The following is a 72,089-nucleotide window of genomic DNA, read 5'->3' on the forward strand; positions in this document are numbered from 1 at the left end:
TATATAAAGAGGGATATTTTTATGAGAGATATATACCTATTTATATATATATATATATAGATACATATATATATATATATATATATATATATATATATATATATATATATATAGAGAGAGAGAGAGAGAGAGATGTATATCTATCAGGCTTAGATAGCTTTCAGGCAGGAAGAAAAATTTCAAGATAACTCTTGTGATTATGTTCCTGCTAGAGAAAGAGATTGGACTTTTGTCTAGTGGCAGTTTTGACGCCATAAAGTAGTGCAGAAGGTTTATATGCCTTCTGCAAAGAACAGATCTGTATTATATAGGAGTAGTTGAGAGGATTAGTAAAGCCAGCCATTACCTGCGCTTTAAAATAAATGAAATGTAGGTGCGAGGGGGCTATGGAGAGATGAAGGGCACTTGTGCTGGGTGGTAGGGATGGAATAAAAGGAGGAGGTCATGGGACGGGAGCGCCAAAAATGATTGTCGCACTGGGCGTTACTAACACTAAAGGCTGCGATGATGGGTATGTGGCAAGTTGAAGTGCAGTGTTTTCAGAGAATCTGCTGATTCAGAGAAGAAGCGAAGGTAAGATGACATTTATTGTTGCACACATCACACACACAAACCCACAAGCAATTTTGTGACCCTATCTGCCTTCTATGTAGGCTAGTGCTTTTGAGGGACAGTTTAGCTAGTAGCAGCGATGGCTTCTTGTTGGATGACTGCTGCTGAAGCCACAACTTGGGTTCTGATGGACAGCTCAAAGGAAGGATCAGAGACTGAGACAGCAGATACTGAACAGCATCTGAAGGAGTTGACTATAGGGCAGAATCTGGAAGTGATTTTTCAGTTGGCGGAGACCCATCTGACGACCCCTCTTCCAGTGATTCTGAGGGAGACAATGAGGACAGTTGTACTGTCCCCTTGCAAGCACAGTCTGTGCAGCGGGACAACAGTGGGTAGCCCAACGCAGAGAGCGGGTGCGTGCAGCAGCAAGCACAGACAGAGTTCTCTCTTGGCAGACTCCCAAATTAGTTCAGCCCCAAATTCCACCTTTTACTGGTGACAATAGATGTTAAGTCGATACACCAAGTTTTTGCCAGTCGACTACATCCATCTCTTTTTGGATGTTGACTTCTTTCAGCAAATTGTGCAGCAAACAAATTTTTGTGCAGAACAATTTCTGAGGGAGCATGGAGGCACTCTAGGGCCCCCTTCTAGGGCACAGCTCTGGACTCCCACTTCACTGGAGAAGTTGAAGATATTTTCGGGCCTTATGCTCAAAATGGTGTTAGTGTAGAAACTCACCTTGCAGTCCTACTGGACGACTCGCATGGTTTGGGTAACCTCCATCTTCGCACCGTACATGAGCAGAGATCGTTTTTTGCTACTGCAGCGCATGCTGAATTTCAATGATAAATCTGCTGTATTGCTCTGGGACCATCCAGACCATGACAGGTTGTTCAAAATTCGGCCTGTCGTGGGACATTTGTCTGCCAGGTTTCCAGAGATCTATACTCCTGGAAAGAATCTAGCAGTCGATGTGTCCTTGATCCTGTACAAAGGGTGGCTGCTGTTCAGTACATTTCGAGCAAAAGAACTCGCTATAGCATCAAGCTATACATGCTGTGTGAGAGCTCTTCTGGCTATGTGTACAGTTGAGAGTGTATACAGGGAAGGACTCCACGCTAAACCCTGTAGGTTGCCCTCCCACATAAGGGGTCACAGGGAAGATTGTATGGGAGCTTGTCCAGCCACCCCTTCACAAAGGTTATAACATTTATGTAGACAATTTCTATACTGGAGTAGAGTTGTTCAGTGAGCTCTACAAAGCTGGCACTGTGGCCTATGGTACAGTTTGTTGTAACTGCAAAGGGTTCCCATGGGAGCTTGTTTGCAAGAAGCTCCAGAAATCCCAGGGTACTGAGTTTTGTTCCAATGAACGGCTTACAGTCAAGTTCTCGGATAGGTGGGATGTATACCTGCTCACTACGATTCATTATGAGAGCACTTCCTCCATAACGGTTTGGGGTCAGATGGTAGAAGTCCACAAGCCCTCCTGTACACTTGATTACAATAAATACATGGGCCGAGTGGACAATAACAACCAGGTTCTTCAACCATACAAAGCGTGTCGTAAAATCGCACTTGGTACAAGAAACTGTTTACCCACTAGATCCAGATGGCAACATACAATTTGTATGTTGTTTATCGTCAGACAATCACTGGGAGACTCATGTCTTTCCTTGACTTTTAGTTGTCTGTGATTAAAAACTCATTGCTGCTACAGAAGCAGCATCCTCTGCTTCATATGGTATGGAGGATATGGAAAGGCTGCCTGGGTGGTACTTTGCTGATCGCATTCCTAAAACACCCAAAAAGCATTGACTATGTCGCTGATCTAAAATGTGCTCAAAGAAGGGAAAGAGACAGGAGAGCCATGTTTACTGCCACCAGTGCCCATCTCAGCCAGGCATCTGTTTCCCTGCTTGCTTTACGTTGTATCATACTAAAGCAGAGTTCTGGGAAATTTGCTTTGGTGGAGATGCCTTTAGGTAAACCTTTCAATGTCTGTGCATGAATACAGAACGTCCATGGTCCACTGCTTTGTTAGGCTAGCAGCCACAGAATTGTAGTTCATCTACTTCAGGAAATCATGGACTTCCTTATGGCCTGCTCGGCACCTTTATCTGCCATCAGACCGTGGTAGGTGTTCTGTTCGATTAACGTGTATTGTATTCCCCACACTTCACATACTAATGTACAGAACATGCCACATTGTCACGGAGTACCCTGTGTGGCAAAATGTTAAAGGCATGATTGAATTTTGAAGTGCTTGTTAGGGAACTTATGTATGCTACGCAAGGGCCACCATGATTGCCAAAGAGAACCAGAGTAAGTGTAATACGTCAAATGTCCTGTGGGACATATTCACCAACATTTCTACTTGTTTGAAAGTGTGCAAACAAAAATTGTAGCTTCACTTTTAAAGCAAAAGTAGAAGTGTTGGTAAATTAGTTCCACATAATATTTTACTTCTTACTTTAGAGACCTTAAGTAGTATTAACCAACATTTATCTGTAAAAATGTGTGATGCATTTAAAAGTACCAAACTAGTTAAAAAGTTGACAGCATAACAGTGAATATCCCACTCCAATCTATAGAAATAGAGCATATTTAAATAAACAAAATGACAGCAATTCCATGAGAAAAACCTGGGATATGACTTTTTCATGTTTTGTAACAAAAAGCATTAAACCCTGTCATCTGATTGCACTCAGTAAGTACCTAGGAGTGCTTTAAGGCTGACTGCAATGGATTACTGGTTGGACACAGAAACCAGGTTCATCCTGCTTGGAAGTTTTGCTTTCTGGCTTAGTCTTTGCAATTGAAGTCAAAAATCCTCAGCAGGGCAAGGCAGAAGGCTGTGGCCAAGAATGCTTCTCAAGGCCATATTGAAGGTGGATCAGATCCCAGCAAAGCCACTGACTTTCTTCGGGAAAAGTCGAAGTAAGGTCCCTCCCCGGCTGGATACTTTTGCCACATTTGCCAGGTAAAGATTTCTACCTTTGGACATGTGTCCTCACAGGTCTTAACAGAAGGTGCAGTCCTCCTCTGTCTTTCACAGGTCCACCTGTGTACTAAGGAGGGTGCCCAGGGATGCCACATTTTTTCACAGGTCCATCTCTTTACTAAGGGGGGTTCCCAGGGATGCCACATTTATGGCTGGCACCAGCCTTTTGGGTGAGGGTGACTTCTCTCTCTCCCTACCTAATAAGGAAAAAGTTCCCAGGAGTAATATGTTAAGTTCCAGTCCAACGCAGGTATAGTTTCAAGTACTTTATTGTAGGTTTTGAATATAACGATACAGCCACCACAACAGAGGTTGCTTTTCCTGTTGTTCTCCCCACATTCTCCTCACCAACTCCCCTTGTTGCCTGGTTGCATTAGTTCACTGTGATGTACCTAAGAATCCATTAGGTACATCACAGTTAAAGACACATCACAACACATCTTCCCCCCAAATAAATATGCAAACATTTTACTTATATAAAATCCAAAAGACATATTCAATGCCATCTACTATATATATTAGCCTTAAATCCTGCATGGAATATAGAAGTGCAGTACCAGAATTATTCACACACATAGTCCTTAAGTTATTCCGGCTACCTTTTCATGTGAACCTCCCTGTGTGAAGTGGTGACTTTTATGATTTTGATCTATTTCCCTTCTAATTCCCTAATCAAAAACATGTTGATTGGCTTCCATCATTCTGGGATTCCAATTACACTTAGCCAATCTGGACATGCTCCGTACCGCTCCATTTTCCAAAGTTACAACATTCTTCTTTAACTCTTTGATGCGAAATGGTCCCATGAACCTTGACTCCCCCTTAGATGACCACCTCGGTTTCTTCACAAACACCAACTCTCCTAATCGCCAGTTCCTGGCCACAGCACCATATTTATTATCAACTGCTCTTTATACTTCCTCGGATGAATAAGAACTCTGCTCTCATCCACATTTTCATTACTGCCGTGACATCCGGACCGTTTGGGATTCAACTTGGATCCAGCCACTCGTCCTCTCAATCATTAAAACAGAGATATGTTTGTTAAAACATTCGGAGTAGTACAATGAGCCCAAAGCTCATTCCTCAAAATACTTTTGAACACTCCTCCGCTTGTAATGGCTAACTGAGCAAAACCCTTACAAGCCCATTCATCTTTTCTACCAGCCGATTTGCTTGCGGAGCATAAAGTGCTGTGCGTTGATGCTCAATTGACAGATCCTCCAAAAATGTTCTCATTTCATCAGAAACAAATTGAACCCCATTGTCAGTGACAATGATTTTGGGAACACCTTCCGAAACAAATACATCCTTCAAAAATTCTATCACAGTCCTTGTAGTAACTGAACCAACACAACAAGTGGAAACCCATTTTGACTTATAATCGGCAAGGACTATCACATACCTCTCATTGGGATTCAATACTTTTATAAGGTCCCACAATGTCCAGCCCTAGTTTGAACCAAGGTTCGTCAGTAATCTCTATGGGAGATAAAGGTGCTGTTCTTACCACTTTAGTTTTGTCACTGTTGGCACATAACCAACAATCCCTCACTAAATGTTCTGCTTCTCTATCAAGCCCAGGCCACCAACACTTTTCCCGTATTCTAGCTTTGGTAAGGTTCCTACCTAAATGCCCCTCATGAGCAAGATTCATTATTTTATCTCTTAATCCTTCTGGTGGAATCACATGATCTCCTTTGAAAACTTGATCATCTAAGATACTTAACTCATCTCTCACTCCCCAGATTTTTTTGTACCTTCACGTTCAAATACTTCTGTTCAGGCCATCCACTTACTATCATGCCCTTAATTTCTGATAAAACAGTGTCTCTCTCATTCTCCTGATTCCACTCATCCTGAGATAAAACTGACTCCATCACCCACATCACAGAGGTGCTCTGATCCATTGCATCATCTATTTCAACAGGCAGTCTAGACAAACAGTCAGCAGTGACATTTCTCATCCCAGGTAAATACTCAGTTTTTAAGTTAAACTGCAACACACTCTCCAGCCACCTCTTAATTCTAGGAGTAGCCTTATCTGACCCCTTGCAAGTGAAAATTTATACCACTGGTTTATGATCAGATCTCAAAGTAAAAGGTAAACCCCACAAAAAAAACTTGAAATGATGGATAGCCCATACACAAGCAAGTGCCTCCTGTTCAATGACAGAATATTTTCCTTCCTCTCCCTTCAGAGAATGAGAGGCAAAAGCTATCACTTTTTCTTCTCCATTATCAACTTGGCTCAAAACTGCACCTAGTCCCTGGAGACTAGCATCGGTAGTAAGAATGGTCTTCCTGGCTACATCAAAATGGTTCAATTTTGGCATATTGCATATCACATTTTTAACACTCACAAATGCTTCCTCACACTCATCAGACCAGATAAATTCCCTTCCTTTCTCGAGCAACATCCTTAACGACATAACCATACTTGCAAAACCTTGAATAAACGTAGAATAATATTCTACTAATCCTAAAAAGGATTGAACACCATCATTGTCCACTGGAGCAGGTGCTTTAACAATAGATTCAGTCAGACACATCTTGGGTTTGAAACCCTCTCCAGAAATGATATGTCCCAAATATGTCACTGTGTTAACTCTGAATTGACATTTCTCACTTTTTACTGTGAGTCCATTAACTCTCAGCCTCATCAAAACTTCCTTTAAAGTAATGTCATGAGCTGTTTCATTGTCACCATAAATGAGGATATAATTCTGAAAAAACAACACATTCCGAACCCCTTTCAAAACTTTCTTCATCAATCTCTGGAAACAAGCTGCTGCCGACGCTAATCCAAGTGGCAACCTCTTGAACCTGAACGCCCCCAGTGGTGCTACAAAAGACGTGAGATGCCGGGAGTCTTCATGCAGCATTTCTTGATGATAGGCTGCCGATTGGTCCATCACACTGAATATTTTCGCACCATTAAGCATGGATAATGTTTCTGCTATGTTGGGAAGAGATTGTCGATCCACCCATATGTGTTGATTTAAATCCCTCAAGTCAACACACATTCTGATCTTAGTGCCGTTTTTTTTGGGGGTACTAACACCAGCGGGCCAACCATTCCAATGATTCAGTTTCCTCTATAACATCGATTTTCTACAGTTTTTCTAATTCCTGCTCCAAAAGGTTTAACAATAGATTCAGCACCTTCCTTACTTTGTGAACAACCGGTGTAGCGTCATTCTTAGGAATTATTTTATGTTCAAAATTCTTGAGAACTCCAAGTCGATCTGTAAACACATCTGGGAATTCCTTGATTACATCCTCTCCACCACTTACACTTTCTACTAACATTACTTGATCCGTGGCATTAGGATTTAATATAATACCCAAATCCTTCTGGTGTCGCCAAGCTAATAAGTTGTCACCTCTTTTGGACACATAAACCTTTCCCACTGTTTCTCGTCCTTTGAAAGGAATTTTCATTGCGGTATAGCCAATCAGGTCAATTTTGATTCCTCGGTACCCTCCAGGATTGATATCAGTTTCCTTCAATTGTATGCCTGGTTTCCCAAGAATGAGCTCCCAATTTTTATCTCCAACCAAGGTATACGGTGATCCAGAGTCAGACAAAATTGTGAGTTCTTTGTCATCAATAGTGATTTGACATTCCAGCACCTTCACACAACCAGCATCCATTTTATCCTCATGGATTCCATTTGTTGCATCCTGCGATATGCATAATACAGCGTGTTGATGCATAGCCAGTAGTTCAATATTATTCACTTTACTGCTCCTGCATACCTTTATGATGTGTCCCTCTTTTCCACAACCCTTGCACGCTAAATTCCTTGCAAAGCAGGTGGGACTATTCGACAAATGATTCGGGTTACCAAGTCTGTAGCATTTAGTTTTGAAATTGTCTTTAAAATCTTTTGTTATCCTTCCATTAAGTTTCTCCTTGCTCTGTGTATTCTTGACGCTCAGCATCTCCAATTTGTTGATCAAATTATAATCATCCTCCTCACTTGGGTTCACTTGAGACACACTTGTACTAAGAGGTTTCTCTCACATCTCTCGAACCCAGCTTGTTGTATGTTCCATTCCTTCCACAATGTCCAGTGCCTTTTTCAAGGTTGGATTGTTTGCCAGCAATTTTTCTTGCACTCGTGGATTATTGGTGCAATGTACTAATTGGTGTCTAACCAATGAGTCAGTGAGATCTCCAAAATCGCAGGTACGTGCCAAGCTCTTAAGTGATGCTATATAATTTCCCACTTTCTCTGTTTTCCCTTGAGTTCTTGAAAAGAACTTGTGTCTTTCCATAACTACATTTACTTTTGGTTCAAAATGTCTTTCCAACATTAACATAGACATTTCAAAAATATCCTGTGGGTCTATAGTAATTTCATCAAGACTTTCATAAATATTACGACCTTCAATTCCCAAATTGTGTAGGAGTACACCTTGTTTCCTCCCTGGAGAAAATTTCTCACCACCTATTGCTATTATGTACGAGTCAAGCATTTTCCTCCATCTTTTCCAGGGGAGTATAGGTTCCCCGCGTCAGACAGGAATTGTGGAGGTGGTTACATGCTCCCTGCTGCCATTTCATATTTTACGTAAAATAAGGTAAGTACAAAAATGATAATTCAAATGCAATACTTTATTTTGTTGTGGTGGCTGTGATCGGTTGTTTTCTCTCTTGCTGGGTAATATTTTATTTTCTGAATTTTGTTCTTTGTTCTTAAACTGTGAGATTTGTTCTTAAATTGTGAGGTTTGATAATGCTGGGTAATATTTTATTTTCTAGTGTTTTCCTTGTTCTTAAGCATGTTACCCCTTACATGTGTGGCAAGCAGAATCTAGTCCTCTTTCTGTTAACATTGTTAGCATTAGTGTGTGCTAGTCCTCTCTTTATTTCTACACTTCTTCTAGGTGGGCAGTGTAAAAGCAAGACGGCGATGTGGGAGGGACAGCAAAATGCTGCGTGCAACGTTCCATGCACTGGAGGCAAGTTTGGACACTAACTTGTTAAATATACTTACCCATTAAGGAAAGTTTTATTATGCCGTTCTAGTTCTGTAATTGCCGGTGTATGTGCGCTATGCGAGTTCGGTGTTAAGTAGTTGCCGGCACACACAGTGCGTGGCCTATTAGAATACAGAGCTCGAGCAAAGTTGAAAGCGCGTGCTACAATTGCCTGATTAAGACACAAACAATGTCTACAAATAATCAGCGGCTAATAAGTAAAATGTAGATCTCACGCCGAGAGATGCAGCAGTTTAAACACAGAACTCACCGTCTTGGTGATGTGACAGTCATTGTAAATCCAATGTTCGAAGTAGTTGCAAAATGTAGCCAGTATTTTGTATATTTTCCACTCATCGCCAGATGTTAAGTTCCAGTCCAACGCAGGTATAGTTTCAAATATGTAGGTTTTGAGTATAACGATACAGCCACCACAACAGAGGTTGCTTCTCCTGTCTTTCTCCCCACTTTCTCCTCACCAACTCCCCTTGTTGCCTGGTTGCAGTTGCTTACCATGATGTACCTAAGAATCCATTAGGTACATCACAGTTAAAGACACATCACAACATAATACTGCATACTTTTGCAGGAGCTCCTATTTTCCCTACTGCGAACAACCCCACAGTGCCCCTCTCTCCGTAAGTCCAACATGACAGAACCTTTCTTTCCCTGTCCAGAGCTCCTGTGCCTACCCCAGAGATGTGGCCAGGGAAATGATCAATGCCTCCTCTGTGGTCCCACAAAGCTGGTTTCCCTCTCGCTGAGAGTGGTGCCTTTGCTGACTAGACGGATTAAGGAGGGGGCGAGCCCAGGTATTAGCTACATCTGCCTGTGTCAGGGTAGACCATAGGCACTGACCAGATGCTCATCCTGTCAGAGGAACAAAAACATTCCCACACCAAAGGGCTTTGGCCTAGCTCTAGGAACAAGATCATCTCATCAAAGGGGCAATTCAGTCCTTGGAAGAGAGTTGGAAGCTCATGCAAATGGGTTTCTAGAGGATACATGCAGGTGCAAGTACCTTGTGTAAAATATTTAGTACAAATCCGACTTTACCAGTGAATTTGTCTCATAATAAATAATTTGAAAAGTCCAAAAGTGAACACAGTAGCTGTTTTTAATATTATATCCCATTGCTTTTCTGTGGAATTGCTATCCCTACTATTGTGAAAATAGCCTTTGGGGCCTTGTCAATGTATGGACATGTTTTACAATAAGCTTTTACATGTCCAACTTTGAAATACCATTGCCCGTGACTTATTGGCCATTAAAGCCTACTTAGGAGTGACTTACTAATATTTAAGAGGAGGGGTTTGGCCCAGCTAAAGTAGTTATTTTGACAGTTGGAAATTGCTGTTTTAAAACTGCACAGACAGGCCTGCAGTAATGTTTTGTTCTATCACTCTAATGGTTACACAATGTGTGCTACTGTCCACTAGTTACATTTACCTTACAGACACTGGGGACAGTTTTTACCATATACCAGGGAATTACAGGTAAGTGCAATATGCCAATTATGAGTATAGCAAATTTCTGGAGTCAGAGAATATGCACTGGAGCCTGGTTAGCAGAGTCCCAGTGCACAGAATCAAAAGATGAGTAGCATCAGTCCAAATAAATGAGGCTGATCATGCAAAACGAGGCACTCTCCTGCAATCTCATATTATCTCCAAAATGGAGAACAACACATATCTACTTGAATGTATCAACAGTTTCATTACCACAGTATTAGATAGTTCTCTGCCCTTTAACAAACAGAAGTAGCCTATATTTAAAAAGAGAAATAAATCCATTGTTTTCCTATGAACGTAAGCATCTTAAAAGTTCAGAGAGCAGAAAGGCAGTGGCAGAAAACTATGACCCCATCTCAGATGTGCCTAAAAAACGACTGTTTCTTTCTATAAACAAAATATTAAGGAAGCCAAACAAGCTTTGTTTTTGGATATCTTACTGTGCTTCCTTGTCTAGTAAAGGAGCTGTTCTGCATTATCTTTAAGTTACAAGATCCACAAGTCCAACAATGCAAATGTTCTCTGTCCACTCAAACCTTGAATGTTGGGCCTCCTGTTTCAAAGATAAAAGCTAAACAATCGGAGAATCTACATACTGGATATCACAGTTAGTCTTTCACAACTAGCCATCGACAAGCCTTATGACTACTTGTATGTACATTACCCATGATCAAATTTACAAAGTGATTAAGATCAGCCAACATTCCAGCTCTCCCTCTGATATTATCCAAGCAAGAATAATTATGGGCCCTATTATGAGTTTTGTGGGCTGGAAAGCCCCTCTGCCAAACTCCTGACATGGTGGCCGCCACCTACGTGTTGACCTCCTCGCTGAAGCTATTATGCGTTTACCGCTAGGTTAGCAGACGGAGCCAGCAGGGTGCACGAGCACCCTCGCATTGTTCACTGTTTGCAAAGCAGAGAGTGAACACTGTGAGGGTGCTGACCAGGGAGGCCCCTGCACTGCCCATGCCAAGTGCATGGGCAGTTCAGGGGTCCCCCTGGGGCGCCATGCACCCGTTCTCTGCCAGCCTTATCATGGTTGTGCTAGCACCATGAAACCGCTATTGGAGAAGGGGGTCGTAATCCCCAGAGCAGCGCTGCTTGCAGCGATGCCCTGGCGGATTAGTACCACCACTAACCTCTACACCTCCGGCATCTGAGATCCTGGTGGAGCTGGTGGTTCCCTGGCAGCCCGACCACCAGGGTTGTAATGTGGCAGTCGGACCACCACATGGACGGTGGTCCAGACCGCCACCGCGAGTGTGGGGGTCTAGAGACCGCCACACACATAATAAGGCCCTCAATGTCTTCTTTTGGACAATAGAGACCTTCTACAGAATGTCTCAGACAGCTCTCAAGGTATTGTTCCCGCTCATTGAAAATCAGCTACTGTGAAATGTTAGACCTGTCATCCTTGGTGTGATCTTCACCAAAACTTTTTGCCTTCACGCTTCCTGTTTTATGAGTTTCATTTTTAGGAACATTAGGGCTCTTGCTGGTCTCACAGTGTAATTTCAAGCACTTTCTAGGTCACACTAACCCACATTCAGTGGAGCTACATAGGTGCACAGGGCACGGCACACTGTCTCAACAGTCAGTCCATAAGCAGTAAAGCTTGGATTGTGTCCAGGCAGACCATAGGGAGTTGTTTAATGAAGCTCATTCTGATTGGAACTTGATTACTTACTTAGTGCAACAGCTTCCATCTACCAACATTTAGGAACTGTCTATTGATGAACAAGCATCTGTTCTTTCATCCTTCTATTCAAACTCATTGTTGAAAATGACACTCTGCAGAGTCACTCCCAAACCTGTTGCCGTTTTCCCTCAATTTTTGCTGAATTTGTTTTTGTTGGCCTTAGAACTCTGTGCACTTTTCCACTACTAGCCAGTGCTAAAGTGCTTGTGCTCTCTCCTTAAAACATCATACGATTAGCTTGTATCTGATTTGCATATTTAAATTATCTATGTCTTTAGTATATGGTACAACATGTATTAAAGGCCTGTAAATTCAATGCAAGTACTCACTGCAGTACTCATTGTGCCCTCCACTTAGGTAGCACTTTAAAACGTGCCCGAGGCCTATCATTGAAGCCTGTAGTGCAGTTGTAAAACTTTCAATTCGACCTGGCAAAATAAACCTTTTGCCAGGCTCATACCTTCCTTTTCAAAACATAGAAGACACCCCTAATGTAGGCCATAAACAGCCCATAGGGCAGGGTGTGGTGTATTCAAATTTTAAGTGTCCTGGTAGTAACAAATAAATGTTTTTTTACCATTGTAATGCCTATCTCTCCCGTTAGAAACATTGGATTACCTTATTACATTTAATATTAAACTTTGGGGGCAGATATGGATCTCAGTTTTGGACTCAAATGAAATATAATTTAAAATCCTCTTTAGTGATAAAGTTGGATTTAAAGTCACAATTCTGCAAATTACACTTTTTGAAAGTTGGCATTTTCTTGTCCTAAACATTTGGTGCCTGATATCTGTGTCCTGGGACACATGACTGTGAGTAGTTGGCACTTGGGAATTCCTCTCAGAGAGTTAGACAAAGTGGGAGTAGGTGTTGGCAGGAGGGGCCATCCTGCCAGCATGGGTAGGGTCAGAGCTGTTCTCTGGCCTACTGATATTTCAAAGGGCTGGCTCTAGCACACACACAAAAGTACTTGACACCAATCTTTTGTTACTACAGATGTTTTGAAACCTAGGTAGGGGAAGGGAAGAACTTTCAAGAACCAGATGTGGAGGTGTCCAGGATTTCACCCCCACTTCAAAGGCTGGCACCAGGTATAAATATTGAACCTCGTGAACCACCTCTTCAGTACACTTCTGGACCTGTGGAAGATTTCTGAATGGCTGAATTGTACTCAAGAGGACTGTCCTGCTGCTTGAGGCCTGCCATGTACCTTATAGCATTGCTCTACTGCTACTGGAGGACTGCCCGGCTGCTTGAGGTCTGCCTTTCTGGTTGAAGGAGAGAGTACCATCTCCTTGAACCCAGGACTACCAGAGTGACTCCAAGTGCAGGCCTTCTGTGTGAGCTTCAGGGAGATAATAAGCGTCAGTGACCTGCCACTGCTGGAGTCAGTCCTAACCCACCCAAGTGGCGCCCCTATCTCCCTACCCTTGGAAGTAGTGTCAGAAGTTCTACTCCTGCTCTGCTACTCCTGCCCAACCCTAAAGATTTCACCAAAAAGTTCCAGAAGAACCAAGAGAAGACTGGGGCCTACTAGCCTGCGGATCCACCTAAGGTTCATTGCTGGTCGACCTGACTTTGTGTTAGCTCCCTCTACATTCTTCTTCACAGTATTAAATCCTGTTCAGCTGGAACTCAGAGCAATAATATCCAGCCTCGTTGTGACCTCTTCTCCTGCCGCTTACATCTCCTGATTATCAGAAAATATTTGATGCATTGGAGAACAATATCTGCATTGGTGGACTCGAACGCTGCTAAGTAATCTAATAGAGTCATCATTCCCACTACTCCTGAATCAACAAGCTTTCTTAGATCATCTAAGGTTTTTAGTACTACCATTTCAGTACTGTGCCCAGGACGATATTCATCAAAAAGAAAGTTATGTTCAGAAAACTGCAGAAGTTCAGGTGGGAGTATTTTTTTTAAACATTTTTCTAGGTAAGATGCAACAAAAATTTTAAAAAATTGAACAGGGTTGTAAAAAGTCAAGCATGTGATTTCTCATAAAGGTTTCAGGTAAGAAATTGGGCTATTGGTTGAGGGGGGTTGTAACTCCACTCAGGCAACAACCACAATCCTTGTCAGGGTAAACTACAGTAGTCACTAAATTAACCTGTGCTTAGCTCTGGTTGCTTGGCACAAGAGCAGTTGGGCTTAACTTAGAGGCACTCTGAAAAGTATTTATGTAGTACACAAACAGTAAAAAAAGAGAAAACACAACAGAAAAAAGCCCAAACCAGTTTAGAAAAATAGAAAATATTTTTTATAAATAAAATGGTACTAAAATGAACTAAAGTCAATTATTAGAACCAGAGATATGAATTTTAAAATATAGTGGTGAAATTGAGCGCCTACAAAAATCAAACCACCATCCTTGGATATCAGGTCGTGCAAGATTACGTCAAAGTCAAAATTTAAGGTCGATCATGATGGAACGTTGGTTAGATACAAGGGGTGGATTGGGCCCGGTCTCAGTTTACTTTTCAATATTCTGAAGAAAAGTTAAGTCTTGGGGACTGTAGAGTTCAGAGGGGCAAAGCAGAAGGCTATGTCTGAGGAGTTGTCATCAACGCCAGGGAGCCACTGGACTAGGCCTCATTGAAGCTGTCAATGATAAGCAGGAAACATCTCAGAGTAGGAAAAAGCTGACTTTCCAAGCTGAGAACATAATCATCATTGATGGGGAGCCCGTCGTTGTGAAGCCCTGTGAAGATATTTACCTTTAGACTTAGCAACACAAAAGGATGATGGACAGAGTACTGACAAAAGCAAACACTCACCCCAAGTCACAGATCTGGTTTTAATCCATCATTCTTTTGCTCACCATGCCACTCCAGGTTGGACCCAGCCATATGCAAATCAGTCTTGACCCTATTCCTCATTGGAACAGTCCAGCCCAAACTACCAGGCCAGGTCCTTCCTGGACCGGAAACAAGCATCCTGGGCCCAGTTTCAAGGTATCACACTTCATCAGTCAGGCTAGCTTGAATCCAGTGGCACTACTATGAAGTCAGGTCCACTGGTGATGCAGCTTTGGCAGAACAGCTGGCAGGTAGGTTCTGCTCTTCAGTTGGATCTCCACAAAGTTTTTGTAGGAAAATGTTCTAAATCCAACATTTCAGAGAAGTACAACCAACACTGCTTTCAAGAGTCCAGGACTGGGGGGGCATACATTGGGATTCAGGACTCAACCTAGCAGAAGCCATCAACAGGGTTCAAGGTTTCAGGAGCTTGTTATGTCCCTGTAGCACATACTTAGGGCAAGACATCTGGAATGTGGTGTCACTTCTGCTGGTCCTGGGTTGAAGGAAATTATCTAGTTCTTCTTCAGGTAGCAAGGCAGTCCTTCAAACAAGCAGGGCTGTCCTCCAAGAGCAGCAGAGCAGTCCTTATGAAGTCTTCTGCAGGCCCATGGGGTGTACTGAAGAGCTGTTCTAAGCATCCAAGTTATATACCTAATGCCATCCTTTGTGTTCATGGGAACAACTTGCCTTACCCCCACATCTGGTGTTGGAAATCTCTTCCTTCACCCTGTCAAGGCTCCAAGAAAACGGTGGCAAAGGGCTTGCATGAGAGTCCTTTGTGGGTGCTGGAGGCAACCCCTTCAAAGTATAATTGGGGAAGGGAACTGCTTTGCCCCAGACCATCCTATTTGGATGGCCAGTCCTGCCAACAGCTAGTCCCATTTTCTTTCACTGTCTGGGAGGGAAACACAAAGCCCAACAGCAGAGCCATTCACAACCATTTAACTCATGACCTTGCAGAGGCACAACATTTCCAAACAATGCCAACTCTCTAAAAGTGGTGTTTTCAGAATTGTGACTTACAATCCATCATTACCATTGAAGAGGATTTTAAATTATAATTCTTTTGAGTCTACACATAACCCCAAATGCTATCGCCCTATTTCCCTCCTAGATTCCTACGTGAACGTGATGAGCAGGAATCTCCTGTTGAGACTTGAGGATTGGGCATGGAAAAACTCCATACTTTCAGTGGTGCAGTTTGGTTTTCAGAAGTGTTTGGGTAGTATTGAGCAATGTGTGATCCTTGAGCTGCTGATTGGCAAGTATACCAGGGTTAAGTCTGGGTCCCTCTATCTTTGTTTTGCTGATGTAAGTAGCGCTTTTGATTTAGTTGACCACTCTGTTTTCTGGTCTACTTTGATCTAACTTGGTGATTATTTGTTTTTTGCCCATCTTTATAGGAATCTTTCATCGAAGGTCCAGTATGGCCCAAATGGGGCTTGCTCTCCCATCTTTGGAGTGAGGAGGGGAATTAGTCAAGGTTGTATACTGGTGCCTTTTCTGTTCTCCTTTTTGTCGATGGAGTGGATGGAGCTTTCCAAGCTGTGCATGACTATGCACCCAGCATCGCAGGCAGGCCTGTTCTTGTCTTGTTAGATGCTGATGAGGCTGTTTTATTATCTAGGATACCAAATGGCCTCCAGAATCTGATGAATGTGGTTGGGGATTTTATGATTTCCAACAAAATGGTTATTAATAAATCAACAACATTTGTTTTGGTCTGCGGGAAGAAGACACAGAAGTGTAGATCGTTCTTCATTGGGGATTCACATATTGTTAGAGTTAACTCCTTTTGCTATTTAGGGATTATTTTTGTGAGCAATGGTGCATGGTCCCAACAAGTCATTAATGCTAGGTTCAAGATGTCAGGGAATTCCCATGGGATTTTTAGGTTTTCACACAAGCTAGGCAGTCAACAGATTGAAGAGATGGTTGACATATATGAAGCTAAAGAACTGTCAACCGCCACCTTTGAAGGAGGTCTGTGGGGCTATACCTCCAGCAGCCCCCTCCAGGCTGAGGAGAACTTATTTCTGAAGTGAATGCTATGCCTGCCTGCCTCAGCCTCAACAATGATTATACATAGAGAGGTTGATTTGCAGTTTTTAGAAGATATGCTCCTCGTAAACCCTTTACTACTGGGGTTCTCTAATTGGTCCAAATTAGAAACTGGTTTCACCAAATCAGTCATTTCAGACTGTCATGCTCTGGACCATGTTTTCAACAGCCCATGGCTCTCTTATATTGGTGCGTCCTTTAGTAGTTTATTTATTATACATGTCCTCCAAGAACCCCTTCCAACTTTGACCTTTGATAAAAGTCTAATCAAGATGTGTTTTTTTTTTATCTTAGGCAGGATAGTAGAATGTGTGCTGAGTTGAGGAAGTCAACTGTGGTATATTACATTTCACCTAGCCTAAAGGAGGGTTGTCAATATTACTTATCCTATGTGACTAATATCCAGCATTGTGTTGTACTGTCTAGATGTTGTGCTGGCACAGCTCATCATCTTGTTACATTCCCCGTAATGAAGGTACGCCCTTCATATACGATGCCTTGTCCTTCTGATGAAAGCACAAAGCAAAGCACTCAGCACTTTATGCATTTCTGTGGTTTCTACATACATCTCAGGATTTACCAACTTTAAACCAATTGTCCTGTCACAGAGTATTAGAGACCATATGTCTGCGTTAAGCCACCTGTTTGCACTTGATGACCCATTTGTGTGTTTAAATATTGCTCTTTTTATTACGAAGGCAATACAACTTAGGTAAAGGATTTTTTTAGATGAGGTTGGTTTAACTATAGTTTTAATATATATATATGTGTATTTTCATCTGTATGCACCCTATTATGAAGGCAATATAACTCAGTTTAAGTAGGGTCTGAAATTAGGTTGTTTAACCAACGTTTTGACATATTTATGTACTTGTATATTTGTATATCCTCAATTGCTGAAATTATGTTTGTACGTTTATGGCTGCTCTTAATCTGCTGAATAAAGTTACTAACCATAACCGAGTCTAAACATTATATTTCTACCTGCTTCCAATCCAAAGTGGCCACTTACTAAAGGTAATAAGGTAACCCAGTGTTAGCCAATGGGAAAGGCAGGCCTTACTGTAATGAAAAATGACTCCAGTAGTTTTTCAGTACCAGGACATGTAAAACATAAACACGTACATCCTAACTTTTCATTGAAATGAACTCTGCCCTATGAGCCTTTGGGGCCTACCTTAGGGATGACTTATAATTCTTAAAAAAGACGGCTTATGCCTGCAAAAGGTTTATTGCAGTTTACTGCATTACAGGCTGCAAGGGCAGGCCTTAGACACGTTTTAAGGTGCTAGCAGGCCCACTAGTAGCATTTAATTTACAGGTGTTGGGTATATGTGGTACCATATACTAAGGACTTACAGGAAAAATAAATGTGCCAATCAGGTGTAGGTAATTTCTTTAGGAAAACAGCTCAAGCACTTCAGCACTGATAGTTTGCATGGAGTCCTATTATCAACAAAAATTAATACAGAAAAACAGGAGGGGTGAAGGCAAAAGTTTTGGGAATACAACACCAAGGGTGTCAGGTTTGACATACAATCACATGCATTTTATCTATAGAAACATTACAATCTACATTACAATCTGTTTTATTATAAGGGCTACATATATGCTACATGATAGGCCATATCAAAATGGTAGCTGGATAGAGCATATAAATAGGAGTAAACAGTTGTGTACAGATCTAACAGAGACATTAATTATACTCTTACATTCATTGAACAAATTAGCATTATCACTTTGATCTAATCAATTATGTCTCGTATTGCCATTTTGTTGTATATGTATATGCATTGAAACATGTCCAACAGGGAAGTATTAACTCACCAAGATTCCAATTAATACTAATAAAATAAATGTCATAAGAATGTTTAGAGCCGAGCAAATTCTTTCTTTACAAGAAACCATTGTTCTATAAAAAACAGTATCTCCATAAAATCTCACTCTGAGAAACAAGCTACATAATTCAAAAATGTAATCATCCTGCAAAAACTTTAGGATCAGTTTGATGCATTCATGTGATAAAAAGCCCTCCAAGCAATGAAAGTGGGCAGACCTTATGGTCATTAGCAAAATAGTCCTTAATTGAGAAGATATAGGCAACTCAAGATAAAATCAGGTAAAAAAAATCCTCAAAGACACTGATGTAGGCAAAACAAGATGCATCCAGATTATTCAATCAGTTCAGATGTTAACTAAAACTATGCAGTCAGATAAAAAGCATTTCATGTAGCATAGAGGTTAAGTCAACTGTTCACAACAAACTATGCACACATAAATACCCTATCTTCAGCAAAAAATCCAAGTAGGTACAAAAGTAGTCTTCTTCACATACAAGCATAATTTAAAATGCAGGCAAAAAATAAAATTCTATTCTAGAGAATTATGCGGGCACACAAACATTTCTCAAAGATACAAAAAAAATCACAAAATAATCAGATCAGTTTCTCCATCAGGAAAACATAACTCAATGTTGAGCAGGTTCAGATCAGGTCAATACATGTTGGTTCTTTAAACAGAAAGCAATAATCTCTCAAGTCAATATGTCTTTCTTCTGGCTCACTTTGTGTCAGAAATATCTATTTATTAGCTGTGTATTTCTTGTTTTGCACTATTACTCTTGATGATCTTCTGCTTTATATTTTTCAGAGTCTTTGTCATTTAGATCTGTCACTACACTACATCAGCCGATTTTTCTTAATTTCTCTTTAGACTGTTGAATCATTGCAATTCCTTCTTTCTCTCAGACCTCCAGACAGTTCTGCTTGTAACAAGCCTTTATCTTCAGGTCTATTTGCTACATCTGCCTCCTTTCCCTCTTCATCTGTTTCATGATATGTACAACTTGCAACTGGAACACTTTGCTCTCAGGGTTTTTATAGTTTGAGTTTTAAAAATGTATTTGATGTTCTTCTTTTGAATTTTTCTGTTGTTCTTCTTGTGCGTGTTTTTTAACTCGTTGCTTTACCTCCCTTGATCCATGTAGCAAACTCAAGCTCAACTCTGTGAGTCAGTGGTTGGTATCACCACCTCTTCGTCTGCACTCTTCACTCACTCTCTTCATTGAGATGCTTAGATCTAATGCAGCAAACCTCTACACTTCAGAGCAATACTCATCCCCAGTATGACTTTGATTGGCTCCTTCTACCAAGGCTCCAGGCAGGTGTTTCTTCATACAGCCCAGTGTCGAGACTCTAGGTCACGCATGGCAGGGCTTCTCACTTGTAGAAGGTGCTGCAAGCTTCACCTGGTCAGAGATAAAGCATACCAAATCAGTAAAACCTTTGCAGTAATCCATAATTAGATTATCAGTAAAATTCAGAAGCATAGCTGAAGGAATACCAGGAACCCTTGTGGCTCTCACCATTAACACCTCATTTGGTATTAGTCCTGTGCCTTTATTTGGGGTGCTTTTCATTCTAAGTAGAACTAGAGGAAACGCATCTGGCTATTTCAGTGAGGTTGAGGAGTATATTTTTATCAGCTTTGCTTTCATCGTACTGTTCGCCCTTTCCACAACTCCTGATGCTTTGGGATGGTAACTACAATGGATTTTCTGATTAATCTTAAGTGTTGTGCATAGAACTCTCATCACCTAATTTTAAAATGGGTTCCCCTGTCTGAGTCCAAGTTGGTTTGCAGGCCAAATCTAGAAAAGAATTCCCTCAGTAACTGCTTGGCTACAATGAGTGTTGGGAATACTTCAATCTAGCTACTGAACAAACAGAAGGCCACAAAGACATAACATGAGCAATTACATGATGGCATCTCTACAAAATCTACTTGTAATCTTTTGAAAGTACATTCTGAATTTCCCACATGACTAATACTCACTCATGTCTGTCTACGAACATTTACCTGTGGGCTTATTACACATCTTTGACACAAATTTTCAGCAATCATTCTAAAATGTGGATTAAACCTATACTGTCTAAATGTGGCTAACATTCCATCACACCCCACATGCATATCTGTGCATGTATTTTGCCATTTGTAATAGCATTGACTCTGGCATCACAAATTGACTGATCCCTACATTTATTTTTGTCTTGGGAACATCCTGCTTTTTCCCAGTGTTTCTTTTCCTCCTCTGACACCTGACTTTGGAAATACCTGAGTTAATTGAGGGTTTGAACTGGCATTGACAAAAACTACATTTTCCCCTTCTGTTTCAAAATTCCTGCCCAGTTCTCATTTACCAGACACAAAAGCACAGCATTTTGAAACTTCACCTGCCAGGTTGTTAGCCATTGAATCCATATCATCTCCACTGTTATGTGCAGCACATTTCATAACAGCAATTTTCTTTGGTAACTGTTGCACATTCCAATATATGTATAGGCTGGTTACAGTAGTTGTGCATTCAACAGGTCTAGATTTAAAGTTCGGTGATAAACCTCTCTGTGACCATAACAATACATTTATACGCCCATCACAATTTCATCACTCAGCTCAGTTGCCAAATACGTTTCAGCAATATTTTAATGCAACCCTGCAGAGCAGCAGGCTACTGGATCCAGTGTTGCAGAAATATGCAGTTGGCCACTAGACTTCTCCTTGTGGCTGGGTAAGAATAGAGAGTGTTCACCCTTTTCTTTCATGGCACAATAAATAAAAAACGTTCTCATAATTAGGCATTCCTAGAGCAGGCTCACCTCAGAAACTGTGCCTGAGCTCTAGGAAGGCTTTCAAACATTCATCATACATGGGGACTGGATCAACAGAATCAATCATTGTGTGTCAGCCTCTGTAGAGGCTTCGCAATGAAGGAAAAGTTTGGAATCATCTGACTACAGTAGCCAACCATTCCTAGATGCATCCTCACTTCTCTCTGTGTAGCTTGTGTGTTTATTCTCAGAAACACAGAAATTCATTTTTTTGACACCTTCCTCACTCTCTTCTCAATTTGTTGTCCCAAATAAATGACTGCTTTTTGCCAGTACTGCATTGTAATACGTGTCACGTGTTGTTCAGTTTTGGGGAAGTTATTTAAGAAAAGCACTTGTATCCAATTTACAACCCTATTTTGATATCGCCTCAATCATCAAATAATCAATATACTGCACCACTACTGAGTCACAAGCCAATCTTAAACTTTCTAAATATTTGTTAAGTATTTGTGAAAATATGGAGGGGCTTTCTTTATCCTGTTGTGGAATTCTACACCAAACAAAAATGTTATTTTGGAATCTGACACAAAAAGATACAGACTGTCCTCATGAAAAGGGGTAGAGAAAAATGTTTGACACCAATCAATTACTGTCAACCACTCTGCAAAGGGGTAGAGAAAAATGTTTGACACCAATCAATTACTGTCAACCACTCTGCACTAGCTAGAATTTGAAATAAAATCACTGCTGGATTCGGTATCACGGGGCAACATTGAACCACTAAATCATTTATTTTGCACAGGTCCTGTACTATTCTCAGTGTGCCATTAGCTTTCTTGGAGCCCACTATGGGTGAATTACATGGACTTCCTAGGACTTCTTTGTAGAATGTCCTGCTCAATAATGTTATCAATGACACGTGTGATCCCCTTCTCAGCATCATGAGTAAGCCAGCACTGCATTCTAGTTTACAGTGATCTGCACTGGTTCTGAAATGTTGATCAACTCAGTTCCCTTACTTGCAAAATCCAAAATGTCCTCTTTAACAGTTTATCTTAATTCTGGAGGTAGGTCCTCTTTCATGAGAACTGTGAATAATGCAATCTTTGCATCTTGTGACTTTAATTTAAATTCAACATCATCATCTGTTGTATGAATTCCAACAGCATCCACTGCGCAGAAAATCTCACAATTTAACATGCACAGAAGAACAGGACCCAACAGCTTCACTGGACATGTCCCACTAATTAGGAACTCATGATTATTAACACTGGAGCCAATTTTTATTGTAACGTTTTCAGATAACTTGTAGTATTCTTTATTTGAAACATCTACAACTTAGACTTCTTTTCCCGAGGTGGGTTGGTTTAGAACTTTCACTGGTCGAACCATGGATCAGGTAGTACCTCTATTAAACAAAAGTGTTCATAGATGACCATTTAATTCTTCTTCAACAAAAAGACCTTCCTGTTCTTGCTGTAGGATTGCACCAACCATGCAGTCCCCCCTCCCCCAGGCAGCATCACTGTGCCAAACTTGGTTGTGTGGGAACTCTAAGTGTAACTTCTAATTGCGTAAAATTCACATTAATTACTGAATGCTTCTGCTGAAATTTAAAATTTGGCTGCAATGCTGGCATATTATCCTGCAGAGGTTGTTGTATAACTGGGCTAAAGGAATATTTCCATTAAACTTCCTTTTATTCTGCATGTTCTGCATAAAAGCAGGAAGGGCTGGGACCTTTGACTGCATCATCCCATCCTGTGCCATCTGATTCATGTCTGCTACATTTGAGAAACCATTTGCAACTCATCTAGAAATCTATATGGATTAAATCTTCATTCTCATTTCTAGTGGCCACTATTAACATAATTTGGCATGGACCATTTTTCATTTGTGCAGTGTCATTAACAGTACTTGTATTAATATAGTACATTTTCTACCTCTTTCACAAAGACCAGCATTTCCACCTTATACAATATATAGCACACCATCATCACGTGAACCAGCACCTTGTTTTCCAGCACCAGCAGCTTGTACACCAACAACCGGTGCTTGGAAATCTCCTTGGCCATCTTTTTGAAAGACCTTCATCTGAGCTACCATCAACTTCTCCTTTGCCGTTTTCCATTTCGCACACTGCAACAATCACTACAATACGTTGCATAGGCAAGGATCTTGTCTAATGATTTTGTTTGCCAGACCATTACACTCTGCTCACAATCTTAACACAAAAGCATAAACATATCCTGAGAAACCTTCTTTTGCTCAATTGCAGTGCCACTATGCTGCCTGTAAATCTTCATCAATCTCTTGTAATATGCATTTACTGACTCATCTAAATTTTGCGTCACTCATAATTTTCGCCCCATGACTTGTTTCTGTGGAACCGTTCCCTTCAGATGCAAGATAACCTGTTTATACTTCTCCGTGACAATCAGAGGTTTATTATTCTCACAACATCCCTGTGGTTCTTCCTCTGGCTGCTGAACATTTGCCCTACACTTGGAATACAAATCCCTAGGGTCACTATTGAAAATAATACATCTTGATCCTCCCAAAGTACCTTGAAATAGTCACAGTCCTTTCCATCTCTGTAAACCACCTTTTCAGCTCCTTTCCCATCTTGGGAAAATTCTTTGTAAAAATCCACAAGTCACTCCTTGAACAAGGAAAATGCTCCTCAAGGCACTTTCTTCAACAGAAACTCTTTTTCAAACATTGTTTTGCATTCAGTTTTAATCACACTCTCACCCTTTTTCAATTTCCTCTTTTGTGATTTCTCAAACGTTTGAGACCAGTTCTTCTTGTTTTGTTTCATGTTTCCCATTCTCTAATCATGGTAATTAACTCTCAGATTGAATTTCAATGGTACAATAGTCTGTTTTTGTTAGTCACATTGTGTTAATTCCATTGTATATGATCTGTGAATTTTCTTTTTCTGTAAATCCACATCTAATTTTTCAGACAACTCCCCAAGCATGCTACCATGCTTCCAAATTCAAAAATACCAGTACTTCCTTGTCAAGTGTAACAATTTTAGTCTCATAAAATTTGAATGTACAATTTGGCCAGAATTCCCTTTTAGCTTTAAAATATCAAATTCTACAGCCTTGGACCTACACTGGGATGACTATCCAGCTTCCAAAACATATTTTCATGCACTTTGCTCCTCTGCTTCTACTCCTCCCCTTTGTACATGAGTCTCATTATATGCGGGTGATCTTGTCTTAATCAATAAATTGTCCATAAAACCAACCTCTCCCTCAGAATCACTCTTATTTTCTTCCTTTTCTCATCCTTTTTCTCAATTGTTATTTCTTTTACTATCTTTTCTTTAGTTTTTATCTGAGTCAGTAGCATTCACAAGAAAAACTCCCACAGTTTCCCATATGTTGTCACACTACTTATTCTTTTATTAGCACAACCTCACACCCAATCAATGGTCAACAGCTTTTCTGATCTGACCCATCAGCTTTTTCTGAAGCCTCTATTTATTGACCACATAATTTGATTGATTCAATGCCTCATTCCATGCAGACCTTAACTGCTGTTTAATCTCAAACATGACAAGCCTGAAAAACCCAAGTTTCTTTACACTAAACATATGATACTCAGGAAATTGCATTTATTTTTGCTGCCTTTTGTAGCTTTATACCAAATCAAGGTTAAACATGCAAATCAAGGTTAAACAGCTTCTCATAGCTGGATGTACCAATTAGAGGTGGAGTCTACACAAAACGGAATAGTACATTCTGGCACTACCAATCACACCAACATAGGCTTTTGACCAGCGACAACCTACTCTTAGAGTCAGCATATCTATCCTTGAGAGCAGAATAAACACAACTACTCAAGATTAGTTCTCATTCACAACTAGACTATTAAGGATATCATAAACTTCAACTTATTACCTGGTGTGACTTCACATGCCCCTATTCAGCAGACAACTTTATATTTAAATTGAATTCTCCATTAAACTATGATTAGGGTGGGTGGTAAACCTCGCTCAGCCGGCGGAGTTCATGGTGTTTTGTCACTCTGTGCTCTGCTTGGAGCATGGAGTTTAACAAAAGCTCCACCATCCGCTTCCTGGCACAGTTTACCGTCGCTCGCCGCTTGCCACCCCTATAAAAAGTGAACTTTGACCAGAGAGCTGAAACAAATCCACATCCCTGTCCAGCCAATCATATCAGCTGCTGGATTGAATTAGCACCACACACACAAGCAAAGTACCGATCGGCGGTCCTGATGTATATATAGTGCTGTTCAACACTGAGAGGAGTTAAGCTTGCCTTCTTCACAACATGTCCTGAACTGTGAGACTCTTGAACTCCATTTCCCAGGGCGCTGTGGGGAGGCACAGATGGTTGTGGCCTCGCAATACGGTCGGCCTCGATTGATTGGCTAGCCAATGGCACAAGGGCCGGTGCTGCTGCTTGTTGCTTTCTTTGGAGAAGAGGAGGTGAGGATGAGACAGGAGAGTGAACAGAGCTCCGGTAAAAAAGAATGTGGTTGTAGAGGGAAACTGGGGCAGGTAAGAGAAGCCAAATCACTCAGGGTTGTGTGACAGTACAGTATCTGCTGGTGGGGAATACTTGCTCTTTACAATCCTGATCAATGGTGTGTCTGGAGGTACTTACGGCCGAGTGTGTGTCTGCATTGGCTCTCCCATCACCCAGCTAAATAATAGGCATCCATTTACTGTTTTGTTTTTGTCTTTAGTGAAAATACCTACAAGTTGGTGCTCAGGTCATTTGTTATTTTTTCCGGTGCCTTGTTTAGTTTTAGATATAGACAGATTTTTAGTAATAGCGTCCGCATCCTTTAGTGTTGCACAAATCCGCTGACCAAAGCGATGACGCATGTTACTCCGCCCAAAGCATTTGACTTTGACTTGTATGTGGTCATCAGTTTGAGGGTTTTCTTTCTATGGCACAGCACTATCCAGCAGATTTCCCCTCAGCACTTCCAAACGGAATAAAGCACGTTATTACTAAAACAAAAATGGTTTTATTCAATTCAGCTAAAACCATCGGCAGCGACACTAGGGTATTGGAGTGAAAAGGCATCTTTAGTTTGTAATGCCCAGTAGGAAATTAGTATTGCAAGCTGTGTTGTTTTTCGGTCTCCAATTTTTAGGAAGTGCATATTGTAGATGGCAGTGTTTCCCCTAAAGTTCTGTCATTTTTTGTTGTATCACACAGCATTGGATATTATTACTGCCGTTTCATGCGTTTCCCGCCTTATTATACCCATGTCTCCCGGTCTGCGCATCATCAAGTGCATTGGTTGACAGTGACAGGAGCCTGTAACTCCACCCACGGAACTCTGCTGAATTTGGCAGCTTTTCAATAACTCTGCAGAATTTAGCAGAGTAAAACTCAACGAGCTCTGCCCAGTCCTACTATAAACCTAAAAACCTTTGCACATAAATCACATAAAAATCGCAATGTCTCTCCATCAAAATGTAACCTTTATCTAGCTTTGTGTATCGGAAAGCTTTTGCAATTCATGCAACACATTAGAATGCAATATTTGTTGATGCATGCGCATAATACAATTTCATTGATGTCACACAAAAACAAGAAAGAAATCAGTCACATCACACTGTCTCACTACAATTCACTGCAGAATAGCACAACACATGTAGCGTTATTAATACCTCCTAGCAACATTTATAACATTCCAGCAATAATCCAAACAATTCCAGGATTCACTAGCTTACCACCACCAAAAGGTTTTCACTAATTTCATTAATTTATTTTTGTTAATTATATTAATTTGCACATTTTACTTTACCAAGAATTCTTTATCAAAAATCTGTCTTTTTATTTGTGCGCTTTTCTTCACCTTAATTTGGTGATGCTCTAATGATCAATCAATCAATCATAGTTTATAGAGCGCAATTATTCACCGGTAAGGGTCACAGGGCACTGAGGGGGTTGGTGCACTGTGCTTCAGTCGAAGAGCCATGTCTTAGGGTCCTTCCTGAATTGAGGCAACAATGGTGACTGCCTGAGGTGCAGAGGCAAGGTGTCCAGCTCTTTGCTGCGAGGTAGGTGAAAGATGTCCCTCCGGTCGAGGTCTTCCTCTGGCCGAGGTCTTCCATATTTGGGGTACGGCATAATTAATTAATTAGAAGGTGGATGTGCAGAATCGGGGCTGTCTGAGTCTTCGTAAGCCCTAACGTGTCTAAGTCCTAGTACCAATTAATAAAACCTTCGCAAGACACAAATTCAAGTCAATAACATAAAGGTGTATTCAAAATTAAAATCATGAAAGAAGTCAACAAAATCATTAGTCAAAACACGGGGAATCAGAATTTATAATCGGTCAAAATCAAATAATGCAAGACGACCAACTTAAGGTTTACCTCCAAAATATAGTTCTGACACAGGACTGAAATAGAGCCTGCTTTAATAGGATGCGCAAAAACCAATAGATTGATTGCTGTACAGTATGTTCAGTTTACAAGGCAGGGAGAGTCTACCTATAAAGTAAGTAAATAGACTAGCATATCGTCTGCTACCTAAAAAGGTCAGGAAAAGGCTGGCACATCTCTTAAAACAAGGCTTTTTATAAGCTTTTAGGCAGAAAAGCCACAAACTCGACATGGGGTGAAATGACATAGGGCTGGATTAACAGAGATACATGTGAATTAACCAGTAACTGTTCGAATACACAAGACACATCAAATAAATTACATCTGCTAAGCACCTAGCTTGCTGCTCACTAATACATTTGACCTACATAGTAAATGGAAATAATGTTAGTGAATGTATGTATTTTAACAAATAATATGTTCAGAGCATGAAAAACTGTTGTTTGAGCCTAGGGAAATACGTTCGAAAATGAATGACTCTCTTGTTCGGGCCTTGAATATCGCAACATACAGGAATATCCTGAGCACAGCTTCCCACACACCCTGCAGAAAGCTTGTACTTTGCTTTTTTTTCTAAAATGGAAAAGCACACAGACATGCACAAGGAAAGACTTGTCCATGTAAAATAAAAATGCTAATTTCTTTGTTAATGAAAATCAATGCAAGCTGGCTGTGGTCTCGTCATATAGACTGTATCTTAGGTATGCTGCTGATTTCTAATGATTGAAACTACTTCTGTACCTCTAAATCACCTTCCTCCTGTAAACTCCCCTCTCATCTAAAGCACCCTCTACTCTAAAGCATTACACTCAGTCTAAAGCCCCTCTCTTCTCTAAATCAGCCTAGTGTGAAGCATACAGCCTGTGACTCACCTTTCTTATAAACAAACCCTCTTGTGTAATGCACCCTTCTCCTGTAAGGCACCCCTTTCTGGTAAGTCTATCTAATAAAAGACTCCCCTCCACTAGAGTGCCTGTCTCTTGTAATGGACCACTGGCATGTAAATCATATGTCCTGTAAAGCATTTCTTTATGGCAAAGCACCGGTGTCTAATAAAGGACTCCTCTCCAGTAGAAATCCCTTGTCCTGTACTGGACCTTTCCCGGTAGAGCACGTCTAGTAAAGCACCTCTGTACTGTAAAGCACCTGTAATACATCCGCAGGGGATTTTTGCTGAGATTACATACAAGAAATATCTTAGGTTTAGAAGGACTATCACAGCTTTCTTCAGGAGTGAATCTGGTACATGTTCATCAGCCACACTGCAGTAAGACTGTAATTATGAGCTCGCAGTCTCAGAAAATTTGGCTTCCAGAATTGGACAAGAACATGATAGGAGCTGTCAGATTTTTTCCTGTACTCCTGTCTTTGCATTCTAGTCTACCCGAGGCTCACTTTGGCTACTCCAGACTTACTAACGCTTATATGATTGCTTTCTTTCAGTATTCACAAGCCTAACAATCAATCACCTGCCCAGTCATTCCAGTATCTGGAAGCCTGAAGACATGAGCAAGACAGCATGTTGAGACAAACAGATTAGTTTCCAGATTTTAGTATGCATTAGAGGCGTTATCATCTTGGGTTGTATGTCACAGTATCAAGGAAAAAAAATCCACTTGCCAAAATATTGTGGCCAAAATATTTACTTGCAGAATATCATGAAGTTGATTATGTATCAGTAAGAGCAGACTCAGTGCTCTTAAACCACTTATATGTAACTTGAAGATATATATGTCCAAGGTGCATATATTTGGAGTTGAGTATACCAAACATATACTTACCTATATATGTTGACTTTCACAATATTCTGGTAGTCAATGTTTTGGCCCCAATAGTTTTCCAGGTTGATATTTAAATCTCAATGTTCAACTGTCTTGTGTTTTTTTGGCAGTACTTTCCAGGGGTTTTGGATGAGTTAAAGGTGAGATAAATGAGGGAGAATTTAGTAGGGTTGTTTGGGAGATCATGGTAGTAAACTGAGGTTTGGGTGAGTTAGATGTGGAAGAGGAGGGAAGAGCTTAGGCAGGGTTATTTAGGAGATGAAATTAGTAGAATGGATTTGGGATGGGTCAATGTGTGAATGGAGGATATATTGATAGAGACATGACATATGGTGATGGGTAGACAAAGTAAAACTTACAAGAGAGTAAACATAATATTTTTTATTTATTATATATATATATATATATATATATATATACTTACATTTTTGATCATTAGTTTTATTTAATTTATTTATTCTTTATTATTATTATTTATATATATATATATATATATATATATATATTTAGATTTATTTATAATTTGAATTTTATTTATAGATTTTATTTTATTTTTATGTAATTTTTTCTCTAGTACAGTAGGACTAGAGTAATAAATAAATAGATATGTAAGTACATAGTAAGGGAATTTATGTCCAAGGAATATAATAATGGGTATAATATGAGAAGAAAAGTAGTATTGCAGAGACAGTATTTAATGGAGATTTATTGGTGATACTTATCACGTGACCAAGGGTGCTGTGTCAGCCGAAACGCGTTGTGTTGTATTAAACTTATTTTTGCTTTCCCTGGAGTCCCGAGTGTGCAAGTATTACCTGTTTATTTTTTGTTTTATAGTTTTATATATATATATATATATATACACACACACATGAGTACACACACATATACACACATATATGTACATACATATACATATTTAAACCGTGAGTAAATATACATTAGTTAAACAGGAGTATGTGTGTAGTTTATTGTTATGACATAGTAGCAATATATATTTTGTGAAGAACTATATATATATATAGAATAGAATATACACATAATCAGATAAAAAATATTTATCAACACAGGCATATGCGGTCCACAGATGTTTGAATATGGTGGTTATGAAGGAAAGAGCCAACTCTTGAGTAGTTTTCTGAAGACAAGATAGTTATCTGTGGATCTTATAGTTGGGGGTAATGATTTCCATAGTTTGGCTGCTTGAACGGAGAAGGCTGTACCACCTATAGTCTTTTTCTTGTATGGTGGTGTTCTGAGGCGGGGTGACAATCTTGAGCGGAGGTTTCTTTGTTGAATGTATTTGGTTATTTTGTTTCTGATAAAAAGTGGTACTGTTCCATGTATAGCTTTGTGGGTGATACAAAGCAGCTTGAAGGTGCATCTTCTGGCAACGGGTAACAGGTGTAGTGCTCTCAAGGCAGGGGAGATGTGGGCTTGTGGCTTTACATGTAATAGTAGCCTGGCTGCGGAGTTCTGAATACGTTGTAGTTTTTTCATAACAGATAGAGATGATCCATGGTAGAGGCCATTGGCATAATCCAGTTTGGATAGAACAAGTGAGATGGTAGCCTGCACCTTGTGTGGAAATCTGAGGTGGGGGAAGATGCGTCATAGAGTCTTCAAGGTGATGAAGCTTGTTTGTGCTAATTTTTTCTCTTGGGCATTCATTGTTAACTTGGAGTCTAGAGCAAGCAGAAATTGGGCATGAGAAGTAATTTAATTAAGACGCAGGTTGTTACAGTCAGTATAAAAAAGCACACCACGGATGCTGCCTAGGAAGGAAATGTCTAATGTCTTCTTAACAGATGCAAATACCATGGTGTCCTTTTCACTAGGGTTCTTAATTGGTTGTACCATAGGTAAATGACGACTAGATAAGGGTCCTAGTCTGTTTATGATGTGACACTGCTGCTCTAGTCCCGGAATGACCACTTAATTTTAGGCAAACTGAAAGCAGAGCCCTTAAAAACACATACCCCACGAAGCCACTCAAAGCTGTGCGCCGTGAGATGGTGCTTTAGACTTTAAACCATGTAACACAGCTGGACTTTTTATTCACAGTTTAGTAATGAGTCATCACTATGGCAGATCTCTATCTGATCGGGAATGAGACTATGGTGGCAAGCACAATGGCCCTCATTACAACATTGGCGGTAAAAGGCGCTTACTGCCGTGCAGAAGACCGCCAACACACCGCCGCGGCCGAGGAATTCCGCCACAGCTATTACGACCCACAGCTCGGAATCCGCCAAAATTCAGACACCCACAGAAGTCCGCCACACCAAAGGTCAGTGATAAACTGGCAAAAACAAAACCTCCACCGTCACGCCAACAGAAATACGCCCACACTATCATGACACACAAATCCACGCGGCGGTCCTTCAACCGCGTTATTCCATTGGCGGTACACACCGCTGCGCTCAAAATACACACACATCTACAAAACACAGCCACATTGGACAATTCGAAATACACACACCTGATACACATATACACACCACTCCCACACACCCATTACAATATAAAACTCACACCCACATCACCCACAAACCCCTACGACAAAATTACCGAGAGAAGGCCAGAGAGAGACACTACAAACAACTACCAAGCATCCACAGGCACACAATACCATCACCCACATAACTTCCACGCACCTCACACAACACACCACTAAATATCACCCCACTTATCACTACACACACCACCCCACACATCACCCACACCACCCCATGGCACGGCAAAGACACCCTAGGTTCTCTGAGGAGGAGCTCAGGGTCATGGTGGAGGAAATCGTCCGGGTAGAGCCACAGCTATTCGGATCACAGGTGCAGCACACCTCCATTGCTAGGAAGATAGAGCTATGGCGAAGAATAGTGGACAGGGTCAACGCAGTGGGACAGCACCCAAGAAATAAGGATGACATCAGGAAGAGGTGGAACGACCTACGGGGGAAGGTGCGTTCCCTGGTCTCAAGACACCACCTTGTGGTTCAGCGGACTGACGGTGGACCCCCATCTCCTCCCCCACAACTAACAACATGGGAGGAGCAGGTCTTGGCGATTCTGCATCCTGAGTGCCTCGCAGGAGTAGATGGAGGAATGGACTCTGGTAAGTCAAATCTCAACTATTACATCCCCCACCCTACCTGCATGCCATCACATACCCCCACCCTCACCCCCATCACTCCAACTCCTCACAAATGTCCCAACATCACAAACCACACATCCTAACACCAAGCCCTGCATGCAACAACAAAGCATGGACACCCATCACCAAAGCATGGCCACTACACATACCCATACACCCCCCTAAACCACCATCACACAAGGACCCACACAGGAATGCAAGCACTGGGGTACACGGTCACCCACCCATTACACACCATGCCACACACAGATGTAATAAACATCCTTTTATACCCCTGCAGGACCCATACCCAATGTCACCGGACAGGAGGGTCCACACATGTCCACACCACCAACAGAAACGGCCCACAGTGACGACAGCAGCTCTGTCCAACTGGATCTAGATGACCAGCCCGGCCCATCGGGGACCTCTGGACAGTCGGTTCCCCTGACACAGTCACAGGCCACCACAGAGCTTCCCCTCTCTGGAAACACCAGCACAGCACCCACTCAGCGGGCCCATACCTCTGTCCCCTGGACACGTCAATCAGCAGTGTGTCCACCACTACAGGGAACCCAGGCTAACCCACCACCCCAACAACAGGGACCTGGGGGCAGTGGTAGTGGGCACACGGTCCGGGGGACGGAGGCCCAGGAGCACAGGGGAACTAGGAGGGCTGCTGTACGACAGGGGGAGGATAGGCCAAGGGAACCCACTCTCCACGAGGCCCTCTCCAACATCATGGGAGCCTACCACCATTCCCAGGAGACGATGGCAACTGTACTGGCCAAGTTTCAGGAGACCCAGCGCCTGCAGGAGGAACAGTATTTGGGCTTCAGGGAGGAACTCAGATCCATCAATTCCACCCTTGTCACCATCGTAAGGGTGCTGAAGGAAGTCCTCAACACCAGGAGGGACACTGTGGCACAACAAGGGGCCCCTGACACTAGCATGGACGATGAACTGCCCACCACCTCCGCCGGCGCTAGTAGACAGGAGGCACTGCCACAGGACCACCACACCAGCACCCCACCCCCTGCAGAGGGTGAACCACCCCGCAAACGGTCCCTGAGATCCAGGACAAAGACAGAGAACTTCTTATTTTCTTCTCTTCTTCCTCATCTTCTTCTGTGGTCTTCTGCCCTCTGTTCTTCGTTTTCTGTATCTTCTTCTGTGTTCTTCTGTGTTCTTCTGTGTTCTTCTGTGTTCTTCTGTGTTCTTCTGTTCTTCTGTTCTTCCGGTCTTCTGTCTTCTATCTTCTGCCTCCTCCGTCCTCTTCTCCCTGCGCCTGCCCTCCTGCTCCTGCCTCATCCCCCTCCCTCACTCGCATCCCCCTCTCTATCTCCCCTATCTAACCCGTTCACTATCTACCTCCCTCCCTCACTCCTCCTATCTACCTATCTCTCTATCTCTCTATCCCACTATCTAACTCCCTCACTCTCCACCTCCTCCTATCTTCCTATCTCTCTATCTATTTCCCTATCGATTTCCCAATCTATCTATTTTCTCTATCTATTTCTCTATCTCTCCCCCCCTCCCACCACCCCCTCTATTATCTATCTTCCTATCCTCTCACTCTACCTCTCACCCTCACCCACCTCTACAACCCCCCCTCCCCTATCTTCACAACCCTACTCCTATATTTCTCCCTAATCTCCTAAACCTCCTAACACTCACCCCCCTCCACCCTTAAACCCCCCTCCCCCAGCTCTTCTCACTCTACCTGTCCCCCCCTCCCTCGCGCTTTCCCGCCGCGACCTCCTGCACGCCCCCGCCCCCCAGCTCCCATTCGCCCCCAGCTGACCCCTCCCCCCCCCACCTCATATGGCGGCCGCTGTGCGGCAGTGGTAGCGACCCTTGACCCAAGGGTAGGTCGCTCCCCCTGCCGCTGCAGCCCCTCCAGGTTCCTGAGTTCCTGAGACCCACCTCACAGTAAGTACCCCCCACCTCCCAGCCCCTCGCTCTGCCCCACGCTACTCACCCTCTCTCCTGCTCCTGCTTCTTTTCTTCTTTTCTTCTTCTCTGTTCTTCTGTTCTTCCTCCTCGCTCCTCGTCTGTAATCTTCTTCTGTACTCTTCTTTTCCCCGTCTTCACTCTTCTTCTCTTCTTCCTCATCTTCTTCTGTGGTCTTCTGCCCTCTGTTCTTCGTTTTCTGTATCTTCTTCTGTGTTCTTCTGTGTTCTTCTGTGTTCTTCTGTGCTTCCGGTCTTCCTTTCTTCTCTCCTTCTGTTCTTCTGTTCTTCTGTTCTTCTGTTCTTTTGTTCTTCCGGTCTTCTGGTCTTCTATTTCTATCTTCTGCCTTCGGCTCTTCTGCCTCCTCCGTCCTCTTCTCCCCGCGCCTGCCCTCCTGCTCCTGCCTCATCCCCCTCCCTCACTCGCATCCCCCTCTCTATCTCCCCTATCTAACCCGTTCACTATCTACCTCCCTCACTCCTCCTATCTACCTATCTCTCTATCTCTCTATCCCACTATCTAACTCCCTCACTCTCCACCTCCTCCTATCTCTCTATCTATTTCCCTATCTATCGATTTCCCTATCTATCTATTTTCTCTATCTATTTCTCTATCTCTCCCCCCCTCCCACCACCCCCTCTATTACCTATCTTCCTATCCTCTCACTCTACCTCTCACCCTCACCCACCTCTACAACCCCCCCTCCCCTATCTTCACAACCCTACTCCTATCTTTCTCCCTAATCTCCTAAACCTCCTAACACTCACCCCCCTCCACCCTTAAACCTCCCTCCCCCAGCTCTTCTCACTCTACCTGTCCCCCCCCTCCCTCGCGCTTTCCCGGCGCGACCTCCTGCACGCTCCCGCCCCCCAGCTCCCATTCGCCCCCAGCTGACCCCTCCCCCCCTCCTACCTCATATGGCGGCCGCTGCGCGACAGTGGTAGCGACCCTTGACCCAAGGGTAGGTCGCTCCCCCTGCCGCTGCAGCCCCTCCAGGTTCCTGAGTTCCTGAGACCCACCTCACAGTAAGTACCCCCCACCTCCCAGCCCCTCGCTCTGCCCCACGCTACTCACCCTCTCTCCTGCTCCTGCTTCTTTTCTTCTTTTCTTCTTCTCTGTTCTTCTGTTCTTCCTCCTCGCTCCTCGTCTGTAATCTTCTTCTGTACTCTTCTTTTCCCCGTCTTCACTCTTCTTCTCTTCTTCCTCATCTTCTTCTGTGGTCTTCTGCCCTCTGTTCTTCGTTTTCTGTATCTTCTTCTGTGTTCTTCTGTGTTCTTCTGTGCTTCCGGTTTTCCTTTCTTCTCTCCTTCTGTTCTTCTGTTCTTCTGTTCTTCTGTTCTTCTGTTCTTCTGTTCTTCTGTTCTTCTGTTCTTCCGGTCTTCTGGTCTTCTATCTTCTATCTTCTGCCTTCGGCTCTTCTGCCTCCTCCGTCCTCTTCTCCCCGCGCCTGCCCTCCTGCTCCTGCCTCATCCCCCTCCCTCACTCGCATCCCCCTCTCTATCTCCCCTATCTAACCCGTTCACTATCTACCTCCCTCACTCCTCCTATCTACCTATCTCTCTATCTCTCTATCCCACTATCTAACTCCCTCACTCTCCACCTCCTCCTATCTCTCTATCTATTTCCCTATCTATCGATTTCCCTATCTATCTATTTTCTCTATCTATTTCTCTATCTCTCCCCCCTCCCGCCACCCCCTCTATTACCTATCTTCCTATCCTCTCACTCTACCTCTCACCCTCTCCCACCTCTACAACCCCCCCTCCCCTATCTTCACAACCCTACTCCTATCTTTCTCCCTAATCTCCTAAACCTCCTAACACTCACCCCCCTCCACCCTTAAACCCCCCTCCCCCAGCTCTTCTCACTCTACCTGTCCCCCCCCTCCCTCGCGCTTTCCCGGCGCGACCTCCTGCACGCCCCCGCCCCCCAGCTCCCATTCGCCCCCAGCTGACCCCTCCCCCCCCTCCTACCTCATATGGCGGCCGCTGCGCGACTGCGCAGCGGGTGCGCGGGAGGCGCGCCAGAGGCAAGCCCGTCTGCGCCCGTCTGCGCCTGTCCCGCGCCCAGCGCCACGACCCCTGGTCCCCAGCTCTCCCAAACCCCGCTGATCCGCTACGACCCCACCACCCTCCACGCCCTCAACCCAGGTCGCTCCAACACCTGTTTCCAAGCTCACCCCAAACGCACCCATGGACCCTTCGCCTGCAACTCCTGCAAATGCATCTTCCACCACACAACAACCACGACCACAAGCCCACGCGCCATCAACCACCTCAAGTGCATCCTAGTCAACGCTCGCTCCGTCCACAAACACGCCGTTGAACTCTGGGACCTCCTGGACTACATAGCACCGGACGTCGCCTTCATCACAGAGACCTGGATGAACGCCTCCTCTGCTCCAGACATCGCCACCGCCATCCCCGAAGGCTACAAGATCTCCAGGAAAGACCGCACCAACCAAGCAGGAGGAGGTATCGCCATCGTCTTCAAAGACTCCATCAGCGTCACCACCTCCACTGAGGACACCCCACTCGCCGCTGAACACCTGCATTTTCAGATTCGCACCGACCCGAGGACCACCCTCAGAGGATCCCTCGTCTACCGTCCTCCCGGGCCACGCGCCCCTTTCAGCGACGCCATCGCCGACTTCATCTCCCCGCACGCCCTCGCCTCTCCGGACTACATCCTCCTAGGCGACCTCAACTTCCATCTGGAACAAAACAACGACCCCAACACCACCACCCTGCTCGACAACCTCGCCAACCTCGGCCTCAAACAACTGGTGAACACCGCCACGCACATCGCCGGACACACGCTCGACCCCATCTTCTCCGCCAGCAAACACGTCTTCTTCAGCCACGCCTCCGCCCTACACTGGACCGACCACAGCTGCGTCCACTTCACATTCCGACGCGAGACCCGCCACCTCCGCACCCAACCCATCCCTCGTCGACAGTGGAAAAGATCCCCGAAGAGCAACTCTTCTCCGCACTCGCCGCCAACCAACCCACCCTCACCACCGACCCCAACGACGCAGCCCTCAACCTCACAAACTGGATCTCCAACTGCGCAGACATCCTTGCTCCCCTCAAACGCACGCATCGACAGACCAACACCAAAAAACCTCTCTGGTTCTCTGACACCCTCAAAGAATCAAAGAAAACTTGTCGCGCCCTTGAGAAAGCCTGGCGCAAGGACCACACTGCTGACAACATGACCGCCCTCAAGAACGCTTCCCGCGAACACCACCACCTGATCCGCGCTGCCAAAAGGAACTTTTTCACCGATAGACTGGACAAAAACAAAAACAACAGCAGAGAACTCTTCAGCATCGTCAAGGAGTTCTCCAACCCCAGCGCCAACGCCAACGCCGTCACGCCCTCACAGGATTTGTGCGAATCCCTCGCCACTTTCTTCCATCGCGAGATTAGCGACCTCCACAACAGCTTCGGACACCAGACCCAACCAAACACCACCGAACCGGCATCCACGGCCATCACCCTCAACAACTGGACCCACATCAACACGGAAGAAACCAAATCCATCATGAACTCTATCCACTCCGGCGCCCCTTCGGACCCCTGCCCGCACTTCATCTTTAACAAAGCCGACGACATCATCGCCCCGTACCTCCAGACCGTCATCAACTCTTCTTTTTCTTCTGCTACCTTCCCCGAATGCTGGAAACACGCCGAAGTCAACGCCCTACTAAAGAAACCTACGGCTGACCCGAGCGACCTGAAAAACTTCTGCCCCATCTCTCTTCTGCCTTTCCCAGCCAAAGTAATAGAGAAGACCGTCAACAAACAGCTGACCACCTTCCTGGAAAACAACAACCTGCTCGACCTCTCACAAACCGGATTCCGAACCAACCACAGCACTGAAACCGCCCTCATCTCAGTCACTGACGACATCAGAACCCTGATGGACAACGGTGAAACAGTCGCCCTCATTCTGCTCGACCTCTCGGCTGCCTTTGACACCGTCTGTCACCGCACCCTAATCACCCGCCTCTGCTCCACCGGGATCCAAGGCCAGGCCCTGGACTGGATCGCCTCCTTCCTCGCAAACCGTTCCCAAAGAGTTTACCTCCCTCCGTTACGCTCAGAACCCACCGAGATCATCTGCGGCGTACCCCAAGGCTCATCACTCAGCCCGACACTCTTCAATGTCTACATGATCCCCCTCGCCAACATCGTACGCAAGCACGACATCATCATCACCTCCTACGCCGACGACACCCAACTTATACTCTCCCTCACCAAGGACCCCGCCAGCGCCAAGACCAACCTACAAGAGGGTATGAAGGACGTCGCAGATTGGATGAGGCTCAGCCGCCTAAAGCTGAACTCTGAAAAAACTGAAGTCCTCATCCTCGGCAACACCCCGTCCGCCTGGGACGACTCCTGGTGGCCCATGGCCCTCGCCACCGCACCGACCCCCACAGACCACGCCCGCAACCTTGGCTTCATCTTGGACCCTCTTCTCACCATGACCAAGCAAGTCAACGCCGTGTCCTCCGCCTGCTTCCTCACCCTCCGCATGCTCCGCAAGATCTTCCGCTGGATCCCCGCCGACACCAGAAAAACCGTGACCCACGCCCTCGTCACGAGCCGCCTGGACTACGGCAACACCCTCTACGCCGGGACCACAGCCAAACTCCAAAATCGCCTGCAACGCATTCAAAACGCCTCGGCCCGCCTCATCCTCGACATACCCCGCAGCAGCCACATCTCCGCACACCTGAGACACCTGCATTGGCTCCCAGTCAGCAAAAGGATCACCTTCCGACTTCTCACCCACGCACACAAAGCCCTCCACGACAAGGGACCGGAATACCTCAACAGACGCCTCAGCTTCTACGTCCCCACCCGCCTCCTCCGCTCCTCTGGCCTCGCACTCGCTGCTGTCCCTCGCATCCGCCGCTCCACGGCGGGTGGGAGATCTTTCTCCTTCCTGGCGGCCAAGACCTGGAACTCCCTCCCCACCAGCCTCAGGACCACCCAGGACCACTCCGCCTTCCGGAGACTCCTAAAGACCTGGCTGTTCGAGCAGCGATAACCCCCCCCCCTTTTTCCCCTAGCGCCTTGAGACCCGCACGGGTGAGTAGCGCGCTTTATAAATGTTAATGATTTGATTTGATTTGAGAGAACGATGCCAAGACCCCCACCAAGAAATGAGACCACCCTGAATGTCATCCTTCTGTCCCACTTTGTCACCCTGTCCATCCTCAAACTGCCCCAGCTCCACTTCCTATGCCCATTTGGGCAATGCACCTGTGAGACTAATAGACTGGACTCTGCCATGGACATTCCTCCACCATCACCCCTCACCATTTTACAACCCCCTCCAATATTAAACACCCTTGAAGCACAAAACAATCTGGAGTCAGTCTGTGATTTCGAAATAGTGTATTAGCAATTACAGTGTCAAAATGCTCTTTCAAATGTAATGTCAACATACCTATGTCACACAGCTCTAGTCCATGAGGAAACAAAGCAGATGTCACACAGTGGGACCCACATCTGTGAAATCGTAAGGGAAAGTGACAACTCAGTGACCATACACTGGGTGAAAACGACAGACAGTTGAGAGGTAGTAGTGTTAAAGTACATGTAGTAAGCAGGTTTCTATTCTTACCTGTGTCTCACTGGAAATATTGCAGGATCACCGAGTTCCTGTTGTCGATGCCCTCTTCTTCTGCTTCCTCGTCTTCACTGTCCACAGGCTCCACAGCTGCAACAACACCGCCATCTGGACCATCCTCCTGCAGAAAAGGCACCTGTCGTTGCAAAGCTAAGTTGTGAAGCATACATTAGGCCACGATGATCTGGCACACCTTCTTTGGTGAGTAGAATAGGGATCAACCTGCCATATGGAGGCACCTGAACCTGGCCTTCAGGAGGCCGAAGGTCCGTTCTATAATCTGCCGAGTTCACCCATGGGCCTCATTGTAGCATTCCTCTGCCCTTGTCCTGGGATTCCTTACTGGGGTCAGTAGCCATGACAGGTTGGGGTAACCAGAGTCACCTGCAAATGGCGAGGGACAACTGTTAGACACACACTAACCTGTAGGGATATCCCCAGACCTAGACGACCATTCCCACTGACTTGCTTCCAGGTGCTCACCTAATAGCCACACACGGTGACTCTGGAGTTGCCCCATCACATAAGGGATGCTGCTATTCCGCAGGATGTAAGCGTCATGCACTGAGCCAGGGAATTTGGCATTAACATGGGAGATGTACTGGTCTGCCAAACACACCATCTGCACATTCATGGAATGATAACACTTCCTACTTCTGTACACCTGTTCAATCCTGCGCGGGGGTACCAAAGCCACATGTGTCCCATCAATGGCACCTATGATGTTGGGGATATGTCCCAGGGCATAGAAGTCACCTTTCACTGTAGGCAAATCCTCCACCTGAGGGAAAACGATGTAGCTCTGCATGTATTTCAGCAGGGCAGACAACACTCTGGACAACACGTTGGAAAACATAGGCTGGGACATCCCTGATGCAATGGCCACTGTTGTTTGAAATGACCCACTTGCAAGGAAATGGAGTACTGACAGCACCTGCACTTGAGGGGGGATTCCTGTGGGATGGCGGATAGCTGACATCAGGTCTGGCTCCAGCTGTGCACACAATCCAGGATTGAGGCATGATCAAGCCTGTAGGTGATGATCACATGTCTTTCCTCCATTGTCAACAGGTCCACCAGCGGTCTGTACACTGGAGGATGCCGCCATCTCCTCACATGTCCCAGCGGACGGTGCCTATGAAGGACAACAGCGAGCACAGAGTCAACCAACTCAGAGGTACATACCCACAGCTTACACAGAACACAAATCATAATCCGAAATTTGGCCTGTATGAGTGTTGAGGCAAGGCTTAGGTGTGTGTGACGTAGTTAAAAATTAAGCCATGTGGGCCCCTGAAATGGCGGCTGCCTGACCTGTAAAGTGGGACAATGGGATGTGAGGTAACTGCGCTGGCGTTGTACACCGTCTCGGTAGGCGGTCGAAGAATGCGGCGCAATTCTGCATTGGTTAACATTGGACCCTATGGGTCCCAGGAGCCAATGACGATGTACGCCGGCGGTGACGGTACGCACCGGCGCGGACGTGACTGCCATTTTCTATCTGTTCAATCACTCGATACCTGATCTTCGACAGGAGAGGACCTACACTGCAAGTGCTGTTGTGACCTCGGTCTGGAAGAGACAATGGCTCGTGCGTCTGGGGAAAGGGCGCCTGCCTTCCTATTGGAGGAGTTGGAGAAACTCGTGGATGGGGTCCTCCCCCAGTACACGCTACTCTACGGTCCTCCAGACAAACAGGTAAGTACACCGTTACCATGCTGTATGTGCAATGCCTGTGTGGAGTGGGGTGGATGAAAGATGGGGGGGAGAGATTGAGGCGTGCATGAAACGACAGTGAGTGCATGTGCTACATGGCAAGGGTAGGGATGGGGGCCAATAACTGTGACGGTGCAGTTGGTAATAACTTTTCTTTTCCCCATGTACAATTCATGTAGGTCAGCACCCACCAGAAGAAGGATATTTGGCGTGCCATCGCCAAGGATGTCCAGACCCTGGGGGTCAACCACAGACGGAACACCCACTGCCGTAAGAGATGGGAGGACATTCGTCGCTGGAGCAAGAAGACGGCGGAGGCTCAGCTGGGGATGGCCTCCCAACGTGGGAGGGGTGCCCGTCGCACGATGACCCCCCTGATGTTCAGGATCCTGGCAGTGGCGTACCTGGAGTTGGATGTGCGCTTGAGGGCATCACAGCAGCCACAAGGAGGTGAGTACACTCTCATTCTCCTGATTTTGCGCGCAGTGGAGGTGTCTGGGTGGGGGAGGTGGGCAGTGGGTTTCCCTAGGCCAGGGCGAGTGTGCTAGTTAGGTCCCCTTGTTCTGGCAGACCCTGTGGCACCCCACCCCACCTGTGTACAGTGCCAAGTACACTTAGTCAGGCTCCTGTGTCATCCATGTGTGCAGATGTCATCCATAGCCTTGTAGGCCATGTCCCAGGGATTGAACAGTGGAGCCCAAGTGTGCAGCGTAGTGCAGGGGGCTCCTCTGTCTGTTGTGTCCGCCAACTGTAGCGGTAATGCATGCACTCAACATGTCTTTCTTCTGTCATCCCCTCCCTTTTTGTGGTCTCCCTGTTCTTGTGTGCATTAGCATCATCAGGCGGAGGAGCAGTGGCACCAGAGCAGGAGGGAGCTGCATCCCACATGGCCCTGGAGGGCGACACTACGGACTCGGAGTTCACCAATGGGACGGAGGACGATGGGAGCTCCACGGCAGGGACAGGAGCTGAGAACAGTGATACGGACTCGTCCTCTGATGGGAGCTCCCTTGTGGTGGCGGCAACATCTGTGCCCCCGCATCTACAGGTACAGCCGCCACCCCCCCTACCAGCACCGCCCTCCCAGCAGCCCCTCAGCCTTTTCCCCGTGCCCGCTCACCCAGGAGGGTGGGCATCACCTTCGCCCCAGGCACCTCAGCCCCTGCCCCAGTCACCCCTGATGCCCTCAGTGAGGAGGCCATTGACCTCCTCGGGTCCCTCACTGTTGGGCAGTCTACCATTTTGAATGCCATCCAGGGTGTAGAAAGGTAGTTGCAACAAACAAATGCATTCCTGGAGGGCATTCATTCTGGTCAAGCAGCCCTTCAGCGAGCTTTTCAGACTCTGGCCTCAGCACTGATGGCAGCCATTGTCCCTGTCTCTAGCTTCCCCCCTCCAACTTCCTCCACCCAGACCCAATCCCCTCTACCTCAGCCTATCCCAAGCACACCTTCAGACCATCATGCACACACGTCAACACACAAGGGAAGCTCTGGCAAACATAAGCACCACACATCCCACAGGCACTTACGCAAGCATCACACACATGGAGACACACCAACATCCACTGCCTCCACTGTGTCCCCCTCCTCCTCATCTCCCTCCCAGTCTCATCTACACTCACACCTGCATGCACTACATCTACAGCCACTACTTCCATCACCAGCACACACTCTACCACACCCCGCTCACGTGCAGTCACCCCCCCACTGCCATTCACATGTCCCCTGTGTCCTCTCCTAGTGTGCCTGTGACGCCACCTCCCAAGATACACAAACGCAGGCACACACCCACCCAACAGCCATCCACCTCACGACAGCCTACAGCGCATGCACTTTCACCGAAAGTCACCAAATGAACACCTCCTACAACCACAAGCTCTTCCTCCACTCCCAAACCCCCTCCAGCTACCCATCCCAGTGTTCACAAGAAACCTTTCCTGTCCAACCTTGACCTCTTTCCCTCACCTCCCCACCCCGTCAGTTTCCTAGGGCCCGACTCTCCAGGTCTCAACCTAGCACCTCAGCCACAACATCTCCGGGACTAGTGGTGCCTGTAGTCACCGGAATCTGGAGTGCACCGGCCCCCAGGGCATCCAATGTGGCGCAGAGCCACACCACGGACAGTCCCCCACCTGTCAAGCATCAAAAGTTGGCCAGTGCCCAGCGGGAGAGGGGGATGACTCCAGCCACCAAAGCCGCTCCCAGGGGTACAGGTGGGAGTGTGGAGTCAGCTGTGACACCTTCCAAGGTGGGGAAGGGCCACAAGAAAGTCAGCAAGTCTGGGAAGAGCAGCACGGCGGAGAAGGACACAATCATCCGCGCTGCCCAGGAGGCCACCGCCGTCATCCTCGCTGCCCAGGAGGCCACTGCCATTGTCCCCGCTGCCCAGGAGGCCATCATCACCGCCATCATCCCCGCTGCCCAGGAGGCCACGGCCAGCACCAGCCCAGCTGCCCAGGAGGCCACTGCCATCATCCCTGCTGCCCAGAAGGCCACCGCAAGCACCAGCCCAGTTGCCCAGGAGGGCACCACCATCATCCCCGCTGCCCAGGAGGCCACCGCCAGCCCAGTTGCCCAGGAGGCCACCACCATCATCCCCGCCGCCCAGGAGGCCACCGCCAGCACCAGCCCAGCTGCCCAGCTGCCCAGGAGGCCACTGCCAGCACCAGCCCAGCTGCCCAGGAGGCCACCGCCAGCACCAGCCCCGCTGTGCCAGACAGGACCGCCAGCACCAGCCCCGCTGGGCCAGACAGGACCACCAGCACCAGCCCTGCTGGGCCAGACAGGACCTCCAGCAGCTGAGTCACTGCCAAGGACCCCGCCTCCACAAGCACCGCTGGCAATGACACCGCCGCCACAAGCACCGCTGGCAAGGACACCGCCGCCACAAGCACCGCTGAACAGGACACCGCCGCCACAAGCACCGCTGAACAGGACACCGCCGCCACAAGCACCGCTGAACAGGGCACCGCCACAACAAGCACCGCTGCTGCAAAGGACACCGCCGCAACAAGCACCGTTGGCCCATGAGCGCCAAGGGCACTGACGCTACTGAGTCTGTCACGAGCAGGATGAAGCACTCTGGGCACAAGGCCCCCTCCAGAACCAGTGGAGAGATATATCCACTACCTCTGTCCTTGGCAGGATGAAGCACTCTGGGCACAAGGGCCCCTCCAGAACCAGTGGAGAACAGCATCCACTATCCCAGTCCTTGGCAGGATGAAGCACTCTGGGCACAAGGCCCCCTCCAGAACCAGTAGAGAGATACATCCACTACCTGAGTCCTTGGCAGTAAGAAGCACTCTGGGCACAAGGCCCCCTCCAGAACCAGTGGAGAAAGGCATCCACCTGAGAGACCGTGGCTTCGCACTCCCCAGGATGGAACAGTGGGCAACCCACCCACTGTAGAGACTTGTGAGACTGTGGCTTTGCACTCCCCAGGATGGAACAGTGGGCAACCCACCCACTGTAGAGACTTGAGAGACTGTGGCTTTGCACTCCCCAGGATGAAAAAGTGGGCATGTGGCCCCCTCGTGGATTTGGCGTCTTGCACTAAACCGGCTGAGGTGTCCCCCTTTCCCTTCCCCCTGATGTGCCTGTTTTATTGCTATCTGATGCCCCTGCAGTGTTCTCTCCGTCATGTTCGGGGATTGAGTGTGGGCCTCGCCCATGCCGTGTGGGCCCAGTGTTCCACAGACTTCAATGGAGCACTACCTGGACTACTATTCTTGGTGTATATATTTGTTTATAGTGTATATATATTTTTGCATCCTGGAGTTTAAATAGATTACAATGGTTACACTCATTTGCTTTTGTCTTTGCATTCTTCCAGAGGGTTTGGGGGGTGTAACTGTGATGTATCATGTTGTATTAGTGTGTTTTGTAGTGGGTGAGGGTGGGGGTGTTGCGTGTGTGTGTCCCTGTTTTTTCCCCTCCCCCTCCCCTGTGTCGTAGGTGCAGTACTCACCGTTGTCATCGCCGCCGGCGTTCGTGCTCCTGGTAGAGGAGCAAGAAGATGAGGGCTGTCAGGATCTGGAGCTCGGGTTCCATGGCGTCCAGATTCCTCGTGGGGTGTGTAGAGGTGAGCGTTTTCCCCTCAAAGTCCTGTTTCCGCCGTGTTTTTGCCTGCGGTGAATCCGCCGCGGAAAAGGTGGCGGATTGGTAGGTTGTGATACTGTGGGTGGTACATTGTCCTCCGCCTTTCTGTTGGCGGTGACCGCCAAGCTGTTTGTTTGCACTGCCGTGGCGGTCGGAGTTTTAAAGTAGCTGTCTTTGTTGGCGGTTTCCGCCACGGTCGTAATTGCAAATATTTTACCTCCGGCCTGTTGCCGGTCTTTCCGCCGCTTAAACACCGTCCGCCAGGGTTGTAATGACCACCAATGTGTGTTAGATTCAGAACAGGGTAGAAGGCACTGGACCGCAGGTGTATACACACCAGCACTTAAGGAAACGGTAAGCAACTAGGAAAAGTTTGAATAGAAAATTTTCTCAGTCCTAGTAAAAAGATATATTCTATATTAAGAAAAAAAAACTCAATAATTCAAGTATACATATAAGTATACCTGTGTAAATTTAGATGTAGCTATCATTTGACCACCGACTGCAGGGCAGCGCAAGTTTTTTTCTGTACAAAACATGTTTTCTCTTCACCTGCGAAGAGCCGGACAGTGCTAAAACATATTATGTGGGAAGCAGACTACGTGTGAGTTTACAAAGCTGAGGCTGTTCTTCTCAGAGGAATGTACAAGTCTGTCTCAGAACAAACACTGGGAACCTGGCCGGCTTCTGTGGGTGTTTTGTGATGCAGACGAACTACAGCCATCGTTTAATTTCATAACAGAGAGAAGGGGTAGTTACTAGAACCTTCTTCTTGAGGTGGTTTAAGTTTTAAGAGATGGGGAGACTTGGCACCAAGACAGGAACTTGCCTGTGGAGCGTATGAGCTGCCCAGGATCTTCTGATCCCAATCGAGGGTCTCCTGCCTTGGCTGATCGAGGGTTCCCCAGTCTGGCTGGCAAGGGTGATGTCAACCCCCATGATGATGGATTTTAAATCCTGATTATTTAGCTCATGTATACATGCTCTGTTGATATATTGCACATTTCTTTTTAAGCATTGACGACTTCATATATGAATTTATCTTTGTATATGCACATGTTCTGTTGCATGTGAGTTATATGCTTATTTTCATATATGTGTATGACTTACATTTGGGAAGTGCCTTCATAAATTAATTATTCAGACGAAGAGGGGTGTATTCTTTTGGCATCACGTCCTCTCAGTTTAAGTGAGAGCAATGCATTCTGGTGTCACTTTTCAGGATACGAAGTAAAAGATTAAAGTGAAATTATTTTGGCAAAAGACAAAGACAGTTTTCTAGATACCAAATGAAATCCCGGGGTGGGAGATAGCCCCGTACGGTGTCCTTGCACGTGAGTGGTCTCACTGTGCTGGCTCGAGTGAAAACTGGAGCGCTTGTATAGCAGATTCAGCGCCAGAAGATGTATTAGCTTGTTTGCATAAAGTGCAAATTGAAAAAGAAAAAGAAATCTCCACTTTAGGTCACAGGGGCTGCAACCTCTTATGTGCTTATCGTAAAATGCATGAAAAATGTGTTCAGTTAGAACAGGAACGTGAACAGATGGAAAAAGTTAGTGGAAGTCAAAAATACTTCTACAATGTTATGTCAGAATAAATTGTTACAAGGTAAGTTAGAAACTTATCAAACTGTAGCTGAGCGAGCCGCAGTGCATGTGGTGCAGTACAAATAAAAGAACAGACAAGGAAGAGTTAAGAAAATGAAGGTTCATTTAACCACTGCCAAAGCAGGATTAGACTGGACTCCTGAGTAATGGGATGGTAATATTTGGGATTTCTCTGAGTTTTCAGACTCTGGGGAAGAATGTTGTAAAAATAGTGATGGTCCGGGTGAGTCACAAGAGCAGAAAGTGATCCGTGCACAGCCCATATTTAGGCAGAAAATATAAGGCCCCCCGCACAATCCATGGGGGGGGATTTGAGATGCACTCCCTAGAAGATTATTCTCAGCAGGAAATCGACAATATTATGGTATGTTTTTTTCAAAAACCTGGGGAAGAGTTGCTCACATGGAAGGGCGATTGACACAGGAGCTTCTGGAGTGGTGTTGGATGTGGGAGACTCAAGGAAGTTCTGTACATTTAACACTGACCCCATTATACAGGAGCAATTTACTGGTTATGAGGATGACCGAGCCACTGATTTGTTGCAAATAGCGGCTATAGGGTGTCATCACAAATATCATACAGAATCAGACTGGCCACCAAATGATATGCCCAGGTACACATTGAGAGATGCTATGCAGAGAATTAAGGAAGAAAGCATGAAAACTGCAGTCCTGAATGAGGCTCACAATTTGTTGGATTCACCACTGACTGTATCAGTGCGAAACAAACTAATTTGGTTAGCTCCACCAGCTTACAAGCAGGCGATATGACTCTGCTAATTAACCGGACAGGTCACTTATTAAAAGATGTACTTGAGGCAGTCCGTGAGTTGGGAGGATGAATAAAGCCTGAAAGAGCCTCTCAGTCTGAGGGCCGTACAGATAACTACAGGGTATCTAGGAGAGATATGTTTATGACTTGCTAAAGAATGGTGCCAAGAAAGAACATATGGATGGAAAAGATACCAGGAGGCTGTGGGAAATGTATTGAAAGTGATGACTGAAAGGAAAGGAGGGGATCAGGAAAGTGAATAAGCAGGATAATAAGCGGATGAGTCAGGGCAAGTCAGAAGTTAAAGAGGAAGACAGAGAGGGAGAGAAAAGCAGACCCTCAAAGGTGAAGGAAGAGGAAGTCCGTGACACTGATTGGTTGATTTAGCTCAATGGAGAGGGTGGAGAAGTTGCCTCGCATATATAAGAACATATATCCAGATTTGAACTGCATGCAAATCAACAAGTTACAATCAGATTAGGAAATAGGCCAAGCCCGGTACACGGATAGGCTCGCAAGGATAACAGACTCCATGTTGGCCTGGAAATTTACTGGAAAAACAGGAATGTCCAGAAGTTCAGGGCCCCTCGTGGATACTGGAGTGCAGGCCTCTGATATTTGGAAAATCCTAAAAAGTTTAAAGGGAAGCATTATACGATTACAGAGCTAGGAGGAAAAGAAACTCCCGCGTGAACACCAATGTCCACATGAAAATAGGGAGAACGTCAAAACGAGAATACACTGACTTAATAGTCCCCTCTTTGAATATATTCTTGGAAGTGATATTCTGAAGGAGAAGACTATCTGGAAGATGGTGGAGGAATCTGGTGTGTGGTGGATACCTATGGTGTTTACACCTTATAACACGCCCAGGCAACCCACATTAGTGAAACACTGTCTAGGAAGTCAGGGCTCTGTAGTGCGAGCTGTGGTGAGCAGCCACGACTTATCTAAGAGTGCAAAACACTTGCAATACCACAGTAGTCACACAGTGGCTTATCTCACATGAAAGTGCAAAAATTAAGGTACTTTATTACAGTAACACTGAACTAGATTACTTATAGGAAAAATCCCCCAATTGGAGGTAAGTACACACTATACATATATATATATATATATATATATATATATATATATATATATATATATATATATATTAAGTATTAGGAATTAGCATAGAAAAATAACAAGCATTGGCAAGAAATAGCAGAAAATAGCTATGGCCCTAAAGCTGGGCCAAACCATATACTAAAATAGTGGAATGCAACATTAGGTCCCCCACCCAAGGATGTGGAATAGTTAAGAAGGGAACTGGGAGAACTCTGGACCCCAAGAGGCGAGTACCTAGATGACCCCCCATGACCAGAAAAGCAGAGGTAAGTTACCTGTTCTTCCCAAAGACTAACAAGGGGACTTGGAAAAGGAACTTTGAAAGAACAGGACCAGTCCAGTGGAACCCAACAGTGAATTCCAGTAGAAGAGGACCTGCAAAAAGAAGGGAACAACGCAGGAGTGTCCAGGTGGGGCAGAAGCCACTACCCACCCTTATATGGATGAAGATCCGGGTCGATGGTGGATGATGAAGACCAGCTGTGGAGCCCAGGAGCTGAAGAGGAGTTACTGAAGTCATGCAGAAGCTGTCCCATGCCAGTCGCAGTCGGGTCAGTGGCTAGGAGGACCAACAAACAAGCCGTGGCAACACACAAATCTGGGCAGAAGAGGATTTGCAGAGAAGAAGACCAGCAAGGTCCTGGAGACTTGACCCTTGGAGGGAGTCCGGGTTGACCCTCAGCAGTTGGGAGAGCCAGCAGAAACAGTTATAACCCCCCACAGGCAACCCACTGGCAGCAGGCACAATATGTTGCAATGAGGCCCAGTCAGCACATCTGGAGAGGACTCCAACATCACTGGAGCAGCAGAGGAGAGACCGTCCTTGCAAGTATGAAGTGCTGGAGGCCAGGGCTACTTGGAGCCGAAGATTCCTCAGAGCAGGAGTCAACAAGCCTTGGCTGCTGCAAGAGTCGCGGTGCACAGTGATTCTGTCCTGCAAGGAGAGGCAAGGGCTCACCATCTCCCAAGTTGGACAGAAGACTGAGAGGACCAAAAAGACCACTCAGAACCACCACTTGTGTTGGGGGATCCACGCAGTTCCTGTGGAGAGCAGATCCTAGCAGCCGGACATCATTGCCTTTGGTGCCCGCGGATGCAGGGGAGTGATTCCTTCACTCCAAGGGAGATTCCTTCTTGCTTCTGTGGTGCAGCTGAAGTCTTGCCAACTACAGAGGATGCACAGCCATGTAAATGTTGCAATTTCTGGAAGAAACAATGTTGCAAGGCAAGATTGTCTCAGGATTAGCAGGCTTGTTCGGTTCCTGTGAAGTCCAGCACGGTTCCGATGACCAGGAGCATAAGAGGTTGATGCAGAAGAATCATGGTGAATTCTTGCACGCCGAATCGGGGGACCCACTCGCAAGGGAGTCCCAAAATAGCCCTAACAGGGGGCTTGGTCACTCTGCAGGGTGACCACCTATCAGAGGGGGTCACTGACGTCAGCTACCTGTCCTGACTAACCAGATGCTCCCAAGGACCTCTGCATCTCTTGTTTCCAAGTTGTCAGAATCAAAAGGCCATCTGGAGGAGCTCTGCCACCACCCCTGGGGTGGTGATAACAGGGGAGTGGTCGCTCCCCTTTCCTTCGTGTAGTTTTGTGCCAGAACAGTGACCGGGGTCCCTGGACTGGTGCCAACTGGATTATGCAAGAAGGGCACCAAAAGTGCCTTTCAAAGCAAGCCAATGGCATGGGGAGGCTACCCCTCCCCAGCCTTGTAACATCTATTTCCAAGGGAGAGGGTGTTACATCCCCTCTCCACAGGAAATACTTTGTTCTGCCTTCCCCTGCTTGAGCTGGTCAAACAGAAGGAGGGTAGATGCACCTTTTCACGCAGACTGCAATGGCAGGCCTGCAGACAGTCTGCATGGGCTCCCATGGGTGGCATAATACATGCTGCAGCCCATGTGGGACCCCTGGTTTACCAATTCACAGGGTACCCAAGTACCATATACTTGGGACTTACAAGACTACACCAGTAAGCCAATTGTAGGGTTTAAAGGGTACCAAAGCAACCACATTTAGAGGAGAGAGCACTGTCACTGGGGTCCTGGTTAGCAGGATCCCAGTGAAAACAGTTTAAGCACTCAGAGAACAGGCAACAAGTGGGGGTAACTAGGCCACAAAGAGTGACTTTCCTACATATGGGTGCTATCAATTTGGATCAGAGAGTTCATCTCAGCGGCAACAGTGAGGATGGCTCATTTGAAAATACCTCCGATGAAGGTGCCCCCAGCCACCAATGTAATTCATTTAAAGCAGTAGCCAATACCAGGAGGGCTTAAGGAGATAAGTAAGACTGTACAGGATTTAGTAGAGGCAAGGGTGGTGGCTCCGGTCACCACCGCGTGGAATAATCCTATGTGACCCATGCGCAAACCAGATGGGAGTTCGAGAATGACAGTTGATTACCGCAAATTGAATAAACCTACACCCCTTTTGATTGCCGCCATCCCAGACACCATCACTTTGATTGAACAGATTCAGAGACAAAAAAGGAAAGTGGTATGCAACCATTGATATTGCCAATGCTTTTTTCACTATACCATTTGCCCCTGAGAACCTTGAGCAATTTTCATTCTTGTGGAATGTGAGACAATTTAAAAGCTTAAAACTTCCCATGGGCTGTGTACATAATCCTACCATCGGTCACCAAATGATGGCATAACACCTGAATGAAGTACCAGTCATTCCAGGGGTGCAGCTTTCTCATATTGGTGACGTGGTGGTGCGGGGAGAAACACAAGAACAGGTGCAGACTCGGTGGGGCAGAATTGTGGAACGTTTGGAAAGCAAGGGGTGGGAGATAAATCCAGAAAAGGTGCAAGGACCCTCCCAAAATGTGAAGTTTCAAGACACATGAGTTTGAATGAGGAGAGCAGTGTGCATTTGAATTGGCAAGGGAGGCGATTGAACATGCTTTAGACTTATGGCCCGTACAGTATGGATACATTGAGTTACATGTGACAGTTCAGGGGCAATATGCAAATTGGAGTATGTGGCAAAAACAGGAAAGAAAGAGGGAGCTCCCAGGTTTCTGGATCAAAAAGTTACCAGATGCTGGAGAGCGGTACACTCCCTTTGAAAAACAGTCACTGGGGTGTTATTGGGCTCTAGTGGATACTGAGCAGATGACAATAGGGCTCAGTGTGATTCTGAGGCCCGAGATCCCGATAATACAGTGGGTGATGAGTTCACCCAAAACTCACTGAATAGGACATTCACAAGAGGCAAGTGTCATTAAGTGGAAATGGTATGTACAGGACAGGACCCGAGTGGGACCAGTAGCCCTGCATGAACAGGTATCACAGGCCCCCGTGAAAAAGGAGGAGGAGGTGTTGCAGGAGGTGCCAGAGGCAAGAGAGCCACCAGTGAAGCAGGATGAACCATTTGAGTCCTTGTACCTGAGGACAGGAAGCATGTATGGTTCACCAATAGTTCAGCAGAGAATGTGGGGGCCAAGAGACATTGGAAGGCTGTGCCATACAATCCAATAACTGAGAAGTTGCTTTCCAATACTGGAGAAGGGAAGAGCAGTCAATATGTAGAATTGTATGTTGTGTATCAAGTTTTAAAACAAGAATTGTAACATTTATACTGATTCATTGTCTACTGCTAATGGGCTGGCTACCTGGTCCCCCACGTGGCATGCACATAACCGGCAAATACACTCAAAGGAGGTGTGGTGCAAAGAACTGTGGCAGGAAATTTGGGAGATGTTATAGCAAAATACTGTCAGCGTATATCATGTAGATGCCCACTGTCCCATTGACTCACTAGAACGGTGGTTTAACACCTGTACAAACAAAAAAGCCAAAATCTTGGAAGCAGAAGTTGCGACACAGGTTTCTGACTTGCTGGGGTTGGCCAAGTGGGCTCACCAAAAATGTGGAAACCTGGGAGAGAAGGCCAATAGTAGGTGGGCAGACATTAAAGGGATGCACATTCCTCTAGACATGATTAAAACCGTAAATATTCAATGTCCTATTTGTCAACACAGACGACAGAGATTTGTCTCGCAGACTGTTAGAGGTCAGTTGGGGAGAAGAAAGTTGCCGGGCAGATATGACAGATTCATTACATCGGGCCAATGCCCATTAGTGGCGGCTGCCAGTATGCCTGCACAGTGGTAGATACTTATTCTGGCTACTTGATAGCGTTTTCATGTAAACACGCTACTTAGTTCAATACTAGACTTGTTGATGTTGTATTATGGAGTTCCACTTCAGATTCAAAGTGATAACGGATCACATTTCAAAGGTAAGTTGGTGCAAGATTACTGTTCGCAGCACAATATAGAGTGGATTTATCGTTTTTCATATTACCCACAAACTGCAGGATTGATTGAGAGAATGAATGGCGTTGTTGAAGTATCAGTTGAGAAAGTTGTCAGATGGACCAATAAAAATTGGAGAGATCATTTAAATTAAGCATTTCAAATACTGAACTACAGACCTTTGATAAATAGAGAAACTCCTTTAAAGTAAATGCTGACCCCAGCCTTACAGATACAACCTCATGTACCAACTAATACTATTATTCATAGGGAGACAAAGACAGGAGCTTTAGCTCCGCACCGAGCAACACCAGAGGCTGCAGGTCTTGATTTGCATGCTTTGAACATGTACAGACTGAAACCAAGAGATATGGTACTCATTGAGACAGGAGTCGGGATACAATTTTTCCCACAGCATTTCAGATTGATTGCTCCTTGATCTGGGCTGGCACTTAAGGGTATTCAGGTCTTGGGGGGGAGTGACTGATGCAGATTACCAAAGCAAAGTTAAGGTAATTTTGTTGAACAGTTGGGACGCTGATTTGATAATACAATCTGGAAACAGAATTCCTCAAATCGTGATCATTCCAGTGTATGGCGGAATAGTCAGAAAGGGGACTGCCCCAGCCCTTCTTATAGTGCGAGTGGAGGGAGGCTTTGGCTTCACTGATAAGAATCCTGGTGCTATGTTGTGGGTAGAATCCCCAAGTTGTCCCCCTGAACCAGCAGAAATTATAGCAAAAGGAAAACACAATATTCGGTTAGTCATGAGACCAGGACAGGAAAAGTGGGAACATTTACCAGCTGATAAATGTTATTTGCAAGCATAATCATACTTGTCTCTTTTACAAATCATTCTACGAGGGGTCTTTCTTCTCGGTGCACCTCATGAAGTGAATTTGGGCATGTCAGAATGGGGTCGAGAGGAACCAAAATCCCCCAACTCTGAAGTGATCGACCTAAAGTGCCGATTGACACTTCTGCTGCATCAACCAGAAAATGTCTGCATCTAATTGGCACAAACTGTGCTGAACAGGTCGGATATCTGCATGACGAATATGAAAAGCACCAATGATGTCATTTCCACCTGCCTAGTTACCATTCTAACTCCCACTAGTATTTTGCAGCAAGTATTTAATTGTACCAGTACCGATGGGGCGGTGGAAGAAAGTGACGCATGTATTCATTTTTCACCTTATGAGTTTTGTCAGTTTTGCCAAGAAACCACTGATAAGTGGAACATCTTAACTCAGGTGATAACCTCCAATGTCACTGCAGGTGATGTGTGTTATAATTTAACTCATGATGCCAACAACATTGGCAAATGAACCCAAATGTGACTCGAAGAGACTCAAGCAACCTCATGGGCGCAAACCGCCCTACGTCAGAATAGCACTGACAAAATGTGCAAAACTATAAATAACAGCATGTTCTGCAAGAATATATTGTCTGCTGCTAGTCATATTAAGCACATCAAGTTACCTGTCGGATGGTTATTTTCTTGTAGAAATATCACTTATAGGTACATCCCTGCAAATATAACAGGAGGGCTGTGTTCTTTTACACATGTAGGACTCATGATGTTTCGATTACACTACGTAATGCATACTCAAAACACAAGGGAAACTGTTAAACTAAGTGAAGACTGTGACTCTAGAGTTCAGTTATTATCTAGATCAGAATATGTAAGCTTAGGTCTTTCTATGGTAGGAGTCCCAGGATTACCAGTCTATAATACTTGAGTTATTAATAAACTAGCATGTTTGATGTTTAAGAATATTAATCACACATCTGTTGCTTAGGCAATGCCATTACTAGATATACAAGGCACTAGAGAAGCTACATTGCAAAACAGGGCTGCAATAGATTACTTGCTTTTGAAACAAGATCACGGATGCTCAGAATTTGAAGGAATGTGTTGTTTTAATGTGTCAGACCATTCCAAATCTATCCAGTTTCACATTGGAGCCGTGCATGAATTGGCAAAGGGGGTGACACAAGATATAGACAAAGGCCCTCATTACAACATTGGCGGTAAAAGCTGCTTACCGCCGTGCAGAAGACCGCCAACACACCGCCACGGAATTCCGCCACAGCAATTATGACCCACATTTCGGAATCCGCCAAAATTCAGACACCCACACAAGTCCGCCACACCAAAGGTCAGTGATAAACTGGTGAAAACAAAACCTCCACTGTCACGCCAACAGAAAAACGCCCACACTATCACAACACACAAATTCACATGGCGGTCTTTCAACCGCGGTATTCCATTGGCGGTACACACCGCCGCGCTCAAAATGCACACACTTTTACAAAACACAGCCACATTGGACAGTTCAAAATACACACACCTGATACACATACACACACCACTCCCACACACCCAATACAATATAAAACACCCACCCACATCACCCACAAACCCCTATGACCAAAAAATTCAGAAAGAAGGCCAGAGAGAGAGACAGCACCAGCAAGAACAACAGCATCCACAGGCACACAACACCATCACCCACAGAACTTCCATGCACCTCACACAACACCCCACTACATATCAGCACACTTATCACCAGACACTCCACCCCACACATCACCTACACCACCCCATGGCACGGCAAAGACACCCCAGGTGCTCGGAGGAGGAGCTCAGGATCATGGTGGAGGAAATCGTCCAGGTAGAGCCACAGCTATTCAGATCACAGGTGCAGCACACCTCAAGTGCAAGGAAGATGGAGCTATGGTGAAGAATAGTGGACAGGGTCAACGCAGTGGGACAGCACCCAAGAAATCGGGAGGACATCAGGAAGAGGTGGAACGACCTACGGGGGAAGGTGCGTTCCCTGGTCTCAAGACACCACCTGGCGGTTCAGCGGACTGGCGGCGGACCCCCACCTCCTCCCCCACAACTAACAACATGGGAGGAGCAGGTCTTGGCGATTCTGCATCCTGAGGGCCTCGCACAAGTAGGTGGAGGAATGGACTCTGGTAAGACAAATCTTAACTATTACATTCCCCACCCTACCTCCATGCCATCACATACCCCCACCCCCACCCTCACCCTCACCCCCAGCACTCCAACTCCTCACATATGTCCCAACATCACAAACCACCCATCCCAACACCAAGCCCTGCATGCAACAACAAAGCATGGACACCCATCACTAAAGCATGCCCACTGCACATACCCATACACCCCCCTAAACCATCATCACACAAGGTCCCACACAGGAATGCAAGCACTGGGGTACACGGTCACCCACCCATTGCACACCATGACACATACAGATGTAATAACCATCCTTTTTTACCCCTGCAGGACCCCTACCCAACGTCATAGGACAGGAGGGTCCACACATGTCCACACCACCAACAGAAGAGGCCCACAGTGATGGCAGCAGCTCTGTCCAACTGGATCTAGATGACCAGCCCGGCCCATCGGGGACCTCGGGACAGTCGGTTCCCCTCACCCAGTCACAGGCCACCACAGACCTTCCCCCCTCTGGAAACACCAGCACAGCACCCACCCAGCGGGCCCATACCTCCATCCCCACAACATGTCAATCAGCTGTGTGTCCACTACTACAGGGAACCCAGGCTAACCCACCACCCAAACAACAACAGGGACCTGGGGGCAGTGGGCACACGGTCCAGGGGACGGAGGCCCAGGAACACAGGGGAACTGGGAGGGCTGCTGTGCGACAGGGGACGGACGGCCTAGGGAACCCACTCTCCACGAGGACCTCTCCTCCATCATGGGAGCCTACCACCACTCCCAGGAGACAATGGCAATGGTACTGCCCAAGTTTCAGGAGACCCAGCGCCTGCAGGAGGAACAGTATATGGGCTTCAGGGAGGAACTCAGAACCATCAGCTCCACCCTAGGCACCATCGTAGGGGTGCTGAAGGAGCTTGTGATCACCAGGAGGGACACTGTGGTACTACAAGGGACCCCTGAAACTAGCATGGACGATGAACTTCCCACCACCTCCGCCTGCGTTAGTGGACAGGAGGCCCGCCACAGGACCACCACACCAGCACCCCACCCCCTGCAGAGGGAGAACCACCCCGCACATGGTCCCTGAGATCCAGGAACAAGACAGAGCACGATGCCAAGACCCCTGCCAAGAAATGAGACCACCCTGATTGTCATCCTACTGTCCCACTGTGTCACCCTGTCCATACTTAAACTGCCCCAGCTCCACTTCCTATGCCCATATGGGCAATGCACCTGTGAGACTAATAGACTGGACTCTGCCATGGACATTCCTCCGCCATCACCCCTCACCATTTCACTCCCCCCTCCAATATTGAGCACTTAAATAAACACCCTTAAAGCCCAAAACAATCTGGAGTCTGTCTGTGATTTCAAAATAGTGTATTAGCAATTACAGTGACAAAATGCTCTTTCAATTGTAATGTCAACATACCTATGTCACACAGCTCTAGTCCATGAGGAATCTAAGCAGATGTCACACAGTGGGACCCACATCTGTGAAATGGTAAGGGAAAGTGACAACTCAGTGACCATACACTGGGTGAAAACGACAGACAGTAGAGAGGTAGTAGTGTTAAAGTACATGTAGTAGGCAGGTCTGTACTCTTACCTGTGTCTCACTGGAAATATTGCTGTATCACTGAGCCCCTGTTGTTCATGTCTTCTTCCTCTGCTTCCTCGTCTTCACTGTCCACAGGCTCCACAGCTGCCACAACCCCGCCATCTGGACCATCCTCCTGCAGAAAAGGCACCTGTCGTCGCAAAGCCAAGTTGTGAAGCATACAGCAGGCCACGATGATCTGGCACACCTTCTTTGGTGAGTAGAATAGGGATCCACCTGTCATATGGAGGCACCTGAACCTGGCCTTCAGGAGGCCGAAGGTCCGCTCGATCACCCTCCGAGTTCGCCCATGGGCCTCATTGTAGTGTTCCTCTGCCCTTGTCCTGGGATTCCTCACTGGGGTCAGTAGCCATGACAGGTTGGGGTAACCAGAGTCACCTGCAAATGGCGAGGGACAACTGTTAAACACGCACTAACCTAGAGGGATATCCCCAGACCCAGACAACCATTCCCACTGTCTGTCTTCCAGGTGCTCACCTAATAGCCACACACGGTGCCTCTGGAGTTGACCCATTACATAAGGGATGCTGCTATTCCGCAGGATGTAGGCGTCATGCACTGAGCCAGGGAGCATGGCATTCACATGGGAGATGTACTGGTCTGCCAAACATACCATCTGTACATTCATCGAATGATAACTCTTCCGGTTTTTGTACACCTGTTCACTCCTGTGGGGAGGGGGGGGCAAAGCCACATGGGTCCCATCAGTGGCACCTATGATGTTGGGGATGTGTCCCAGGGCATAGAAATAACCTTTCAATGTAGGCAAATCCTCCACCTGAGGAAAAATGATGTAGCACCGCATGTGTTTCAGAAGGGCAGACAACACTCTGGACAATACGTTGGAAAACATAGGCTGGGACATCCCTGATGCTATGGCCACTGTTGTTTGAAAAGACCCACTTGCAAGGAAATGGAGCACTGACAGCACCTGCACTTGAGGGGGGATTCATGTGGGATGGTGGATTGCTGACATCAAGTCTGGCTCCAACTGGGTACACAGTTCCTGGATTGTGGCACGGTCAAGCCTGTATGTGATAATCACATGTCGCTCCTCCATTGTTGACAGGTCCACCAACGGTCGGTACACCAGAGGATGCCGCCATCTCCTCACATGTCCCAGCGGACGGTGCCTATGAAGGACAACAGCGAGCACAGAGTCAAACAACTCAGAGGTACGTACCCACAGTTTACACAGAACACCATTCATACACAAAAGGTGGCCTGTATGTGTGTTGAGTCTAGGCCTAGGTATGTGTGACGCAGTTGAAAATGAAGCCATGTGAGCCCCTGAAATGGCGGCTGCCCCACCTGTAAAGTGGGACAATGGGATGTGAGGTAACTGCGCTGGCGTTGTACACCGTCGCAGTAGGCGGTCGAAGACTGCGGCGCAATGCTGCATTGGTTAACATTGGACCCTATGGGTCCCAGGAGCCAATGACGCTGTACGCCGGCGGTGACGGTACGCACCGCTGTGGACGTGACGCCCTTTTCTATCACTTCAATCACTCGATACCTGATCTTCGACAGGAGAGGACCTACACTGCAAGTGCTGCTGTGACCTCGGTCTGGAAGAGACAATGGCTCGAGTGTCTGGGGAAAGGGCCCCTGCCTTCACATCGAAGGAGTTGGAGAAACTCGTGGATGGGGTCCTCCCTCAGTACACGCTACTCTACGGTCTACCAGACAAACAGGTAAGTACACAGGGAGCATGTTGTATGGGCTATGCCTGTGTGGAGAGGGCTGTATATAAGAAGGAAGGGGGGAGAGTGCTGCGTGTATGAAAGACGGTGAATGCATGTGCCACATGGCAAGGGTAGGGATGGGGGCCAATCACTTTGACGGTGCAATTGGTAATAACTTCTCTTTTTCCCCTGTACATTTCATGTAGGCCAGCGCCCACCAGAAAAACATATTTGGTGTGCCATCGCCAAGGACGTCCGGACCCTGGGGGTCTACCACAGACGGAGCACCCACTGCCGGAAAAGATGGAAGGACATTCGCCGCTGGAGCAAGAAGATGGCGGAGGCTCAGCTAGGGATGGCCTCCCAATGTGGGAGGGGTGCCTGTCGCACCATGACCCCCCTGATGTTCAGGATCCTGGCGGTGGCCTACCCGGAGTTGGATGGGCGCTTGAGGGCATCACAGCAGCCACAAGGGGGTCAGTACACTCTCATTCTGCTGACTTTGCGTGCAGTGGAGGTGTCTGGGTGGGGGAGGTGGGCTGTGGGTTTCCCTAGGCCAGCTCGAGTTCCGTAGTCAAGGCCCCTCCGTAAGGCAGGCCATGTGGCACCCCACCCCACCTCTGTAGAGTGACAACTACACCTAGTCATGCCTCTGTGTCATCTATGTGTGCAGATGTCGTCCATAGCCTTGTAGGCCATTTCCCAGGAATTGAACAGTGGAGCCCAAGAGTGCGACGTAGTGCAGGGGGCTTCTGTGTCTGTCATGTCCGCCAACGGTAGCGGTAATGCATGCACGGAACATGTCTTTCTTCTGTCATACCCCCCTTTTTGTGGTCTCCCTGTTCTTGTGTGCATTAGCATCATCAGGCGGAGGAGCAGTGGCACCGGAGCACCAGGGGGCTGCATCCCACATGGCCCTGGAGGGCCACACTATGGACTCGGACTTCACCAGTGTGACGGAGGGCGAGGGGAGCTCCACGGCGGGGACAGGAGCTGACACCAGTGACACGGACTCGTCCTCTAATGTGAGCTCCCTTGTGGTGGCGGCAACATCTGTGCCACCCCCATCTACAGGTACAGCTGCCACCCCCCCCTTCCAGCACCGCCCTCCCAGCAGCCCCTCAGCCTTCGCCCCGTGCCCGCTCACCCGGGAGGGTGGGCATCACCTTCGCCCCAGGCACCTCAGGCCCTGCCCCAGCCACCCCTGCTGCCCTCAGTGAGGAGGCCATTGGCCTCCTCAGGTCCCTCACTGTTGGGCAGGCTGCCATTTTGAATGCCATCCAGGGTGTAGAAAGGCAGTTGCAGCAAACAAATGCTTTCCTGGAGGGCATTCATTCTGGTCAGGCGGCCCTTCAGCGAGCTTTTCAGACACTGGCCTCAGCACTGATGGCAGCCATCGTCCCTGTGTCTAGCCTCCCCCCTCCAACTTCCTCCACCCCAACCCAGTCCCCTGTACCTCAGCCTATCCCAAGCACTCCTACAGACCAGCATGCACACACGTCAACACACAAGGGAAGCTCAAGCAAACATAAGCACCACACATCCCACAGGCACTCATGCAAGCATCACACACATGCAGACACACCAACATCCACTGCCTCCACTGTGTCCCCCTCCTTCTCGTCTCCCTCCTCCCTCCCAGTCTCATCTACACTCACACCTGCATGCACTACCTCTACAGCCACTACGTCCCTCTCCAGCACACCCACCACCACACCCCGGTCACGTGCAGTCACCACCCCCACTACCATTCATACGTCCCCTGTGTCCTCTCCCAGTGTGTCTGTGACGCCCCCTCGCAAGATACACAAATGCAGGCACACACCCACCCAACAGCCATCCACCTCACGACAGCCTCCAGCACATGCACCTTCACCCAAAGTCAGCAAACGTACACCTCCTACAACCACCACCTCTTCCTCCACTCCCAAACCCTCTCCAGCTACCCGTCCCAGTGTGTCCCAAAAACTTTTCCTATCCAACCTTGACCTCTTTCCAACACCTCCTCCACCAAGTCCGTCTCCTAGGTCCTGAACTAGCACCTCAGTCACAACATCTCCGGGACCAGTGGTGCCTGTAGTCACCGGAATCTGGAGTGCACCGGCCACCAGGGCCGCAAGTGTGGCTCGGAGCCACAGCACAGACAGCCCCCCACCTGTGAAGCATCAGAAGTTGGCCAGTGCCCGGCGGGAGAGGGGGAAGACCAAAGCCGCTCCCAGGAGCCCCGGTGGGAGTGTGGAGTCAGCTGTGACACCTTCTAAGGTGGGGAAGGGCCACAAGAAACCTGGCAAGTCTGGGAAGAGCAGCACGGCAGAGAAGACCGGCATCATCCCCGCTGCCCAGGAGGCCACCTCCAGCACAAGCCCAGCTGCCCAGGAGGCCACCTCCAGTACAAGCCCTGCTGCCCAGGGGGCCACCTCCAGCACAAGCCCTGCTCCCCAGGACAGGACCACCAGCACAAGCCCAGCTGCCCAGGGCAGGACCGCCAGCACAAGCCCACCTGGCCAGGAGGGGCCCGCCAGCACAAGCCCTGCTGCCCAGGACAGGACCGCCAGTACAAGCCCAGCTGCCCAGGACAGGACCGCCAGAACAAGCCCAGCTACCCAGGACAGGACCGCCAGCACAAGCCCTGCTGCCCAGGACAGGACCGCCAGCACAAGCCCACCTGCCCAGGTGGCCACCGCCAGCACAAGCCCCGCTGGGCCATGAAGGACCGTAAGCAAAAGCCCCGCTGGGCTAGGAAGGACTGCCAGCAAAAGCCCCGCTGGGCCATGAAGGACCGCCAGCAGCAGAGTCCCTGCAATGGAGACCGCCGCCTCAAGCACCGCTGAACAGGGCACCACCGTCTCAAGCACCGCTGCACAGGGCACCGCCGTCTCAAGCACCGCTGCACAGGGCACCGCCGTCTCAAGCACCGCTGCACAGGGCACCGCCATCTCAAGCACCGCTGAACAGGGCACCGCCGTCTTAACCACCGCTAAACAGGGAACCGCCATCTCAAACACCGCTAAACAGGGCACCGCTGTCTCAAGCACCGCTGGCCCATGAGCGGCAAGGGCACTGACGCAACTGAGTCCGTCACGGGGTGAATGATGCACTCTGGGCACCATGCCCCCTCCAGAACCAGTGGAGACTTTCATCCACTACCTCTGTCCTTAGCAGGATGAAGCACTCTGGGCCCCATGCCCCCTCCAGAACCAGTGGAGTGATCCATCCACTACCTCTGTCCTTAGCAGGATGAAGCACTCTGGGCACCATGCCCCCTCCGGAACCAGTGGAGACTGTCATCCACTACCTCTGTCCTTAGCAGGATGAAGCACTCTGGGCACCATGCCCCCTCCAGAACCAGTGGAGAGATCCATCCACTACCTCTGTCCTTAGCAGGAGGAAGCACTCTGGGCACCATGCCCCCTCCAGAACCAGTGGAGAGATCCATCCACTACCTCTGTCCTTAGCAGGATGAAGCACTCTGGGCACTATGCCCCCTCCAGAACCATTGGAGACTGTCAACCACTACCTCTGTCCTTAGCAGGATGAAGCACTCTGGGCACCATGCCCCCTCCAGAACCAGTGGAGAGATCCATCCACTACCTGTGTCCTTAGCAGGATGAAGCACTCTGGGCACCATGCCCCCTCCAGAACCAGTGGAGACTGTCATCCACTACCTCTGTCCTTAGCAGGATGAAGCACTCTGGGCACCATGCCCCCTCCAGAACCAGTGGAGACTGTTATCCACTTGAGAGACTGTGGCTTTGCACTCCCCAGGATATGGCAGTGGGCAACCCACCCACTGTAGAGACTTGTGAGACTGTGGCTTTGCACTCCCAAGGATTGAACAGTGGGCAAACCACCCACTGTAGAGACTTGTGAGACTGTGGCTTTGCACTCCCCAGGATTGAACAGTGGGCAAACCACCCACTGTAGAGACTTGAGAGACTGTGGCTTTGCACTCCCCAGGATGAAAAAGTGGGCATGTGGCCCCCTCGTGGATTTGGTGTCGTGCACTCAAGCGGCTGAGGTGCCCCCCCTTTCCCTCCCCCTGAGGTGCCTGTTTAGTTGCTCTCTGATGCCCCTGTAGTGTTCTCTCCGTCATGGTCAGGGATCTTGTGTGGGCCTCGCCCACACCGTGTGGTCCCAGTGTTCCAAGGACTTTCTTAGAGCACTACCTGGACTGCTATGCTTGGTATATATTTTGTACATGGTGTATATATATATTTCTGTCTACTTGCTTTTAATATATTACAGTGGTTACACTCATTTTCTATTGTCTTTGCATTCTTCCGGGGGTTTTTGGGTGTGTAACTGTGATGTATTGATATGCATTAGTGTGTGTGTTGTAGTGGGTGAGGGTGGGGGTGTTGCGTGTGGCGTGTCCCTGTTTTTTGCCTCCCCTGTGTCGTAGGTGCAGTACTCACCGTGGTCTTCGCCGCCGGCGTTCGTGCTCCTGGTAGAGGAGCAGGAAGACTATTGCAGGTAGAATTTGGAGTTCCGGATCCATGGCGTCCTCGTGGGGTGTGTAAAGGTGAGCGTTTTTACTTCGGGATTCCTGTTTCCGCCGTGTTTTTATGCGCGGTGAATCCGCCCCGGAAAAGGTGGCGGATTGGCCTGTCATAATAGTGTGGGTGGTACATTGTCTCCCGTCTGTCTGTTGGCGGTCACCGCCAAGCTGTTTGTCTGTACCGCTGTGGCGGTCGGAGTGTTAAAGTGGCTGTCTTTGAGGGCGGTTTCCGCCACGGTCGTAATTGCAATTTTTTTACCACCGGCCTGTTGGCGGTCTTACCACCGCTTTAACACCGACCGCCAGGGTTGTAATGACCACCAAAGTGTGGTGGCACTGGTTATTTAGATGGCTCCCTGATTTTGGCCAGCTTTGTTCTATTTTAGGTGGGATAATTATGGCAATCTGTATTATAATAACACTGTGTTGCTGTGTACAATGTGTGCCTAATCTAATATCCATGTTTCGACCCAAGAGGGTTGATTTCAAACCTGTATGTTATGAGAGTCAATGTCAAAAGGTGGAGTGTGATGCTATTTAGATATCATTTGACCACTGACTCAATTTTGTGCAAGTGACTCCGTCTTGTGCCCTGCTGCAGCTGCAGGGCAGCAGAAGTATATTTCCATAAAAAATATGTTTTTCTCTTCACTGTGAAGAGCCAAACAGCGCTAGAACATATTATGTGGGAGGCAGATTCGATACGAGTTCACAATGCTGTCTCAGAACAAACATTAGGAGCCTGTCCAGCTTCTATGGGTGTTTTTCAACACAGACAAAGTAGAGCCAGTGTTTAATTTCATAACACTGGGGTTTACTAGAACCTTCTTGTTGATGTGGTTTACAGTATAAAAGACGGGGAGACTAAGGCAGGAATGTGCCTGTGGAGCAGACGCGCTGCCCAGGATCTTCTGATCCCAATCGGGGGTCTCCTGCCTTTGCTGATCGAAGGTTCCCCAGTCTGGCCGGCAAGGATGATGCCAATTCCCATGGTGATGCATTTTAAATCTTGATTATTTAGCTCATGAATGCATGCTCTTTTGATATATTGCACATTACTTTTTAAGTCTTGAGCGCCTGATATATGCATTTGTTTTGTATACACACATGTTGTGTTGCATTTTAGTTATATGCATATTCTCATATAAGAGTATGAATTGTATTTGATATTTAAGAAGTGCCTTAATAAATTGATTATTTAGACTAAGAGTTCTGCATTCTTTTGGCATTGGGTCCACTTAGTTTAAGGGAGGGCAATACAATACCGTAGAAATGAGTGCTTATTTGTTCTCTAATCCAGAACCTATTCTTAGGATAGATATACTCCTCAGGCAGTTACCAATGCAGTATAAAATGAAGCACTGTTTATCTGGATAAGTAACACAGTATTTTACATCCTACGAAAATGTCTGAGTGAATTAGTGTACCTCATTTTGATTCTTGGACAATCAGCAGGCTCGGGAATTCCACATCGTACCATTTTTTAAAGAAAACTGACTTGCATACTTAACTCAGCATTTGAATTGCTTTTCACATTCGACACACGAGCAATAGCTCTTACACCTGGCAGTTTTTTAAGGTAATGCTTGTTAAAATTATTTCAATATATTAACTGTATTATTGCTGTTCTGTAATTGTTATTAAACAAACATTAACAGTAATATCTAAAAAAATTAAAAAGTTAAGGTATGCCTTATTGCTGGATATCAGTGCTAACAATAGCACGTTATCCTACAACAGAACAAATTAAGACATAAACCCAAAACATGCATGCAACTTTGAAGAAATATGCCATTAACCGGAAACTACGACACAAAAAACACTTCCCATTATTATCAATCCCTGGAGGGAGAACCACATGAAGAAGGCACCATAGATCAGTATTATTCATATATTTGTAACATCACAATAAAATAATTTGCATCACACGCACAGGAAACAGGCATGCCTACTGACCATGATGATGTGCATGAAATTGGGTGCAGCACTCTGATCTCATCTAACATTTCCATTCAAACTCCAAGAGGTTGGCACACTGAGCTGACAGGAATAGACAAATGTGGACCACTGAAAATACATCCAATCAGGTTCCAGTCTGGAATGGAAATCTATGACTTATTTTGGAAAGCCACACCAGGGGCCATATGTACGAACACTTTTTCCCATAGACACAGAATGGGTAAAAACCTTTGCTACATCTAGCCCCAGATCATCTAAAATGCTGCAATTTAATAGGAATGGTATGTGGGGCACCAACGCACGTGCCTACACGAGTAGCTTTCTGCACCAGTTAGGTTGTATGGTAGGAAGGATGTTTTTATTTCGATCCTATGTGGGAATAGTTTCCATGATGCGTGTGATGACCACTGACGTGCACTTATAGTGTTATGGGATACAGCACGTAGCAGTGTGTTGTATGATGAAGTGTAAGAGGCAGATAGGAGGTTTTATGATTTTCAGAATGTTGTTAGCTTTGAACAGCTCTGAATGCCTCTTATTCCAGGAGGAGAACTATACAAATGCCAATAACAAAATGGAACAAGCCGACTTATTACTCAAAGTCATTTATACGAGCCTCGGGCCTCAGCCAGACCGATTTCAATGGGTTAAAATTCCAAACAAATGTATGATCAGCAGACAGCCATTCCAAACAGTGATGCAATATGGCAGATCAGTCAAAGCCTTGAGAGTGGTGGGATGTTGTAAAGCACATCCAAATATTTTAAGTGACTGCTCTGAGACTTTAAGTTTAGGATAGCTCAGACGTAACCTCATTTGGCAAAGTGTGCTTTTCCTGTTGAAGAGTCATCAGCAGTCACTTTATATTTTGTGATGGAAACAAAATAACTGTAGTTAAAAATCTGCATCAAGCTTGCCACCCACAAACGTGGTCGTGGGCAAATTTTTTATACGTATTCATAAGAGACCTATGAGGTCTAAAGACATTCTTATTAAATTCAAAATACACACAGCTGTTGCTTCATGTCAAGTGACAGAGCATCCTAACAAGTAGGAAAGCACTGTCACAACCTCTGCAGTCTCACTTTAAAATGCAAGGCTCACACGCAAGCTCCATCATATCATGAGATTATATTATGCATGTGCCACTCACCCAAAGTAACAGATGCCATTGCAGGAGCCTGAAGACAACCCGGGGGGCTTCAAGGATGCAGAAGTAGTTTTGACCTGGAATACTCGTGGCAGTAAGGAAGCCACGAAAACCAAGGAGGTAGGGGGGGGGGGTCATAATCCCGCAGGCGGAACAGTGACAGCGGCCGGGCTGGAGATGGATATCTCCAGCCCAGCTGCTGTTACCGCCGTGGCTGTCGGAGTGGTACATTGGCGGGTTGGCTTCAGCCAACCCACCACTGTCATAATATGGCGCTAAATACCGCCACCCTGTTGGCAGTACTTACCGCCATGTTACTGCCGACTGCCGGGGTCGTAATGACCCCCATACTGTGTAAGATAGTGAATTTGATGCCATGTTGCTACATACCCGATGACATGTCTTTCCCATCTGCAGTCTCACAGTTGCTCATTCAGTCAAAGAACCCTTAAATGTCTGGTACATATGACATCTTTACATTTTAAGACTGCATGATCTGTAAAGAATGCCATGTAGCCATGACTTGATCTAGGGCATTGCTAATGGAACATGTCAAATTATGAGTCACTAGTTGCTCCCGAGGCTAATGATGTCAATCATTATGTGCTGGTATAAGTGTGGTTTCCCGTTTTTCTAGAACAATATCTTCACTGTCAGCCATAGGTTTGTCCTGTTTGTGCCCATTTAAGAGTATAGTAAGTTAGCCATGGGACATGGGGTTGGTTATAGCCAGAATGTAGATCGCATCATCCATCTCCTCTGAAAATTTGCAATTGTTATAACATCCCTCGAATATTGAACACGTGTATTCAACCTCCAATACCCTAAAGCAGAGATTGGATCTGGCTCAGTTTTCGTAGGTATAACAGCCGTGTTACAATAATACAATATGCTTAACAGAATTTCCACCACATTTACTAGCAGACTCCCAACTTTACTGTTGGCCACATGCCTTTCTGATCTCGAGTGTCTAAAGTTATTTGAAATTATTTTGACCAGTGTCTCTGGATATTAACACCTTCTGTCTTCTGAACTGACAAAAGCAACTTGTTTTCTAACTTTGATATCAGCGTCTGATGAGGTCAGACATTCATTGCATACTCTGGAAGATAGATGGAAGGTGGAAGCATAGATACAGTTTAGCATTTAAGGCTATTGTGCCATGCACAGTGGACAATGACTTTCTATAACAAGTAACAGCTTCTTTATGCAGTGTGAAAGAAACTCCCGCGCAGGCGGATCCCTGTCTGGTCTGGGTACTACTTGTGTGCTTTGTTGCATAAATATTCAGCATGCTGTACAAGTAATTTGCAGGTGTGTGCATGTTTTTAGACATCCGCATTTGCTGGTGCTATCAAACGGGTGACCTTACTGTCACAACCATGTCTTAACAGTGCTGATGTTCCTACACTGTGCTGAGGGTATCCACAATGGCGCTAGATGGCCCATTTTGTGGATGAAGGGGAGGCTGTCCTGTGATCTTGTATCATAGAATCTCAGAGCTCACGATGGATCTGCGGGTTGAATGTGCAGCCCCACAGAATATTAAAAAATGCATCTGCTGGTGCTACAGTCACTTGGTAGAGCAGTGGGCGTCCAGATAAAGAAGAATGATGAGGCCTATAGGATTGCAAGGTGCAACTAGTCACCCAGCATAAAGATCACACATGAAGGAGCATAAGTCAATTCAAGTTATGTCTTACAGTATGTTCAGTCCCATCAATACCTGCATTCAAAACTTGATTAAGTCACTCTGGTTCCCTTTGTGGTGTCAGTCATCCCACAATGTCCAATGCATTCCTTTATCTGATCGAGATACTCCTGGAGACAGCCAGCAACTGTTGCAGTGCTAATTTTCACTTATTAGAACTGGACTTTAGATGTGGTGGATGGCCTGGCAGCCCATTTCTTTTGTTGCAATGTATTGCAGTGGCCATACCACTGGCCAGAGTAGTTTTGCGTGTGTGCCCCTTTTCTGAGGCTCCAGGCAGACCTGGACCAGGAAAGGTGAACCCAAAGACATCTTTCCTCTCACTTCATGAGGATGTTAATCCGGACCCTGGCACACAGTGGCTGGTTTTTAAAGCTGATGAATGGGGAGGAAGAATCAAAAAATCTCAGATAGACATTCCGGAAGTTGGTTGGGATGTAGATTATGACTATCGCTATAATATGGGCAATACTCATACCTGGGGTTTGCAAATTTAGGAGGACTCCCATCGTGTAGTACCTCTCCCTCTTGTACCCAGGAACCTTTCATACATTAAGGAAATGTTGCATATCTTGGAAGAACAGATAAATCAATTTGAAGAGGAGACAAGAAAGATTCACACTCAAGCAGGATGAACATCATTAATATGTCTGATGGATTTATTCATTCTCCAGTTAATAGAACGGACCTACCTCTCAATAGCAAAATGCGAACGTGACTAAACAAGCATTGTGTGTGACTAAACAAGCATTGAGTTTGAGCAGTGGTTCTGAAATTGACTGAATCACAAAACTTAAAACTTAAAATACCTCAATTATATTGGTAAAGAGCACTTTTTAGACAAACGGTAAAGAATATATATGTAACAAAACAGCCCACTAATGTCAGATGCTGATTCAGGTACTGGTCACCCCATATATTGATGGAAAACGTGAGGACCAAAAAACATCAGCCCTATGGAAGCATTGTGAAAAGGGCACACAACCCAGATAAAAAATGAAGGGGATGAGAAGGAAGAAATGCTCTTTACTATGCATCTATCAGGCAAATATTTTGTGTAATTTTGATATTTCATTGTTGAATAAAGGATTCTTTTCTCCTCCATATGTCAGCTTTAATCATTTTAAACTTAACATTTCTTTGCACAAAATCATGCACAATTAGAATAGATTTATTTTAACAAAATCAAAAAACAGTGTTTATTACAAAAAAATATATAAGAAAGAAAACCACGGTACAGGGTCGTGAGAATATTCAACAAGTGACAAGAATACATTAGATTGTAAAAAATGTACTGGAGGGAAAATACGATTTTTAAGACTTTTCCAGCAATTACCTAATTGGAAATGCAAAATAAATATTTTAATGACACTTGGGCCTACATTATGTAAAATGTAGCTGAACTTACACAGTAGAAGAAGCTTTTCGGCCTTCAGTCACTGTGAGAACACACTTTCTAAAAATATAGTGTACCACTTTTTTTAATCTTGGAAAGGAAGGGGTAACTGTTGATATATTTTCTTTGAAAATAGGTAAATCGGGTTGAAATTCAATTCCGTGTATTTCTGATAGACATTGTTTCTGCAGATTATTCGCTTTCTGGATATCCTTTAGGAACCAAATGGTAACCAGAAAACTATTACCCCAGTAATAGCTGTCTCGTCCCTCCAGGTATCACTAGGGGACTCCAGTAATAACTTCATCCCCCAGGATGTGTCAACATCAGAAAATATATTATGCTGTCTGGCGTCCTTGCTGCAGTTCCTTGTTTAATTAGCCTTCCCGATGCTGGTCCAAAGCTCTTCTTCGGTTCTACTGAACAAAATCCTCTCTAAATCCAATAGCAACTAAGTATAAAGTTTTTAATCCCTGCCAGCAGTGGCAAACCAAAATATTGTTATTGGATCCATGCAACAGCTGCATGCCCTATATGTGCTGTAACAACAACCCCAATGCTTTTATCAGGATGCACTATCCTTGTGCACCGAATGCAACAGGAGGGTTGCATTGTTCCTTCATTCAGTACTTCCACCAGTGACCACCGAGAGGGAAATGAGGGCTACCAGTAGAAATGGGGAATGGTAAATGGGACTAGAAAGAAAACAGAGACGGTGGACTCCAAAACACAGACTTGTGACTTCCATGAGTCATTGCTGTCTACAGAACACAGTGGTCATTTAAAGGTGGCAAAGATATATCTATATCTATAGTAAGTTGCCAAGAAAGTTCTGGACATAACCAAAACTGTGAATCGAAATACCTTAGTAATATCTCTGTGTAACTAACTCTCGGTACTTTGATGTGGAAATAAAACTAAACATAAGAAATAAGTATTTGAAAGATTTGCTTGGCTAGTATGTCTCCAAACTATGTGAGTTCATGGCCTCCTGGGGAATGTAATCTATTGTCGGGTGCTGTCATATAGTGCATTCTCCATGTATGTGCGGCCTGAATCCACACAATACTGACACTCGTGGAGACTCCTAGCTTTGCTTTCTTTATGAAAGACTCAGCATTAATACAAAGTTCCAAGCAGTAAGTAATACCTCCAGCCCTGCTTTCTGACAGCCTGAGCCAACCTTTGATCCATGCACCAGACGGCTATCAGGGAACGGGCAGCTGAGATATTTTGGCAAGCGCCCAGAGCTCTCCCTCCCCCTTCTTGATGTAGGTCTCCTGAGTGTGAGCAATCCCCAAGGGTTCCTCCCATAAAAAACACACAAAAACAGGAAGGAGAAGTCAGAGACATC

Source organism: Pleurodeles waltl, chromosome 2_2, assembly GCF_031143425.1.
Source record: "Pleurodeles waltl isolate 20211129_DDA chromosome 2_2, aPleWal1.hap1.20221129, whole genome shotgun sequence".
Taxonomy (NCBI): domain Eukaryota; kingdom Metazoa; phylum Chordata; class Amphibia; order Caudata; family Salamandridae; genus Pleurodeles; species Pleurodeles waltl.